Source organism: Suncus etruscus, chromosome 18, assembly GCF_024139225.1.
Source record: "Suncus etruscus isolate mSunEtr1 chromosome 18, mSunEtr1.pri.cur, whole genome shotgun sequence".
Lineage (NCBI taxonomy): Eukaryota > Metazoa > Chordata > Mammalia > Eulipotyphla > Soricidae > Suncus > Suncus etruscus.
This window is the reverse complement of record NC_064865.1, coordinates 55,159,179-55,229,666: the sequence shown is the minus strand read 5'-3', so window position 1 is coordinate 55,229,666 and position 70,488 is coordinate 55,159,179. Positions and strand designations below refer to the sequence as shown.

The following is a 70,488-nucleotide window of genomic DNA, read 5'->3' as shown; positions in this document are numbered from 1 at the left end:
AGTAGAACAATCAGAAATAAATTATTTAATTTATTAAGGTAAGTTGAGAGATTTTGTTTTGTTTTGTTTTTTGAGGGCCACACCCAGCGGTGCTCAGGGGTTACTCCTGGCTGTCTGCTCAGAAATAGCTCCTGGCAGGCAAGGGGGACCATATGGGACACCGGGATTCAAACCAACCACCTTAGGTCCTGGATGGGCTGCTTGCAAGGAAAACACCGCTGTGCTATCTCTCCGGGCCCTGTTGAGAGATTCTTTTGCCTTCTCTGCTTCACTTAATTTATGGAATGGAAAGGGCATCATTCCCTGGTGAAATTATCATATAATATCATCAGTGCCCTTGTGACTTGTTATGATTTTCTAAGTTCAAGTGTCAAGAAGTATTTAATATAAAATGTTTTCCTTGGTGCACTTTTTCTAAAACAACATCCTTTTATTTTTCCACATTTTCTAAAGTACGTCAGTGTTGAACCTTTATTAAATTCATCTGGTTGCATATAGTCTCTTGATCATGGACATCAATATTCCCATGAGCAGGTAGTGACTCTAAAACTCCATTTACGTTCCATTTCAATTCTACTTCCAGGGATAATTTTCTTTCTTGTCTTCCTTTTTATTATTTATTTATTCATTATTTTATTTACATCTCTTGGGCATAACATTCCTCTTTTGCTTCTCTGGCTCTGTAAGTTTATCCTTTGGAACACAAGGAGGCAATCTAAATGACATGCTTTTCAATTATGCATAAACTGATAAACATATTGGTGCAATGACCAATCATCAGAAAATTTTAAAATGAGTGACAGGTTACCAATCATACAGATATTGCCTGATAATGTAGATACTATGTTGTGACTTATGAACTAAAGAGCCAGCAGTAAAGCTTATAACTCATAAAATTGTTTACCACTAAAGAAATTTGAGCTGGGGCCCGGAGAGATAGCACAGCGATGTTTGCCTTGCAAGCATCTGATCCAGGACCAAAGGTGATTGGTTTGAATCCCGATGTCCCATATGGTCCCCCGTGCCTGCCAGGAGCTATTTCTGAGCAGACAGCCAGGAGTAGCCCCTGAGCAACGCCGGGTGTGGCCCAAAAACCAAAAAAGAAAAAAAGTACACATCACAGGGCCCAGGAGATAACACAGCAGTAGCTGATCCAGGACAGACTGGTTCAAATCCCAGCACCCCATATGGTCCCCCGTGCCTGCCAGGAGCTATTTCTGAGCAGACAGCCAGGAATAACCCCTGAGCACTGCCGGGTGTGGCCCAAAAACCAAAAAAGAAAAGAAATTTGAGCTGTACTGTTAGGCAACTGTTTTTCCTTTCTTTTTTTTTTTTTTTTTTTGACTGCACTCAGTGATGCTCAGTGATTACTCCTGGCAGACTCAGGCTACCATATGGGATGCCAGGGATCAAACCCTTGCTTACAAGGCAAAAGCCCTACCTGTTCTGCTATTGTTCCAGCACCACAAGTTTTTTTTTTTGGGGGGGGGGTCACACCCAGCAGTGCTCAGGGGTTTACTCCTGGCTCTACACTCAGAAATTGCCCCTGGCAGGCTTGGGGGACCATATAGGATACAGGGATTCAAAACCACCGTCCTTCTGCATGGAAGGCAAACATTGTACCTCTATGCAATCTCTCTGGCCCCCCATAACTTTTTTTTCTTAAACTAATTTGTGGAAGCAGAAAGGCAGGTGGAGCTACAGTTCTACTAGTCCCACTTCTTGAGCTTCCCTGCCATTTATTATCATTACTTATATCAACATAATTTATATTACTTATACCAGCCACTTCAGTTAAAATGTATCACTTGTATTTTCAGTCAAAAAATGCATTTATCTTAAAGCTACAGAAGGTTTTGGCCTAAAAAGAAATTTTCCTTTAATAACATTCCTATTTATCTTTGACCCCAACAGCAATGAGAAACCTTAGGTAGGTAATGAGGTCACCTGTAGAATGGTAGCTTAATTGACTTGGATTTGAGAGTGAGCAGCTGTTTGTGTTTTACTGGGTCCCTAATGAAAGAAGCTGCTGTTTTCAATCCAAAGTAAGTACGATGTTTATTAAGCTCTTTGGGGGGACCTGGGGTAGGGCATGTAGAAGCTTTGGGGATAGGCTCATCTTGCAGAGAAGTGTGAGATTTTTTTCTTACAATATTTTACTGTAAATCTGAATATTCTATCAAGTGATACTAAAGTTGTTTGTTTGTTTTTTTGGTTTTTTTTTTTTTTTGGTTTTTTTTTTTTTTTTTTTTTTTTGGTTTTTGGGTCACACCCGGCAGTGCTCAGGGGTTACTCCTGGCTGTCTGCTCAGAAATAGCTCCTGGCAGGCACGGGGGACCATATGGGACACCGGGATTCGAACCAACCACCTTGGGTCCTGGATCGGCTGCTTGCAAGGCAAACGCTGCTGTGCTATCTCTCCGGGCCCGATACTAAAGTTTTTATTTAAATGTGCATATATTTACTTAAAATAAGGTATATATATTTTATATACAGACACACATTACACAGAGAGAAAGTAAGGATTACAGCTAAACTACAGGTTTCTGAGAAATCATAGATCACTTTATATAGTTTAATTCAATTTTATCACTGTTTCCGGCTTGTCTGCTTTTTTGTTTAAGGGCCACACCTGGAGGCACTCAGGTGTTATTCCTGGCGGACTTGAGCAAGCTTCTAAGGTGCCCGGGATAGAAACTGGGTTGGTTTCGTGCAAGGCAAACACCTTCCCCACTGTGCTATCACTCTGGAACAGATCATTTTTAAATGATTCTTAAAAAGTGACCATATCACTCTATGAAAAGGTGAGGAAATTCAGTTACTATTTGCCAATATTGGCCAGGTTGTTGAGTATCCATGTGAAAAGCCCTTCAGATGACACTGTTTAAGGACACCATGACATTACATTTGTTATCAACATGTCCTGTTTGGAACCCTAAAAATAGCTTAACACACACACACACACACACACACACACTTACAATCTGCCTAAGTAATCCTGACCTTTGCGCTTAATTCCTAACTGGCACTCTACAGGCCCAATTTCCCATGCACAGCTATGTAACCTGGAAGTCTATTTCTACACCCATTTCCGTAGGTCCCAAAGTCTTGTCACCTTGTCTCCAGATAGGGTTGCAAAATTCTTGATGGACCTGCGGCTTCCTGGCCAGAAGACAAAACGCATGCATCAGTTATAGAAACTGCTCTGAAGGTCTCCCTAGGGGCAATCACCCAACTTGTTTGAAATAATTAAAACCTAATGATCCTTTATAAACTAAATGCAACACTCGGACTAATATTAAAGCAATAAACCCAACACATTACTTAGAAGTGAAGCACCATGATCCATCACAAAAGCAGGGTCACAGCCTTTTTAGGGAGACATGGGGGTGGCTCTGAAAAGAGCCTTTGGGTTTGTTTTGGTTTTTTCCTCCAAGATGCTTGGTCCGTTTACTTGGAGCTGGCATACTTGGTGACCGCCTTGGTGCCCTCGGACACGGCATGCTTGGCCAGTTCCCCGGGGAGCAGCAACCGGACAGCAGTCTGGACCTCCCGGGAGGTGATGGTGGAGCGTCGGTTATAATGAGTCAAGCGGGAGGCCTCGCCTGCGATGCGCTCGAAGATATCCGAGACTAAAGAATTCATGATGCTCATGGCCCTGGACGAGATGCCCGTGTCGGGGTGCACTTGCTTGAGCACCTTGAAGATGTAGATGGAATAACTCTCTTTGCGGCTTCTCTTGGGCTTCTTCCCTTCCTTCTTCTCAGCCTTGATGGCAGCTTTTTTAAAGCCCTTCTTGGAGATCACAGCTTTCTTGGTAGACAGCTCGGGCCTCATCTTTGAAGCAAGAGCTGGCAACCGTTATAATAAATGCCCTAAGGAAGGGGATGGAGCCAGTCACCAGAGAAGCCAAGTCCTAATGGTGCCCTGCAGGTGGTATTTATACCCTCAGCGCTCCTATGATGGGTCAGGCAGCTAACAGCTGATTGGACGAGGGGAATGGCGTGTTTGCAAATGAGATGAAACTGACCAGCCTTTCTGATTGGACGGGGCAGAACGCCATCAGCCAATCAGAGAACAGAGCGCACCCTCCAGCCAGGGTATAAATAGGCCCAGCAGCGGGCTCTAGGCCTCATTGCGACTTTTCTCTGGTGTGAAGCTTTCGAGATGTCCGGACGTGGGAAGCAGCAAGGAGGTAAGGTACGCGCCAAACCCAGGTCCCGCTCATCCAGGGCGGGTTTGCAGTTTCCTGTGGGTCGGCTCCACCGCCTGCTCCGTAAGGGCAACTATGTGGATCGCATCGGGGCCGGGGCCCCGGTGTACCTGGCGGCTGTGCTGGAGTATCTGACAGCTGAGATCCTGGAGCTGGCAGGGAACGCCTCGAGGGATAATAAGAAGACGCGCATCATCCCGCGCCATTTGCAGCTGGCCATCAGGAACGACGAGGAGCTCAACAAGCTGCTGGGAGGGGTGACTATCGCGCAGGGCGGCGTCCTGCCCAATATCCAGGCCGTGTTGCTGCCCAAGAAGACCGAGAGTCAGAAGTCACAAAGTAAATGAACTTCGGGATGAAGCCCGGCTAGTGGTCTTGATCGTCTTGTCTGGAAACACCAAAGGCTCTTTTCAGAGCCACCCAGAGGGTCAGAGGAAGGCTGTGCACTGCATGTCATATGCTAAAGGGGTATCATGACCTAATTTATGCAAGCTTCCCAATCCTGCTAAGCTAAAAAGTCAGTACTAAGGAGCCTAGGTCCTAATAATACGGGTCCTCTGAAAGAAAGACCCAAGATTGATGAGCCCTAGATTAGAGCGTTATAAACTGCTCTGTTCAACCATTTTCCTGCAAGAAAGGTGTCAGCAATATTTACATAGGCCCTGAGCTAGGATGAGCAGGTGTTTCACATGTATTGGGGGGATTGAGGTTGAGGCAGGTAGAAATCACTGGCCATACTCAAAAGCTCCTCCTGGTTAAATATGTACTTAATTGGGGTAGGGGGTTAATAGAGTCACATCTGGGTGTGCTCAAAGCTTCCTCCTGCCTCTTCTGCATTCCACTCCAGGATCACTCCTGGCTCCACCCAGATGGTCAGAGAAAGGCTGTACACAGCAGGCATGTCATAAGCTAAAAGGATGTCATAAACTAAAGGGATGTCATGACCTGGCTCTCAGGCCTCCCAATCCTGCTAAGCTAAAAAGTCAGCACTAACTCAGTGCTGGTCCTCATAACCCGGGTCCTCTGATCATGAGCCTTAGATTAGACATGAGCCAACTCTGTTCAACCATTTCCTACAAGAAAGGTCTCAGCAATATTAACTACATAGACCCTGAGCTGAGTTGAACAGGTGTTTATATATATATATATAAACTATATTAAACTGGGGGATGGAAGTTGAGGCAGGTGGATTAAATACATATATTAATTAAATATATATTAAACTGAGGGATGGAAGTTGAGGCAGGTGGATTCACCTGGCCATATTCAAAACCTCCCTCCTGGTTATATATGTACTTAATTGGGGTAGGAGGTGTTGATGGGGTCACACCTGGCTGTGCTCGAAGCTTCCTCCTGCCTCTGCATTCAGGGATCACTCCTGGCTGGTTTTAGCCGCTATGGATCCAACGGAAGTCAGCTGCATGCAGGGAAATACTCTGCTCGTGACACTATCTCTATTCTGAATCTTAAGGGCTTATTTTTCTAGGAGGTAATGGCTAAACCCAAATGATTGTATTAGGGCAAACGAGGAGACATATGTTATGATTCTGCAGCTTCTCGTTTAATTCTGATGGCATTCCTGGAGGATTTCAGCCAATTTGGCCAGGCCACACGGTTTCCGGTTTTGAGTAGCTTCTGTAAAGGATCTTCCTTTGAAACGTCCTAACATGGTTCAGTATTATGAAATTGTTTGATTTAACGATAAACCAAGAGGTACACAGCAAGTTAATCTTAGTTGAGGATGGGAAAGGGCCTCCCAAGCTATTCCCAGCTCTGCCTGTTCCCCATTCCCATTGATACTTAACCAAGCAATCAGGTCAGGCTGTTGGCCAAGTGGGGGTGATTCTGGGGTGCCTAGCACCAAAGCAGTTCCTTGCCTCAAGCCAGGCATGAACACTTTGTTCACCTGAGCCTAAAGATTTTGTTTTTTTTGTTTTTTGTTTTTGTTTTTGGTTTTGGTTTTGGTTTTTGGGCCACACCTGGCATTGCTCAGGGGTTACTCCTGGCTGTCTGCTCAGAAATAGCTCCTGGCAGGCACAGGGGACCATATGGGACACCGGGATTCGAACCAACCATTTTTGGTCCTGGATCGGCTGCTTGCAAGGCAAACGCCGCTGTGCTATATCTCCAGCCCGCCTAAAGATTTTGTTAAAGGTACATTTTGTATCTGCAATTTTACACATGTTTTTAAATAAAGAATAGAACTATTTCTTAAAATATACAATAAAATTTGATATGAAGTGTGAATATATACTACTTTCTCAGTCAGGAATTTGAAAGGGTACATACAAGTGGTCCTCTGAGCCTGCCAGGAGTAATCCCTGAGTGCAGAGCCTGAAGTTAACCATTAGCATTGCCAGGTGTGGCCTTAAAGAAAGAAAGAAAATGCTAGATGAAAATGAATTGTTTAAGGTTTTGAATAGTAACATTCAGGTTGTGAAAGCCATCTCTTGTATTAATGTAAATTAATAGTTAATAAAATTGTTAATACTACATGAGGCAGGTAATAAAGGCAAGAGAGAAATGACAGTCTTTGAAAACTGATTTTGTCTTACAAATGTATCAGACAAAAATAAGATGCGTGTAGAATATGGCAATTAACTTCTGGGGTCCTCTCCATCAGTGATTTGGGGGGCAGGCAGGCATTCCTGAAGATTAAACTCAGTTCCTCGTTCATGCAAGGTATATGCTCCAGACCTTTGAACTATTTTCCCTGCCTTAAGATTTCTTTTTTGTTGTTTGTTTGATTTTTGGGTCACATCCGGCAATGCTCAGGGGTTGCTCCTGGTTCTTTGCTCAGAAATCGCTCCTGGCAGGCTCGGGGGACCATATGGGATGCCGGGATTCAAACCACTGACCTTCTGCATGCAAAACAAATGCATTACCTCCATGCTCTCTCTCCGGCCCTAAGATTTCTAAATCAAGAATAATGTTAGAAATAAATGGGATGTGTGGAACAACTGCTAAAGAAGAATTCAGAGTTATTTATTCTGAATTCAATACTCCTTAAGCAGATGGAGCATGACTTTTCTGTTCTGGGAAAATGGGAGTGGATTTACAATGGAAGAACCTGCAAACTACCCTCAGCTTCTGTCACAACTAGCATCAGTCATTGAACATGCTGAGGGACTGGAGAAATAAGGTGGTAAAGTACAGAGGGTGCTTGACCTCATACTTCCGACCCAGGGTTCATGCCTAGCACTTCTCGTGGTCCTTGGGCATCACTAGGAGTGATCTGAGAACAATCCCTGGATTACACCCTTCAAACTCCCCATAATTAAAAACAAGGGGGTTCTGAGAAATTATCACCTCCTGAGACAGGTAAGGAGACATCATGAATAATGTTCAAAACAGAAAAAAGAAAAGTCAAATTCAATGACATCCAAACGAAATTTGGAGTATACAGTAATGTGCCCATATTCCTTTATTTATTTATTTGTGAGAAACACAGATGTTGATACAAAGGGGAACAATGGGAAAGATATACAGGATTTTCCGGTGTTATCTTTAGGACTTTGCTGAGAATGTAAAGTTGTTCCAGGTTAGAAAATTGAAAAAAAAAAAATGCCGTTTTTTTTTTCTAAAGGGTCAGAGTAGAATCTCAACTACAGGAACAGATGAAGGAAATCAGTGGACCACAGCTTTTAACCTAAAATGAAAATGTTCTGTCAGGGTCCTGGGCCTCAGCAGGCAGAAATTCTCTGAGATTTCCACAGATGCTAGTCAAGGGCCTGTCAGAAGCCAGGCAAGGAAATATATAGTAAAGTCACCAGAGTTTTTCACTTGGTTGCTATAGAGATCCAGTTTGGGGGTGTTGGTTCAAGATCTTACATAGATAAATATGGTAGCACCATATGTGACATTCCTGGTAATTCTTGCCTCTGGCTTTGATGTATTCTTTTTAAATTTGATGAATAGTGTTAGTTGAACTAAAAAGGGACCGGAAATAATTTCTACTACTCCACATGTTGGAGAAAAAATATTTTTTTAATAAAAGTATTGCTAAGATCCAGGGACATTTATTCTAAATTAGTTTAAATATATTATTTTACTGGTACAAGGGAAAAATACAAATGGCTGATAGACACCAAAAAAAAAGATTCAAAAAAAGCTTAATTTTAAAAAGCACAAAGAGGTTCTGGTTTGTACTTTAAAATCTCTATACTGTTTTTTTTTTATAGTTTCTGAGCTACATAATGTGATTTTTGCGTTTACAGATTGAAAAAAATTGTTACTGAAAGGTTAAAGTTATTACTGTTTTAAGTCAGTTTTGTTGCCTCAGAAATCCCTGAGTAAGGAAATGGTACCAGGTAAGTATAGAGGTGAGTTAAAAATATTGGTGAGAAGCATTGATGAAAGAAAAGGATCAAGAGTTAGAAAAGGGGCCCGGAGAGATAGCACAGCGGCGTTTGCCTTGCAAGCAGCCAATCCAGGACCAAAGGTGGTTGGTTCGAATCCCGGTGTCCCATATGGTCCCCTGTGCTTGCCAGGAGCTATTTCTGAGCAGACAGCCAGGAGTAACCCCTGAGCACTGCCGGGTGTGACCCAAAAACAAAAAAAAAAGCAAAAAAAAAAAAAAAGAGTTAGAAAAGGATTATTGAAGTAATTATAGATAATATATTTGATTTTAAAAAGTTATTACAGTAGAGTCAAACTTTGGACCTACGAGTATCACAAATTTGATACAAATTTTGCATCTTATTTAAATCAAGTACTTTGTCTTTTGATACAAGAAATAGTAATCTTATTCTCTAAATGCAAAAGATATTTACAAAATCCATATATGGTGGAAAAGCTAATTTTATTACAGAACTTTTTGAGGTTATAATTAATCTATGTGGAGTAAGACACCAGGTTTATTAGTGTTCATTTTCACCTAAGATCTTTATTTCTTTAACATTCTTGGTCATGTTGAAAGATTTTAGTATATTAAAACACTGCAATGTTAATACCCAAGAGGAAAATCCAACTTAATGTGTATGCTGATCATCATGATCAGTGTGGTGTAGTTTTGATTTTGTTGTTTTTTATTGTTTTGTTTTTGGGTCACACCCGGCATTGCTCAGGGGTTACTCCTAGCTCTACACTCAGAAATTGCCCCTGGCAGGCACGGGGGACCATATGGGGATGCTGGGATTCGAACCACAGTCCCTCTTCATGCAAGGCAAATGCCTTACCGCTGTGCTCTCTTCAGCCCAGTGTGGTGTAGTTTTTAAAAATAAACTCATGTCTTTTAAAAATATATTATTTTTGGTTTCCTGACCACACTTAACAAGGCTCAGGCCTTACTCCTGGAATCACTCCTGGCAGGCTCAGGGATCATATGGTGTGCCAGGGGTTGAAATTATCTACTGTGCTATTGTTCAGGCCCCAAACTTTTTTTTTTTAATTAAACATTTTTTATCTTAATTTTTTTTTTTGCTTTTGTTTATTTTGGGTCATACCAGGCAGCACTCAGGTTACTCCTGGCTCTGTGCTCAGATCAAACCCAAGTCTGTACTGGTTCAGCCAGATGCATGGCACAATTTCCTACTTCTGCGATATTGCTCCAGCCACCGAAACTTACAGTTTTACTTGTCATCTGTACCTTTAAGTATTACAGAAACTTAAGGATGCTGGAGGAGTTATGAGTTCTTTCCTCTAAAATCAAGCATCATAGATTCATGATTTATTCCACGGATACTAAGGGCTTATAAATTACTAGGCACTGTTCTAGGTGACGTTGCACTATTATAAATTTTGCTGAAATCTCAATATTTATGTTTTCCTTCTCATAGTCTGTTTCCTTGATGGTTTTATGCTGCATTAAAAATGCTGTACTGAACAAATTCTGTTCTTATCTCTTCCATTTTATCCACCTTCAAGTTTTTTCTCGGGCTGTGAGTTTTAATTGCCCCCAGATGAACGGAGCCAAAAACAGATTTAGAACCCTGCAGAGCCTATTCCTCATGTCCTGTCACTCAGATGCTCCAAGTACAGTTCACACGGAGCTCTCATCACCAGCCAGGAGGGCTACCGTAAGGTATGGAAGAGTTCTCAGGTCTGGTGTCATTCAATAAGACCTCATTGATCAACTGCCCAAGTGATGAAATCAAACTCTGTGGGCCGGAAAGATAGCATGAAGGTAAGGCATTTGCCTTTCATGCAGAAGGACAGTGGTTCGAATCCCGGCATCCCATATGGTCCCCCGTGCCTGCCAGGGGCAATTTCTGACCATAGAGCCAGGAGTAACCCTGAGCTCTGCCGGGTGTGATCCAAAAACCAAAAAAAGAAATCAAACTCTGTGATTCCAGTGCTCCATAAATTCAAAAGGAACCAACATTTCACAGAAGATATTTATTTTATTTTTGTTCTTTTGGTTTTGGACCACACCTTTTGGTGCTCAGGGGTTACCCCTGGCTCTGTACTCAGAAATCAATCTTGACAGGTGTGGGGGACCATATGAGATGCCAGGAATTGAACCCAGGTGTATCCTGGGTCAGATGTGTGCAAGGCAAACACCCTACTGCTATGCCATCTCTTCAGCCTCTCACAGCAGATAATGAAAGCTAACCCTTACTTGCTCATACTAACCACTATTAAACTAGAATAAACTAGAATAATAGAAATATTAAAATAGAATAAACTAGAATAAAACAAATAATTTGGTGAAATAGTCGCACTCGCACTATAAGCCTGCTTTTAATATTTCCTTATTGCAATCAACACTCTACCAAATGTCTGTGTAAGCATACCTTTGTTTTTCTTCTGAAGTGTTTGCTAAGACCATTCCTAGGTATAAGATGAATGTATCAAATAGCATGCGAGTTTTACCTGCATATTATTAAAGTACTAATATATTAGCTTTCATCAAAAAGCATCCACAAGGGAATGGAAGATTGCTCAGTCGCTTACAAAACTTGTTCAATAATGGTAGGAACACCAGCTCAAACCTTGCAAGTCAGGAGGCAATCTTGATTGGTCCATTGCAGGAATCCCCAGCAGGAAAGGGCCTGAAGATGGCTCTGGCTTAGAAAGAGCCAAGAATGAGGGCCTGAGCTTTATCCTCAGTACCACACATAAGCCAGAGAGCCTGACTGCTCCACAGTGAGGTGGTGGTGACGGGTGGTGGGAGAAACCATCAGTAAACCATAAGAGTATATCCACTTTGTTTTTACATAATTCGTTATTGTTATTTTTAAAATATGTGTCTAGGCAGTAGGGCAAGACACTTGTCATCTTATTTTTTTCTATTTACATTTTTTCTTTGTTTGGGGGCCATATCTGGCAGCGCTCTGGGGTTACTACAGGCTCTGGCTCAGAAATCACTGCTGGCAGACTCAGGGGACCATATGAGATGCCAAAGATTGAACCCAGGTCAGTCCCAGGTCAGCTGCATTTAAAGCAAACGCTCTACTGTTGTGCTATCACTCAGGCCCCCCTATTAACATTTTTGTCATGTAGGATATTTTCATAAACATATACACATAAGAATATACATTTATGCATCTCAGTAATGATTCTTTTCTCAGTAAAAATATCAGATTTAGCAACAGCACAGTCACTAGGGTGTTTGCTTTGTAGATGGTCGATCTAGGTTCGATTCCCTAGCATCCCATATGATTCCTCCAAGCCTGCAAGGAGTGTTTCAGAGTGCAGAGCCAGAACCCCTGAGTGTGGCCAGGTGTGGCCCCAAAGCAACAAATCATCCATTAAAAATAATTTTAGTAAATTCACATTAGTTGCTCTTTAGCATTCTAAAATTTGTTAGAGTTTATTGGAGTACTTAGAAGTTTGTTATAAAAGAATTTTACAATATACTCAGTATTTTTTTTTATCTGTAGTAGTGCTTCGTGTCCAACAGATCATAGTCCATTCATTCCTGCAGACAATTTCCCAATTTTGGAGTTTCTCCTATTAAGATATGCTACCCCCTCATTATTGTCATAGCAGCAGTGCCCAGGAACTATATGAAGAAAATTGCACATGAGTTGGCTGGGATTTGGTCAGTCTTACTCTGCTTTCTTCAGAGGATATTTTTACTATAAATCCTGTGTGCCCTAGAATGCCACCAACTCTGCGCAGCTCCCAAACTACAGACTGAAGTTTTTAAACTGATTCCTGATGAAGAACTGATTCCTGAGGAAGAACATACTTGTCCAGAAATATTAGATGTTTCCATAACCATCAGTTCAAATTAATATATATTTAACAGTAGTTGCACATGGTTTCTTTTAAATTTTTGTCACCAGCCTCTCCCCTCTCCCCTCTCCAAGACAGGTTGCTACTCAACCACACATATTTCACTCTCATCTTTGTCTGCAAGATTTCCTGCAGTGACTCTTGCTCCATACTTGCTTTCCTTGGGTGGAAATACATCTTTTGACACCATTACACTCCCCTTCCTCTTCCAGTATCTTTCTTTTTCCAGGAAGCCTGGTGGGCTGAGTATATGCTCCTAAAAGTCATACCATCAGTAATAGTGATTTGAAATTCTGGACAACTTCATTTATTTGAGGCTGGCATCCCTATGAGAACACACCAATTGAACAGACTGGTCAGCTAAAAACAAGAGCCTACTAAATTTTCTGCCATTGTATTAAAAAGAAAAGAAAAGAAAAAATATTGATCTTTTTGTCACCAGGCTGTGCTCAGGGCTTACTCCTGGCTCTGCTCTGAGAGATCATTCTGCTCAAGGGGCCACATGCATTGCTGACAATCAAGCCCAGATTGGCTGCTTGCAAGGCAATTATGTTGCTTGCTGTACTATCTTGCTGACCGATTTTTTTTCTTTCCAGGGAAGTTTTGGGCCACCCCCTGGCAGAGTTCAGGGGTCACCTTGGCAGTGCTTAGAGGTACTAAGTGAGGTCCCAGGGTTAAGGCCTGTACAAGGCCTCAATAATCTCTGTTCTCTATCTCTCTGGTCCCAGTGAGATTCTTTTAAGTCAAACATAATCTCAGTTAACACCAAAGGGAACCCAGGAGGCATTCTGTGTGCAAATACAACTGATTGTTAATGCATTTTTTTTAAATGACACTGAAGGTAAATGTCAAGTTAATTTATGACTAAGGCTTTTAATAACAGGGTGAAACATAAAACATGTTTAATATATCCATTCATATTTCAGCTTTTCTATGAAAAGGGTATAAATTAAGAATGGTAGTTAAATGAACAATGGCAGAACACCCACAATACCTATATAAATAGTGTTTCAATGGTTATTTCTGATTTAGTAAGCAGAATCAGACAGTCCTGCTGGAGAAATCCAGCTTTCCTACTCCTAAACGAATGCCTTGGAATCACTAACCTAATCTCTCTCCCTTCTTACCTAGTGATTAGGAATTAAGATGAAAATTTATGAAAATAAAATAGTGAACGCTATCAACAAGGTGCACCAGTGAAAGTGAAGCAGGCAGTTGCCATCTGTGTATAACTGTGTAAGAGGCAGAGGAATTGGTCTTTATCTGGATTCTCTGGTTGGCTGCTCTGTGTGATAAATCAGATTGGGTTTCGCATCCTTTTTTAATATCGGGCATAACCAATCAGACAACAGGGGTGGGGATACTTAAAGTTTCATTGGGCTACTGGCAATTGCAGGCCTGAAGAGAAAGAAGCTGAAGAGAATTGGCTGTAGCTGGAAGAGTTTAAAAAACAAAAACAATTTTTAATTGAATCCCCATGAGATGTTACTAAATTGTTCATGATTCAGTTTTAGTCATATAATATCCAACATCCTCTACTAGGGCACATTTCCCACCACCAATGTCCCTAGTTTACTTCCCATCATTCCCCCTGCCCTCCCTCCTGCCTCTATGGCAGATCTCTCTGTCTCTCTGTCTTTGTCACTCTGTCTCTGTCTCTGTGTGTCTCTCTCTCACCATGCTATGCTATGCTTTTTTTTCTTTTCTTTTTTTTTTGGTTTTTGAGCCACACCCGGCGGTGCTCAGGGGTTACTCCTGGCTGTCTGCTCAGAAATAGCTCCTGGCAGGCACAGGGGACCATATGGGACACCGGGATTCGAACCAACCACCTTTGGTCCTGGATCGGCAGCTTGCAAGGCAAACGCCGCTGTGCTATCTCTCCGGGCCCTCTATGCTATTTTTTTTTTATCCCCAAGAACCCAGAAGTTAACTGTTTTAGCTTTTGGCATCTTAACTCTAATATTTCTATCACAGAAATATGTGCCCAGATAAAATTCTTGTCTCCACTTACAGGAATTAAGATATTCTCTCAGGGGATTCCTTTATACCAACACAAAAACGCCCTAGGGGCAGACAGAAGGCAGGGTCTACTTGTTCTTATATCTTGGTAGCTGCTTTCCTTACAAATGCAAGTCGCTGTTTCTGGAAAACTGTCAAAGACAAGCTGTTAGGAGGACAATCTTCTCCCCCAGGTGGTACTTTCAATTTTATGGGGAAAGGCAAGTGCCATGTCTGTTGTGCTCAGCTGAGCCCAAGTTGCTGCTGGTGTACACTGGGCATCCCTCATTCCAGGCCTTGTCTGTAGATCAGCTGTCCAGCAGGCACACAAGGCTACTGAGACCCCAAGCAGGGTGACCCCAACTGATGACCTCCTTGCCCCTCAATGGAGGGAAAGGGAATAGTTTGAGTTAGAAGGAACCCAAGTTGCACATGCCTGAGATTCCAGATGGGGCTGCCCTTTGGATTTCTTAAGCAATCTCCATCATGACCTTCGAGAAGGGAAGAAGACATTGCTGCATTATTCACATATTTACTCTGGACTCCAAGGTTTTGTGTTGAGAGTCTACATCTGTTAAAGGTCAGCAGCAACCCAAAAGCATGTGAACGGGGCTGGCCAGCCTCCTGGTGACAGTGTGCTTGATCTAATTGCATGCTGCCCTCTTCAACAAGTTCTTTTTGATGGAACAAATATGGCCTTTTTCTGCCACTAGCTTAATTTGCAGTTATCCACATGCTAGAATCCTGATACAACCACTGAGAATGGCTCTGAGATTATCCCTTGGAAAGCAATATCATTAGCAATATTAACGTCTGCCAGCTGATTATTGTAATCGGGCACCTGGTAATCAGTGCTGACTCAGAATAAAACCAATTTATAAGAAAGATAGTGAAGTGTGTACAAAGCAAGGATTCTACCACCCAAACTACTTCCTGTCCCTCATCATAAACCCAACCTTTTCTCATCCAATTCTTCCGCCATCTATACTCAAAGCACCAGGGGAATGAAATTTTGTTTTCAATGTTTAGGAGAAAAATAATTATATGTTGAGAGGTGAAGGAGAGTCGCATCAATATTTAGGATGAAGATGCCAACCTCAAGATGGTATAAGAGTAGTAGCTGAACATTGGTAGGATTTGAAGGTATCAAACCCTATATAAGCCTGACCATGGGAGGAGGAGAAGGGGGAGGAAGTGAGAGAGGAGGAGGAGAAGGAGAAAAAGGAGAAGGAGGAACAGGAGAAAAAGAAACCACCAGGTTTGAAGGTATGAAGTATTATATTAATATAAAATACTAGGTTGAGATGAAGCCTTTCTTGGCATGCCGCCTGTAGTCCCTTGGCCAACAGGTCTGAAGGTTGCAGCATAATGGTGGAGAGATTCACAATCAGTCAGTTAGTTTCAGGAGTCATTCAGCTTTATTTCACAGTCCTAGCTGCCATGGCTTCTATGCTAAGCCTTTTCCAAGCCTCCTCCTCTGCTGCTCTCCATGATTCCTTGCTCCTTTTTCTGCCTCCCCTTCTCCCAGGCAACGCCTTAGATTCTTTTCTCCAAACCACAGACCCCTCCCAGGTGTGGGTGGGTCTGACCATCCAGGTGGGATAAATAGGAAGTTGGGGGAGGGAATACCCACATGGAAGGGCAGAATTCACTGTTCTTCTTTCAACCAAAAGTCTGAAAAACTTTTAACCAATATCAAAGCCTCTCAATTTAACAGTAAGAAATATTATTTTGAGGGTCCAGAGCAATAGTATAATGGGTAAGGCTCTGGCCTTGCACTCGGCTGACTTGGGTTCAGTCCCCAGCATCCCATATGGTTCCCCTGAGCCCACCAGGAGTAAGGCCTGAAGCACCTTGCGTGGCCCCAAAGCCCAAACAAAGTTTAATTCCTTTCCCCTCAGGCTACTATTTTCAGGCAGCAACTTGGTTCTGAAAGAAGAAATTCTTTCTTCTCTTCCAATCCCTCTGAACAGGGTCTCCTTGTTCTTGAATCTTGGAAGCTGCTTTCCTTCCAAAGGCAAGTTGCTCTGTTTCTCGAAACTGTCAAAGACAAGCTATTAGGGGGACAAACTTCTCCCCAGGTAGAACCCAAACATGTGAGCTGGTCTCACTGTGCACCAACACACACTGTCCATTTGAAAAGCAGCCTTGTGGGAAAGCAGATAATTCCCAAAAGCTGGAGCTCCTGGGTTGCTGAGAAGAGGTTCTGGTTTCAATACCTGGCACTACGGGGTCCAATAAAGCAGTTGTTCTTTTTCAGCAACTCAGTGATACACCATTGACTGTAAAAAATGGTTTCTGATGGTGTTATGGGAACCTGAGAGTTGCTGTGAATAAAGAACTGGGGCATGGAAGACCTCTGTTTTCTGGGTGACATGCTGCAACTTCATTCACAATGATCACTGGACTAATTGGATTGTGTCTACTTCAATATATTTATCATCCCAGATGTGGAAAAGCTCTAAAGCCAACCAGTATTTCTTGTAACATATGAGTGTCCCCATATGAGTGTGCAACAGGTCTCCAGATTTGACTCCCTGTAACAAAAGGATCTGAAATCGCACAAGTATATTGTGCTAAAGAGCTGAAATTCAGCTTGTTGGTGTTAAGAAAATGCTACAGTGGCTTGATTTTCTCACACACAACCGAGAGGAAACTTTCCTGGCATCACATAAAAGCCTCTGGGATGGGGGTAATGAGTATATATGGAGCCAGGGGTTGATCCCATGATGGTATGCTTCAAGGATGGAGAAACCCTGAATCTCTTAGGCCATGGGAATTCCCTTTCTTCATACTTACTGTGCCTATGAAAAAAAAAAGTGGGGGGAACGCCAAACCCTACCACTCTAGCACCCATACTTTTTCTTGTTTCGTTTTGATTTGTTAGTTTTTTTACTTTATTTTCCTTCTCTTTTTTCTTCCACTTTTCTCTTTCTTTTTCATGCTTGTGGTTATTATTTAGAGATTTATTTTTATTTGCCGGGTCCATTTTTTCTTTTTTCTTCCATTTTTCTTTTCTTTTTTTCTCTCTCTCTTCTTTCTTTTTTTTGGTAGTTGTCACCAAACTTTTTTCTCCCTTTTTTCTTATCCTTTTTATCTCCAATGACGGTGGAATAGATGCTCAATCTACAACAAGCTGTAAAGTGGAGACCAGTTGCACTAGCATTCTGTGGGGTAGAAGAGGGAGATATGGGATGCATACTGGGAACAGGGGCGGAGGGAGGACAGCACTGGTGGTGGGAATGCCCCTCATTCATTGTCACTATGTACCATAAATGCTGCAGTGAAAGATTTGTAATGCACTTTGGTCACAATAAAAATATACAAAAAGAAAAACAAAAAGTTAAGTCGTAGTTGTATGACCACTAGAATGAACACTAGAGGGCAGACATGCCTTGGGGGATGAGAAGAGATTAATCTTAATCTGGGGTGTGAAGAAAGGAGTTTATCGTTTCCTGCTCTAGCAGATTAATGGAGACAGTTATTAAAGGAGGAGTTCAGGGTGCAAACTGTAATTCCCTGGAAATGATTTTCCTGTGAAGATGATTATCCCAGCCCTGCTAAAGATTGTTTTCATTTTCATGAGCAGAAAATAAGTTGCAGAAATGTTTTTACATAATTAGATTCCGATGAGTCAATTAGGCAAGCACTGATGTTATGTTGAGAAAAAGATTATGAGAAGATATTTAATGATAGGCAAAGTGGAAGATGAGATAAAATTGAACCCCCGAAAATATTGCAGCTCAAAGGCCAGCTCCTCTCTCCATACTGCCCCCACCTCACTTTTTCATATCTCTCTCTAGCCTCAAAAAGTTGGAAATTCTTTCTTCTAAAATGATAAATTGGAATCAAATCATGATGCAGCTATCCTGTGTGACTAGTATGTCTCTAAATTATAGAAGCAAACTCTCCTAACATGTCAAATAGTTTGACCTCTGCTTACGGTTTATTTCCTAATTCATTTCAGTATCATACTGAGTAAAATGGGCCATATGGAGAGGGACAAATAGAATGATCACACTCATGTGGGATATAAATTTTAAAAAATAGTATTATAATAATATCTAAGACAATGTAAACAAGGGCCAGGAGGTTGGGTTCATGGCAAGAGGCTTGTCATAAAGAGGAGGACTTGTATTTAGGTCAAAAAAAGGACCGTTATGACAATGATAGTTGGAAATGGTCATTCTAAACAAGAATTTAGTACTAAAAGGAAAGAAAGCATGGTACTCTTTCAGAAACAGTATTGCAAACCACATACCTGAAGAAGAAAAAAATGGAGAGAGAGTAAGATAGGGAAAGAAGAAAAGTGTCTGCCATGGAGGCAGGCCTGTATGAGGAGACAGGGACACTGGTGAAGGGATGGATGTTGGAACATTGTTTGAAACTCAACCATCACAACTTTGTAATTGCATATCTCATGGTGATCCAATAAAAAAACATGTATTAAAAAAGAAACACATTTAGAAAGAACTTCTTGGTTTCCAATAGCAGGTTTATTTCCATGTCACAATGGACAAAGGATGTCAGAAGAGCTACAGTCAACATAAAGGAAAGAGTCAGGAGAATGATGCAGCCCCCTCTGCCATTCTGGAGACCAGTAGAGGATGAGCAGATCCAGAAGGTGAACTGAGTCTTTGAAGAGCCAGAGAGAAAAGCCCAGGGTCCAGGGTGAAATGTCAGAGACACTGATGGGGCCATTCACTGAGGCAGCACTGCCCCACACCTTTACAAAGAAGGCCAGAGTGTGCCCAGGCAAAGCACAGTTAACATTTATACTAACAGGAGCTCAGAAATACACAGAGAAAAAAATCTGGGCATTACGGGTTGATTTTCAGTCCAAGACACAAGGCTAGCTCAGACTTCTGGATTTTTCCATCCTTGTTCACATCGCAGTGACGCAAAAGGATCTCCCGGAACTTATCAAGGTCTGCCCCACTGATGCTGGGCTAAAGATAACAAGAATGATATTAACAGATGAGTTAATATGGTTCCATGCTGTGTTACCCTCCTCCCTGCCCCATGTTTTTACTTTGGGATCACCCTGCTTTATGAAACAGCCTCTTAAAGAGACCTATCACAGGATAGATACTTTCCCACGGGCAGCATGGATAGACCCACCTCCCAACCAAAGCAAGAACTGCAACCCTTTGAGTTGCCTCCTAGTCTGCTAGTTAATAACTGCCGCTCAAAAATGTTCAATCTAGTTCATATATACACAATTATTGTGTCCTTGAAAGCCCTTAAAAATATCCCTAAGCTTATGAGATGACCAGATTCAGCAGAAACTTTCGTAGAACAGGAGAAGTTGGAAAATAGCAGCTTAATGGATCCTGCAGTCAGTCAGTACAATCAGAATCAGCCCCGAATCTCAAAAGACTTTTTTTCTTTCTTTCTTTCTTTCTCTTTCTTTCTTTCTTCTTTCTTTCTTTCTTTCTTTCTTTCTTTCTTTCTTTTTCTTTCTTTCTTTCTTTCTTTCTTTCTTTTCTTCTTTCTTTTCTTTCTTTCTTTCTTTCTTTCTTTCTTTCTTTCTTCTTTCTTCTTTCTTCTTTCTTTCTTTCTTTCTTTCTTCTTTCTTCTTCTTTCTTTTCTTTCTTTCTTTCTTTCTTTCTTTTGTTATTTTTTAAGGCCAGACCCAGCAGGTTCTGCACCCAGAAACTTCCCTGGATGTCTTGCAGGTTTATATAGGGTATCGGGGATTGAACCTAGGTCCATCATGTGCAGAAAAATGCCCTTTCATATGCTCCATCACTCCAGCCTCCTCAAAAGATATTTAGGATATTGTCAACCCTCCACAACTTTGATATTATCCAAATGCAATCTTGAGCAAACAGTGTGTTGATAGAGAAGTAGTAACCTTAGGTGAGGTACTATAGCAGCATCTCAATGAAAAATAAAAATTAATTAATTAACTAATTAATTAAAAATAAAAGGCAGTACATAGATTATCCCAGGTTCAAATTCCAACCTCACATGCATGCTCTCACCAGCATCCCTAAGTGAGAACCCTGGAGTCCTTAATGCTGGGATGGCCCTAATTTCTCTGTACAGAGGGTCTGGGCAGCACCACTTTCTCAATCCCTAGTATTAAACCCTCCAGCCTATAGGCCAAGTATCATAAAGAGCAGCCCCGGAACTCCTTGAGAACCACTTGGAAGATCCCCTCAAAAGGTGAGTTCCACATTGGTCTCATGAGATTCCAAATGAGAATTATTATATTACATTCATTTTTAAATGATTCTAACCAAGTCTAGGAGAGAGAGGATAGTGGCTTTAACACTTGATTTGCACACAACAAACCTGGGTTTGATCCACAACACCCCATATGGTTTCCTCCAAACCTAGCCAGGTTCTGAGGACAGAAGCCAGGAGTAAGCACTCAACAATGCTAGGTGGTCCAAAAACAATGCCCCCCCCAAAATTTCTTTCTACAAAAACTAAAGCAATAAGATATATAATAGCCTAGTAAAATAAATGACTTTTAATGATGACAAAAAGAGGCATCTATTGGGATGACATGAAATTAATGTTGCAAAGGAACTGAAGAGAGAAAGAAATGTTTGCTGGATTTCATAGTAGCTCAAGGTGGGTTAAATTTACTACAACCTTAGACTTTTCTCTTTTGCCTTAACCTTTAGACCTGCAATTCCAAGATAAAGAAACTCATTCAAAATGGCCAGCCCAATGCCTGATGAGAATAATCTACCAAATCTCCTGAAATCACCTGAACAAGCTCCATCATGTCTTTGACAAACCCATCCACTTCGGGGCCTTCAAGAGCACCAGTTTTGCTCTGAAAGAGAAAAGATCCAATGAGCCCAGTGCCATTTTCTTAAGACAAAAAGCTGAAGAAGAAGAGAAGAAGAAGAAGAAAGGAGGCCAATACAGCAAATCAATATTCCTTTGTGATTGTAAGTTCAAGAGTGGCAGGTTCCAACTTCTGTTCTCTGTTTGACAAGTGAATGCTCCACAGAAATAAAAAGTGACTCTCCATGTGACAACATGGGAAATAGTAGTTTTGAGTTTCTTGGCTTTTGCAAATAGCTTTTACATGGCATCTGCCAACCTAGCTTTCACATGCCAGGCTCAATTCAGACAAGTGTTGATCACACATCATCTTGAGCCTGTGAGGGATTTTACTTCATGACTTAGCAGTGATTTGGTAATTATTAAAATACTTTTTTTTAACTTGCACAAGACAAGATGGAGTGTGCAGATGAGAATTTTGTGGTTTCTACATCAACTCCTGAATTTGCTTCCTGTTTGCAAAAGAAAGTGATACAATACAATACATATCAAAATAATTCCATTTCTTCTCTAGTTTCCAGTTATGAAAATGTATCTAATTCTCTTCATGGTTTCTTGATCTTGAAAATGTAATGTTTGAAAATAGTGTTTGAAAAAAATCTATTCTCTTGGTATAATTAGCACACAGTAATAGAGCTATTGCTACATACCAAGATCTCTTTTAAGTATTTTACAAATAGAAATTTATTGGGCGGAGCAATAGCACAGCAGGAGGGCATTTGCCTTACATGCCAGCCAACCCAGGTTGAACCCAGGCTTGATCCCCAGCATCCCATATGGTACCCCGAGCCTGCCAAGAGTGATTTCTGAGTGCAGAGCCAGGAGTAACCTCTGAGTGCCACCGGATGTGGTCCAAAAGCCAACAACAATAACAAAAAAAAATAGGAATTTATTGAATTTTCCTACAACTGCATAGGGTTATAATTAGTCTCATAACTTTCATTGTTCAGAGGTACAAAGAGATTAAATAGCTGTTCAAGGTCACATGACTTGAATCACATGAATCAAATTCAGTCATTGGTCACAGAGGCACTTACACATCTGACATGCTCTTTTGTGCTCAGATACCTAGGCTGATCAGTTTCAGAATATATGATGACCTTCTCCCAACTTCCTCCTTGTTTGCTTTCCTTTTTCAATTACCCTATCCTCCAAAAATTTCATCTCTTTGCTATCCTGTGTGCTTCTAAAAAAAGTAGTGGTTTGTGACTAGTAAAAACTTTGTCTCTGGGACAGAGTGATAGCACAGTGGTAGGGCATTTGCCTTGCATGCAGCTAACCCAGGAATAACCCGGGTTTTTTCCCTGGCATCCCATATGATCCCTTGAGCCAGGAGCAATTTATGAGCACAGAGCCAGGAGAAATCCCTGAGCACCACTGGATGTGACACAAAACAAAACAAACAAAAAAATTAAAAAAACACCTTTGTCTCTACTTCTTGGGGTTAGATGCAATATTTATTCATGGGTTGCTTTTGCATTTGAACATACTCTATTTTGAGCTGAGAGATAGCATGGAGATAGGGCATTTGCCTTGCATGCAGAAGGACAATGGTTCAAATTCAGCATCCCATATGGTCCCCTGAGCCTGCCAGGAGTGATTTCTGAGCATGGAGCCAGGAATAACACTGAGTGCTGCTGGGTGTGACACCCCACAAAAAAAGAACATACTCTATTTTACAGGAGACAAAGAGAAACTTTTTCTCAAACTGGATACCAGTAACAATAAAACCACTGTTTATTTATTTCATTCTCAATAGTAAATACATACCTGTGTTCATTTTTACTTAGTTGTCCCAAGTTATCCTCACATGCTGAAAGTACTTTGATAGAGTAACACAGAGCACAGTTTCTCCTTGTACATTTGGGGGTCCCTGAGTGGAATGGTCCCACATTCTAGACAAATTTTCTACCTAAAAATGGCCAGTACACTAAAGAGGAACACTTACGACATCATAGTGGGCAAAGATTTTCTCAAAGTCCCTCTTCCTCTCTTCCGTGGAAGAAGCCTGTGAGTGGAAAAAGCAGCAAGTCAATCCAGCAACCAGAAACTTCCATGGTACAATTTTTTCATGGTCCTAAGCATCTTTTATAAACTTGGTGGCAAACATCCCTTAGCACTTTGCTTCCAGTGGGGACTTGTCAGTCTCTCGAGACCTTAAAATCAAACAAATCGAAGCCTTTCTATTTTCTTCCTTCTCTCTACAGTCCTGAGAAATAAAAATGACATAAAAACATGAATGATCCTACCTTGAGAAATGTCACTACTTACGTCCATTTTAAACTGGAGAAGGAAGTTTTCCTGAAGAGCCAGAATCCTAACCAGGGCAAGGGGGAGAGAGAGAAAGAAAAGAAAAAAACACGTAATTATTTATCAACTTATCCTTATAAGAAAACTCATAGCTGTGGTAGGAAGAAGAGACAGAAATTCCCAAACTAGTTTGAAAAATAAGATAGAGTTTTAGGAGCCGGGAAGGTGGCGCTAGAGGTAAGGTGTCTTGCTAGCTTGCAAGTGCTAGCATAGGACGGACCGTGGTTTGATCCCGGAGTCCCATATGGTCGCCCCAAGGCAGGGGCGATTTCTGAACACATAGCCAGGAATAACCCCTGAGCGTCAAATGGGTGTAGCCTAAAAACCAAAAAAAAAAAAAAAAAGATAGAGTTTTAAAAAATAGAAATATGTAATTACGAGAATAAATGGAAACTTGAAAGAAAAAAAAAAGGACTTCAGAGGGATGAGTAAAGATAGATAACAAGGAGAAATTCATCCTAAAATCAGTTAAGTGGAGGTTTATGTCAAGTTTGCCTTGACATAAATAGCAACAAGAAAACTGGTCCTCCAAAATTAGTTAGGATAACTTTTTCAGTGCTGTGAGGATTAACCACAGGGTAGTAGATGCTAAGCAGTGTTGATTCTGAAAATGAAAGCAAAACGAAAAAAAATTTTAACTAGATCTTGTGAATAGGGAACTTAGTAACATGTAAAACCTCTGTCCCCTTTCCCTCCTCCAGCTCTGAGGGATCCCCAGAAATCAAAGTCCACGTTGCCAGAAGCCTACTAATGACTGTTGCAGACTGAACAGGCCCAAATTCTTCCAAAATGTTCATAAAATTGCCATGATTTACTTTTTCTTTTTATTTCCAAAAGTCTTATTATCTTTATTAGGAATAGAAACATTGCTAAGAATAAACATTGGTAGGAACTCTAAAATCTCTCTAGAATGCATTAACCTGGATCATAAATATCAGATCAGAAACAAATTTAACATAAATAAGCCCCTCATCGCTTTTCAGGTCTAGTTATCTTAAAGTCCACCATCCTTAATCTGACACTCAAAACCTTCAAGCCAAATGCAAAGAAAGGCATCAGCACTTTCAGAATTAAGGATATATAAAAATATATATAAACTGAAGAATGATAAAAGGTAATATTGATACAGGACTTGAAATCCTTGATGCCAGTATGTACTACTGCTTAGCACAGATTATAGCACTGGCATCAATGTCTTTCTTCAAATGTCACATCAATAGTGAGTCAAACTCAAGCCAATTCATTGAAATCATCAATTAGCACTCAACTAATACATAGGTTTTTGTTTTTAAGCTGAAATAAGATGTCTCATTTCCGAAAAACTTTGACACAGTTTTACCCAACCGGATGCATAAAGCTTAACAGTTACATATTTATATTTGTTGCCATTATAATAAGGTTTAGTTTGCTAGTTATCTATGCTCCCTATGCCTATTTCTCCACTTAGGGACAGTTAGTCTTGACTGCACAGAATAAACCTATTTAAACTAGTCAGGCTTAAAATTTCAACAAAAAAGAAGCCCGTCTTCTATGTTAATTCCTTCAGTAAATAGAAAATGTGACACATGACAGTCTTTAAATCATGCGGGCTGTTAGATACACTTTGGAAAACAGATAAAGAGAATTTAGAGAAATACAGTGAAGTAATTTTATTTAGAGGGGTTATTCTGTGCTGGTTAAAAAAGAGGATTGATAGCAGTTTCACTGAAATCATTGTGATAACAACAATATTTAGAGTCTTTAAAAGAGGGCCAGAGCAGTGGCACAAGTGATAGGACATATGCCTTGCATGTGCTAACCTAGGACATACTGCTGTTCGATCCCCAGACATCCCATATGGTCCTCCAAGCCAGGATCTATTTCTGAGCACATAGCTAGGAGTAACCCCTGAACGCCACCGGGTGTGGCCCAAAAACAAAACAAAAGTTCAGTTTCTCAGTCATCCATCTCAACTGGGGGACATGGCATTCTCTTTGAAGAAATCTTCGTTTTGGGAATGAGCAGTTGCTTGCTTTGCTTAATTTCTGTCTGTTCCAATCTTCCTTCAACGCCTGGATAGCTCATGGGTGGATCTGGATAGGCAGGATTTAAGGCAGGGGTTTCTACTTAAGCATCTGGACTCGCTGGCGAACATCATTCACTTTCTCAAGAAACTCGAGGGGAATTTCTTCCTGTAAAGATGTTGCCTGGGTGATTTATTAAAGCTGCTGTTCTCATAACTTTTTCATTCTTTCGATTTGGGGTGTATATTCCTGACAGATTCTTTTGCTGATGTCACAAAGGGCAGTTAGGAACAGCTTTTTCTTTTTCTTTTTTTTTTTTTTTTTCTGTTCCAATACATCACTAAGTTCCTTGAAGTACTGGAGAACGACTTCCTTATCTCCTTGGACCATCCTCTTCAAATTCAATTTCTGTTGTTCCAGCTTTTCAATCAGATGGCTGAGGTCTGTCCAGTGAACATCACTTAGTTCAACTGCTGGAGCAATTTCTGCGATGTTTTCTTCTCCTAGAGGTAGGCGCTGTTGAGGTCATCTATTGGGTAGTCTTGATGCTGGCATGGTAAGGCAATACCCACAGACCAGCTTCTTATCCAGGAGATAGTATACATTTAAAGGTTACAGGTAATTTTGGGGGCAGGTGGCAATTTCCAGGTGATCTTTTTGTTGTTATTGTTGGTACTTTTTGTTTTGGGGCGGGGGGGGGGGGGTATCACACTGGCAGCGCTCAAGGGTTACTCTGGCTCTGTGCTCAGAAATCGCTCCTGGCAGGTTCGGGGGACCATATGGAATGCCAGGATTTGAACCACCATCCTTCAGCATGCAAGACAAATGCCCTTCCTCTATGCTATATCTCTCTGGCCCTTTTTTTTAGTGGATTTTTTTTCCAGGTGATCTTCTGATTGGTGTTTTTCTATAATCACCCTAAATGCAAAATTAACTGGTAAAGAGTCTATGCCCAAGGGAGCAATCTCGATCATGCTTCTGCTGCTAGGGCATTTGTGTGGGATCCAAAAAGGCCTCCATATGTAAAAGTTACTCAACACCTGAGAGCATGGCAGTACAGGATGATCTTCAAAAATACTGTATGGGACATTTTAACTCATCCTCAATAATGTGCATTTCCTAGTCTTGTTGAGCTTCTGATTTGGAGGCACTCAGTCTTTGCCAACTTTTTCTGCCCTTTTTTTTTTTTTTTTTTTTTTTTTTTGGTTTTTGGGCCACACCCGGTGACGCTCAGGGGTTACTCCTGGCTATGCGCTCAGAAGTCGCTCCTGGCTTGGGGGACCATACGGGACGCCGGGGGATCGAACCGCAGTCCGTCCTAGGCTAGCGCAGGTAAGGCAGGCACCTTACCTTTAGCGCCACCGCCCGGCCCCTCTTTTTTTTTTTTTTTTTTTTCTGTCTTACTCTTCTTTCCTGGAGCCACTCCTTACAGCCTCCGTGGCCCTGGCCCAGCCCCCAACTATCCCGCTCCACACCCCGCAATGCTACCCCCACGCAGAGCCACTTGCCACCCCCTCGCCCCATGATTTATTTTTTGATATTTCCTTTGAAGAGCCCATTTGCAAGACTGATATCTAGCTCATCAAGTGGGAAAATCTTTGACCTATGGACAAAAATAAAAAAGGATCAGAGGCGCCACTAAAAATCTGAGCTGGCCTTTGCTTAAGTGTGAGATAAGACTTTGGGCAAATGATAGGAAAACCCAAGGGATAAAATGTCAAAAACATTTTTTGGGGGCCAAAATGATAGAACAGTGAGTAGGGCATTTGCCTTGCATGTGACTGTCCCGGGGTCAGTATTCAGTATCGCATATGGTCCCTTGAGCCTGTCAGGCGATTTTTTCCTTCCTCCCTCCCTCCCTCCCTCCCACCCTTCTTTCCTTCCTTCCTTCCTTCCTTCCTCTCTTCTTCCTTCCTTCCTTCCTTCCTTCCTTCCTTCCTTTCCTTTTCTTTCTTTCTTTCTTTCTTTCTTTCTCTTTTCTTCCTTCCTTCCTTCCCTCCCTCTGCTTCCTTCCTTCCTTCCTCCTTCCTCCTCCTCCTTCTTTCTTTCTTTCTTCTTTCTTTCTTCTTTCTTTCTTTCTTTCTTCTTTCTTTCTTTCTTCTTTCTTCTTTCTTTCTTTCTTTCTTTCTTCTTTCTTCTTTCTTTCTTTCTTTCTTTCTTTCTTTCTCTTTCCTTCCTTCCTTCCTTCCCTCCCTCTGCTTCCTTCCTTCCTCCTTCCTCCTTCGCCTTTCTTTCTTTCTTTCTTTCTTTCTTTCTTTCTTTCTTTTTCTTTTTCTTCTTTGTTTCTTCTTTCTTTTTCTTTTTGTTTCTTCTTCTTTTTCATCTTTCTTTCTTTCCTTCTTTCTTTCATTCTTTCTCTCCCTTTCTCCCCCTTCCTTCTTTCTTTCCTTCCTTCTTTCTCTTTTTTTCTTTTTTCTTTTTTGTTTCTTTCTTTTGAGGGGGGGTCACACCCATCAGTGCTCAAGGGTTACTCCTGGCTCTGTGCTCAGAAACTGATCCTAGTAGACTCGGGGACCATATGGGATGCCGTGGATTAAACCACTGTCCATCCTGGACTGGCTGCTGTGTACAAGGCAAACACCCTACCGCTGTGCAATCTCTGGCCCCAGGAGTAATTTCTGAATGCATTTTTGTGGCTACTAAGTCACATCTGCAGTTAGTCTCCTCCTCTACTTCTAGATCCTTCTTCATGGTTGATGCATCTGGAACCCAACTCAGTTGTACTCTGTGCTGAAAAATTGCTCAACATTCCCAGAGATCCCAGAGGGAATGTATAGCATTTGCTCCCCCCACCTTTTGTGTGTGTGTGTGCGCGCGCGCGCGCGCGCACGTGTGTGTGTGTGTGTGTGTGTGTGTGTGTGTGTGTGTGTGAGATCATGTCCTTATGTAGAATCATAAGTGTCCAATATTTGAGAGTAGAATTGAATGGGAGGGTGTTTTTTATCATTACAAAGTTATCTTTATGTCAAATTTTTCAAAAGCACTATGATTTGTTGGTTTGTTTACAAAGACCTATCTAGGGCCTGAAGAGCTAGCACAGCAGTAGGGCATTTGCCTTGCATGTAGCCAACCTAGGACAGACCTGGGTTCAAATCCCAGGATACCATATGGTTCCCCTGAGCCAGGAGCGATTTCTGACCACAGGAGTAACCCATGAGCACAGCTGGGTATGGCCCAAAACAAACAAAATAAAATAAAATAAGAAGATCCATCTAGTAGTGAAGATTTCAAGCTAGACAGCAATTATTTTTCAGAGCACTATTTCAAATCTCTAGGAAGGTGTTCTTTATTTTGTTTTGTTTTTCATCTAGGACATCATTTTACTGCTGCTTACCTCGCCATATCATTAAGATCCAACCTCCCATCATGATTTTTGTCAAAGATCTTCATCTGAAATGCAGAAGGGGTGGTGAATGTAAAAAATACATGTGATAGAAATTCATTTATAAAACTATTAAACTATTTTTGCCTTTCTCCTTTGGATTATACATTTATGTCAACTGGTTTAAATTGATTCATCTCATAAAAACACTTCTTTTAGGTTATAGAAGATAGTTTTCATTGAAGACAGAAGTCATTGAGCTGGTATTTGTAGGTGAAAGACTGCCCATTCTAAACCTCAGAAAGTTGTGGGTTGGAGAGATAGCATGGAGGCAGGGTGTTTGCCTTTTATGAAGAAGGATGGTTGTTCGAATCCCGGCATCCCATATGGTCTCCCGAGCCTGCCAGGAGCAATTTCTGAGCATAGAGCCAGGAGTGACACCTGAGTGCTGCTGGGTGTGACCCAAAAAACAAACAAACAAAAAGTTGTAAGAAGAGGAGGGAGAGGCAGATAGGAAAATAATATATGCAGACGTGGGTCTAGAGATACATTTCTATAGGCTGAAAGTATGCTTTGCATGCAGAAGTCTCAGATTCAGAACTAAGTGAGATTCAATATTGTTTTGAGTAATAACAAAATAATAATTTAGTAAAATGTGTCTGCACATCAGAATAACAACTACACATGTGGTGAGGAATGAAACAAAATCACCTTTAATTGAGTAATATGTTTTGGTTAATTATTCAAAAGATGTCAAATGACTGGGAGATTCAAATTCATCTGCATCAAATTTATCCTGCACACAACCAACAAGGGTATGATCCCTGGCACACTAGATGGTCCCCCAAATCAGCCAGGAGTGATTCCTGAACACAGAACCAAGAGTAAGCAATAGTGGGTATGGATCCCCAAATAAAATAATCACTTAAAATAAATACTGCAGGGCCCGGAGAGATAGCACAGTAGTGTTTGCCTTGCAAGCAGCCGATCCAGAACCTAAGGTGGTTGGTTCAAATCCCGGTGTCCCATATGGTCCCCCGTGCCTGCCAGCAGCTTTTTTTTTTTTTTTTTTTTTTTGGTTTTTGGCCACACCCAGCGGTGCTCAGGGGTTTCTCCTGGCTGTCTGCTCAGAAATAGCTCCTGGCAGGCACAGGGGACCATATGGGACACCGGGATTTGAACCAACCACCTTTGGTCCTGGATTGGCTGCTTGCAAGGCAAACACCACTGTGCTATCTCTCCGGGCCCGCCAGGAGCTATTTCTGAGCAGACAGCCAGGAGTAACCCCTGAGCACCACCGGGTGTGACCCAAAAACCAAAAATAAATAAATAAATAAATACTGCACTAATAGTAACTTTTAATAGATTTTTTCCTTAAACAATAGATATAAAATGCAACTATTAGATGGTGAGTGAAGACATACGATTTTTATTTGATAATTTTGTTAACTCCGTGGATAATTGATAAATTAAGATCTTTAGTAATTTATGCTCAAGGTAAAACAATAAGCAAATATTTCAGGAGATTGAATTATAGAATGGATATGTTTACCATATACTACCATTCACAATTCTTGACATAAAGCCTTCCAGAAACTTTTTAAGGATATATAAATATTATATAGATGCTTAAAACATGTATACAAAGTCATAAGCATGGATATGTAAGTTCTATCTTTTTTATATATACACACTATTTTGCAATTTGGTTTTTCGTACCACTTTAATATTCTAAGAATTCATTCTTTGTCACCTTATTTTAACTTTGAAGACATACTAATTCCTGGAAAGCCTAGAAATCCCCACCACATCTAAACTCAAAAACAATTTAGAGTCCAGGTAAATAACTTAAAGGGATAAATCATATACCTGGTGTTCAGAAGCCCCAAACTCAATTCCTGGCATGACATGGACCCTTCCCAACCTCCATTACTGTACGCAAACAGCTGCTCTTCCCAGGGCCCAAGCACAGAACTGACAGGCCCACCTAGCCTGTTCTATGACCTTGAAAATCTTGAGATTATGATAGCACCACTAGAGTGGTGGAAAGATACGTCACGATTGAACCCAAAAGTATCCAGCTGACCTGGAGCAGAAAGATGATGCCTAGTACTAGGGAAGAAAGTATCTAGAAGCCAGATGCTTTCATTCAGACATTTATACTTAATGAGACTAGGGAGCAGCATAGAGGTTACGGACAAGCTTAGCCTCATAGAAGTCCTTTCAACAGGTCACATTCCATGCTCTAATTCCATGCTCTAATGAGCTTTGTGTCCACCACCTGTATTCACTTACATTTGAAAATGCTTAATGTGCTCTAACGAAAGGAGATTCAGACCGCTCATTCTTCCTCGGCTGGGTGTGAGCAGTGTCTCTCAATTAGATGTCATAATTAGACTTTGCTAATAGGCTGTTTCCCGCCTTGTCCGGAACATTAATTAGGAGTCCAAATAGGACGAGCATTGCAGACCTCACCATTCTCATCAGACCAGATGTTCTTTCTCCCTTAGCCCATTCATTGTTCATGTGTCACCGGCTTTGAAAGGTGCTCATCTTTATTCAGATTAATTTGAACTCATTTAATAGATCTGTGAAGCCTAGCACAGAAGGGACTCCATTTTGTCGAACCAATGTAGAGTTTCTATTTAAGGCTAACAAGGCTTAAATTTCCATGTAAGGGCTAAGTTTCTATCCCAAAAGTGATGATATAGATCCCAAGGTCCTATAAACCACAAGCCCTACAGCTAGCCAAAAAAGGACATGATGAAACACCCTAGAAAAGCCAATCAACTTAAAGATCAAAACTTTTTGCTCCTAGCCTTATTTAACCAGGCTTGTGACCCCCTCCAAGGGGGTCACCTCCTGTGGGAGGTGGCCCTAATTGGCCAGTCTGTAGCTTGTTGGTAAAAGGAATAAAGCTTTGCTTTGCTTTATTTCAAATATGTGGTCTTGTCCTTCAACTATGGACCCAACAATTCCATCTACTAAGTAAGGCAGTCAGTGCTAACTTTAGAATCTTAGAAGAAATCTCTAATGCAGTGTTTATATGACTGTGCAGTATTCAGAGCATGTTTTTCATGCAGGAGTTTCAGGTGCCATCCCTGGTACCATATGGTCCTCTGGTAACAAAGCCAGAAATACAAGCACAGCTGGGTGTACTTTCCCACCAAAAAAGAAAAGTGGAGTTTCTAAAAGTGATTATATCCAGTGGTCTTGAGGAAATTTAAAAAAGTTTTTTAAAAAATAATTATTCAGTGTCGGGAGTTATCCAGTGGTAGGGCATTTGTCACATGCAGTCAATCCAGGTTCAATTCTTAGCACCCCATATGATCCCGAGTCCATCAAGAGTGATCCCTGAGCACCTCTGTATGTGTCTCAAAATAATACTTATTATATAGTATATTATAAATACATATACATGATATATATATGTATATATATATATATATATATATGGAGAAAGAGTTCAAATCTTGTCAGTGGCTTTGCATTACCTTTCTTCAGAGAGACTATCATCTCTTGTGGCCACTCAATAAACTTAATTTTCCTCTTCTGAAAACTTTTAAAAAATATTAAACATTTTGGTAATTCATAGATGAATGTTACAGTCAAAAAATATAACCTTGGGGCCGGGTAGGTGGCGCTGGAGGTAAGGTGTCTGCCTTGCAAGCGCTAGCCAACGAAGGACCGCGGTTCGATCCCCCGGCGTCCCATATGGTCCCCCCATGCCAGGGGCGATTTCTGAGCACATAGCCAGGAGTAACCCCTGAGCGTCAAAACGGGTGTGGCCCAAAAACAAAAAAAAATAAATAAATAAAAAATATAACCTTGAAGACGTATTTTTTTCTAAATCTCCTCCCTTATTTATATGGAATCAAGTTAAGTAACCCTTAGCTTCTGATTCATAAAATAGAAATTAAGAACCTTCATTTCATTAGGTTGTTGTAAGAAAAGCATTTTGCATAGGATCAGCACAAAGCAAACACTCAATGATAATGGTTAGATACGTGTTACCAGAGCAATCACTGGCTGTTTCAATGAACATAAAATACTGGTATTCAGTTGACAAGGTGGCTGAACGTAATTTAAATTTTCACTCTACCGTCAAGCTCTCTTTCTTACCCCAATGTTGGTGCTGCTCTAGGAGTGCTGCTGTACTATATAATCCATCATACTTCCGAAAAATTAGGCAACTTTTCAAAAATTGATCTTGTTGATATCAACGTAAGGTTGACATCACTCTTCTCTTTCAACAACCTGGTTATGACAAGGCTCTTATGAGGCCTTCTTGAGCCTCTCCTCACCCTTTTCAACCTCTTCTTTTTTTTTTCTTTTTTCTTTTTGGTTTTTGGGTTACACCCGGCGGTGCTCAGGCATTACTCCTGGCTGTCTGCTCAGAAATAGCTCCTGGCAGGCACGAGGGACCATATGGGACACCGGGATTTGAACCAATCACCTTTGGTCCTGGATTGGCTGCTTGCAAGGCAAACGCTGCTGTGCTATCTCTCCGGGCCGTCAACCTCTTCTTAATATAGCCAGCTACATCATGACCTCTCCTTCAAATCCTCTGAGGGTTTGCTTTGTCATGGACACTTAAAACTCCAGTTTCTCAAAGTGGCCTGAAAAAGCCTGATGTGCTCCGATCCTGTGTGGTTCATGTTGACTCCAGCCATGTTTCTCTCATCCTGAAACCCCCTGATCAGGGTATCTGTGCTCGAGATTTCCTCTGTAGTGCCTCAAATCTCACCTTTCTCCAAGAGCTTGCCCTGAGCACCTTTTCCCCAATCTCTCACCCTCACTGCCACACCTTGCCCTTTACTATCTACTTTGTCATTACTTCCCTAAAACTACTGACCCTTTGTAATGCAATATAATTGATCAAGTGTTTTGTTTAACATTTATTGTCTGCCTCTGTCTATTCTTTTCACATATCAATTCCCTATCTAAAATAGTACCTTTATGAGGCCAGAGTGTTAGCACAGTGGTGTTTGCCTTGCACACAGCCGACTCAGGACAGACCTGGGTTCAATACTTGGCATCCCATATGGTATCCTGAGCCAGGAGCAAATTCTGAGTGCAGAGCTCTTAAGCTCCACCAGTGTGGCCCAAAAACCCAAATAAAATAAAATAATACCTTGCCATCATTAGTACTGCACAAAGTTTTGTAGGATGAATTCAGTAGTTAAATGCTAATGTGAGACAGTAATATGCAAAGTTACTATGCTAGTACAGAAAAGGAATTACTTGGACCCATTCTAAAAAGGTGGTGAGAGATTTTTCTAGAACAAGAGGATGTTTAGTTAAATCTTGGTGTTGTAGCAAAAACTAAATGAAGGGCCAGAGAGATAGTAAGGAGGTTAACAGACATGCCTTTCACACATCTGACCCTGGTTCAACTCCTAAAATAGCATAAAGTTCCCTAAAAATCACTCGTTGCACAGAGCAAGGAGTAATCCCTGAGCACTGTTGGGAATAGTCCCCAAATGAAAAAAAAATTTTTTTAATTAAAGCAAGAAATTTAAAAAGTAGGAAAAACACATGAGCTATGTTGAAAAGTCAGAAAAGTACTGTTCTAATCATTTATAGGGATGGCAGAAAGATTCTCCAGAGTCAACAGTATTAAAAGCCATCCCAGAAACATGCTAAAGATGATAAATGCCAATATTTCATTTTGTAGTACATCTTTCATATTTCACTTTGTAGTACATGTTTCATGAGATAACAGGACTGAGACAAAATGAGCCAATGCTAACATTGTTTTAAGTGAATGCTGAAGAGGCTTCAGTTGGAAAATAATCAGTCACTTTTTTGTCCTCTGGGCATTTTCAGTCCAAATCACATTATATATTATACATTATAGTATATAATATTCATTTTCTATACATTATTCATATTATATATTTTCTTAGAGGGCTTCACTCAAAAGGATCCCAGGGATTTGCTGGTAGCTGAGAAATGACTTCTTGTTTCCAGGGGATTTCCCACTTGACTCTTTATTGCAGAGTATATATTTATTCAGTATTGCAGACAACATTTTGCATGCTCTTAAAACAGATCAATATAGTAAGAAGGTAAATTATTTTCTTAACTGAGATCTGGTAATAAGATTTGTATCTGTCCTTGGGAATGGCTTTGCTGCTGTTAGGTCATTTGTAAGCGATCTTGGCTAAGAAAACATTTTCCCTTACCAGAAATCTCCCCCTAGTCTGTTAGCAGCATTCAAAGTAATCCAGAGACAGAGGCCTAAAAAATCTACACTGAAAACTGGGAGAACTCAACTTCCAACTGATAAGGGCCCTGGCCTGGTTAACTTAACTTCCCAGTCTCTTTAAAAGGAGTTTTAGAATTCGTAAACTGTCTAAGACTCGACCAATGTTTATAACATAGCATAGACAAGACTAACGGTGGTTAGAAATAATGCAGCATTTGGAAACACCAAGACCTGCAAAAATACATAAATCTATCTATGCATTTGAACAGAAGCCCAAAAACTCTGCTCAGTAATTGGTAGCCTCAACTACTGGACCAGAAGATTCAGAAAGGTGAGTTTATTCAATAACTCTTACAATAATAGCTATAGCCATGCTATAAAAAAACCTTTAGTAGAAAATGTCTTGTTGATTGAAAAACCTACAGAGCTTGTTTGTAAGGAAGCACATACATATTTGTGGAGTAGGGGCTTGAAGGAAGAACAGAATGAGGATAGGTTATTGAAGGAAACCTCCCATTTTACCTTTTCCTAGCGAAATTTGACACTGAAATAACGTTGGGTGACTTAGGACACAGGTATGAATGAAATCATGATGTAGCAGTAGTTAGAGCTAACATGTTGATTATTGTTATATATATATATATATATATATATATGAAAGTTCTGCCTGTTGTTTCGTGTAGAGGCGCCTATGAGAGATAAATAAAGAATGGGCGGAGCTTGGAGTTGGGGGTCAGTTGGGGCAGTTGGCGGGCTAGCTGGAGGGGTGGTGGAGCGGGTGATAGGCAGAACGGGACTGGACACAGAGCTGGTGGCCCCTTTTTATTAGTATTGTTAGATATATCTAAGAAACTAGTTGTTTGCTTTAAGATTTTCCTCAGATAGGGGCCGGGCGGTGGCTCTAGAGGTAAGGTGCCTGCCTTGCCTGCGCTAGCCTTGGATGGACCGCTGTTCGATCTCCCGGCATCCCATATGGTCCCCCAAGCCAGGAGCGACTTCTGAGTGCATAGTGAGGAGTAACCCCTGAGCGTCACCGGATGTGGCCCAAAAACAAAACAAAAACAAACAAACAAAAAGAAAAGATTTTCCTCAGATAACAGCAGGTCACTAGTTCATTCATTACTATTTAATCTTCCAAGTGTATCAGATACATTAAGTCATCTATGACAATTAGTTAATATTCATCCCCCATCTTTAAGGATGAAATAAATGAAGTTGCCTGGCTTCTCACTTCCCCAGAGTCTGAGCTAGAGAAATAGTACAGGAGTTAAGGCATTTGCCTTGCATATGACCGACCCTGTTACATCAAATATGTTTTCCCCAAGCACTAACAGAACTGAGCACAAAATCAGGAGAAATCCCTGATTACTAGAGACTTTAAGTAAATAACCCCAATGCCACTCCCCCAAAAGCCAATTTCCCAGGGTCATATGTTATAAGTGACACCCATAGGATACACATTTCCAATATATTCTGACTCCCAGCTGCTCTAAGTCAACATCCAAAGTATACACTATAGTCAGAGGTACATCTATGTATTCAGTCCTGATGGACTAAGTCCATGTTTGCTTACTTTTTTGTGACTGATCACCATCAAGGTTATTAGCGGTGCTTAGTAACATCATGTTGACTGGACTTCAAAGGTCTCCCCAAGGATAGAGGAATAGCTTCTCTTCTCAAATAAATGCAGTTGCACCCCAAGAGAAAAGATAAAGCAGCTCCATGATAATCAATGTTTTCCAGAGCAAAGGGTTTCATTGATCTAAAAATACTTATATAGCAACTGGTCTTTGAGGAACACAATTTCCGGGACCCAGAAAGGCAGCAGGGAAGCTGTGCACATGAAAATCATCAGCTCAGTTACTTACCATGGTGCCAGTATATTCTTCCAACTTTGTCTCTGAGATGGCCTTCTTGTGGCGGAAGAAAAGATCACGCAGGAAGTTCTGAGACACAAAGAGAAGACTCACAATTTTTTTTTCTTGTTCGCTGTATTGAGGCCACACCTGGTGATGCTCTGAATTTTAATTCTTCTAGCTCTATAAGGGCCATAAATCCTCAGTAATGTCTCTGTTCCTGAGAAAGCACGATCACCTACATTTTCTAAATCTTCTAATGAAGAATAAGTTCTTTTTAAGCAAAAACTGCAAATTAAGTCAAAGGATAGTCTAAAGATTAAGACACTTGGAAATGGAGAGATAGAACAGTGGGTTAAGACTCTGGCCTTGCTCAAGACCAACCTTAGTATGATCTCTGACATCCCATATGGTCCCCAAAACACACCAGGAGTGACTCCTGAATGCAGAGCCAGAAGTAATACTTGAGTATTTCCAGTGTGGAACAAAAACAAACTAACAAACAAACAAAAATAAAGGTTAAGGCACTTGTCTAGGGGCTCGGAGAGATAGCACAGTGGCGTTTGCCTTGCAAGCAGCTGATCCAGGACCAAAGGTGGTTGGTTTGAATCCCGGTGTCCCATATGGTCCCCCGTGCCTGCCAGGATCTATTTCTGAGCAGACAGCCAGGAATAACCCCTGAGTACCGCCGGCTGTGGCCCAAAAACAAAACAAAAAAAAAAAAAAAAAACAAAAAGGCACTTGTCTAGTATGGGCTGTGGCCATGACCAGGGTTCAAATCCTGATAAGGTCTCCTGAACACTAAAGGCAGAGCCCCTGAACACAGAGCCAAATATGACCCCTAAGCACAGAACAAGAAGCAACTCCTGAACACTGTGTCCCCCCAAACTAAATGGATATTTAATCTATGTTTTATGAACCCACAAAAATAAAACTCTTCATGCACACACATCAAATTCCAGTGATGAACGTGCCCAACCAGGGCCTCAGTAACTGCGTCCAGTGACACTCACACACAGCTCAGCTGCCGAGATAAAGCCGCTGCTGTCAGCATCATATTTGCGCCAAATCTGAAATACATAAATGCCATTAATCCTCAATAATTATGGAATCACTTGCACTGCTGTCGACATGGCTGAACATCTGAAAACAGATGAGCATAACCAGGCACAGGCATAACTTTATGGGGGATGGCTGAGGTTATTTGGGGTGAGCAGAGAGCTCACTGGAAGTGAGTCACTGGGGGCCCTTCAGCATCCCCAGGGTCATGGCTGAACTGGATCCTCCAAGAAGCTCAAGGTGGAGAGATATGAATAAAGGAACCTCATTTTGCAGCAATATGGCCTTCTCTGTATTAACCCCTACAAATAAATACTCTCAAATGAACTCTTTAAGTGCAGAGGAAATCCATATTTAAACCACAGCATGATCCAATATTCAAAGGAATATTACCAATGTGACCTTGGCTTTGGATAAAGGAAATAAAACATCTCAGATTATCCCCTGGAACAAATGAACCCTTTTATAGATTGGAAAAGAACCTCTGATTGGTTGGGCATCTAGCTGAAGGCATGATTATTATCCTGAAACAAAGGACAGTTGAAGAAAATAATTTAAAGAAATATCAAACTATTTTCTTTAGTAAGTTCCGTGAGTTTCACTAATTCTATGTACAAAACTCACAAGTTGGAAAAGTCAACTCTTATTCCAAATGGAGTGGTGCTAATGATCTTTTTTTCCTTTGGTGCTAATGATTTTTAAGTGGGCAGATTTTTTTTTCCTTTTGGAGATGTACAATGGGTTAATTAAATCACCAACTTCAAGGACCTTCATTTTGGATCCTGACTACAAACCACACTGGGAAGAGAGCGGGAAGTATTGATGTTTTTGCCGAATAAAAAGTGGTTCATAACTTCACTCTTTCTGCCCCTGTTGCAAAATCAATTAGTTAGAGGTCATTTACATTCTAATTTTATGGCTTAAGGATAACAAACCTAATGAGAGCTTTAAGATCAGAAATATATGACGTGCTTTTGTTTTTCATAATTCTTTAAATCTTTTTCATCAAAGGTATCTTAGAATCCTACAGAAACTGAGCCTTTTACAAAGATTTTTATATGCTTATCCAGCATACCAACCTTTAAAAAAATGAAAACAAAATTTAAAAGAATGCCAAGCAAACAAAATGGAGAATTTTACCAATGCGTTCTTAATAATAATAAAAATAAAAATAGCCTAGAAAAAAGAAACATGAAGAAAGAACATCTAAAATACAAAGGGACAAAAAGACTATTTTTTGACTATTTATGCTCAAAGGAAATTTTATAACACACGATAATAATAGTTAATAATATTATATTGCTTATTTGAAAATGGCTAAGGCTGTTATCTTAACAGTTCTCATCACAGAAAAAATATATGCTATTTACGGGAACAGATGTTAACTGGATTTATTCTGATCATTATCTACACACAGAAAATCATTCTATTTGACATTAAGTTCTAATAAATGTCAACCTATATTTTATTTAAAAAATAAAAAAAGAAAGACCTAAGCAATAGCACAGTGGCTAAGGTGTTTGCCTTGCAAGTAACCAACCCGGGTGCAATCCCGGCATTCCATATGATTTCCACATATCGCTAGGAGTCATTCCTGTGTGCAGAGTCAGGAATAAACCCTGTGCACCACCAGGTGAAACAAAAATAAATAAACAAGAAAAAAGAAAAGGAAAATTCAAAAATGTTATTTTGCATTCTTTTATCTTTGAACCCTTGCTGAAATGACAGAGACAGCAGGTGGGCTGCACAGTAAAAAGTGAATTACCTGTCTTTGTAAATAAGCCAATAAGCCTGCGAAGATTTTGAACATGCTTAAGATGATTTTGAGAATGTCATTCAGAGTATACGTCAGTAACCCTGATTCTACATGTATTTGAAAAATACAAAAGTATAGGAACACCAGTTGAAATTCTGCCACTGAAAAACAACCATTATTTACTGTGTGTATATTGAACTCTTTTTTTTTTTTTTTTTTTTTTTTTTTTTTTTTTTTTCTTCACCACCACCAAAATGCCCAACACCTTCTAGCAATGCCCTTATGTCACTTCTTTTTTTTTTTTTTCTTTTTTTTTTTTTTTTTTAATTTTTTTTTTATTTAAACACCTTGATTACATACATGATTGTGTTTGGGTTTCAGTCATAAAAGGAACACCACCCATCACCAGTGCAACATTCCCATCACCCAAGTCCCAAATCACCCTCCTCCCCACCCAACCCCCGCCTGTACCCTAAACAGGCTCTACATTTCCCTCATACATTCTCAATATTAGGACAGTTCAAAATGTAGTTATTTCTCTAACTAAACTCATCACTCTTTGTGGTGAGCTTCCTGAGGTGAGCTGGAACTTCCAGCTCTTTTCTCTTTTGTGTCTGAAAATTATTATTACAAGGGTGTCTTTCATTTTTCTTAAAACCCATAGATGAGTGAGACCATTCTGCGTTTTTCTCTCTCTCTCTGACTTATTTCACTCAGCATAATAGATTCCATGTACATCCATGTATAGGAAAATTTCATGACTTCATCTCTCCTGACAGCTGCATAATATTCCATTGTGTATATGTACCACAGTTTCTTTAGCCATTCATCTGTTGAAGGGCATCTTGGTTGTTTCCAGAGTCTTGCTATGGTAAATAGAGCTGCAATGAATATAGGTGTAAGGAAGGGGTTTTTGTATTGTATTTTTGTGTTCCTAGGGTATATTCCTAGGAGTGGTATAGCTGGATCGTATGGGAGCTCGATTTCCAGTTTTTGGAGGAATCTCCATATCGCTTTCCATAAAGGTTGAACTAGACAGCATTCCCACCAGCAGTGGATAAGAGTTCCTTTCTCTCCACATCCCCGCCAACACTGTTTATTCTCATTCTTTGTGATGTGTGCCATTCTCTGGGGTGTGAGGTGGTATCTCATCGTTGTTTTGATTTGCATCTCCCTGATGATTAGTGATGTGGAACATTTTTTCATGTGTCTTTTGGCCATGCGTATTTCTTCTTTGTCAAAGTGTCTGTTCATTTCTTCTCCCCATTTTTTGATGGGGTTAGATGTTTTTTTCTTGTAAAGTTCTGTCAGTGCCTTGTATATTTTGGAGATTAGCCCCTTATCTGATGGGTATTGGGTGAATAGTTTCTCCCACTCAGTGGGTGGCTCTTGTATCCTGGGCACTATTTCCTTTGAGGTGCAGAAGCTTCTCAGCTTAATATATTCCCATCTGTTAATCTCTGCTTTCACTTGCTTGGAGAGTGCAGTTTCCTCCTTGAAGATGCCTGTAATGTCCTGTAGTGTTTTGCCTATGTGCTGTTCTATATATCTTATGGTTTTGGGGCTGATATCGAGGTCTTTAATCCATTTGGATTTTACCTTTGTACATGATGTTAGCTGGGGGTCTAAGTTTAATTTTTTGCAAGTGGCTATCCAATTGTGCCAACACCACTTGTTGAAGAGGCTTTCCCTGCTCCATTTAGGATTTCCTGCTCCTTTATCAAAAATTAGATGGTTGTATCTCTGGGGAACATTTTCTGAGTATTCAAGCCTATTCCACTGATCTGAGGACCTATCCTTATTCCAATACCATGCTGTTTTGATAACTGTTGCTTTGTAGTACAGTTTAAAGTTGGGAAAAGTAATTCCTCCCATATTCTTTTTCCCAATGATTGCTTTAGCTATTCGAGGGTGTTTATTGTTCCAAATGAATTTCAAAAGTGTCTGATCCACTTCTTTGAAGAATGTCATGGGTATCTTTAGAGGGATGGCATTAAATCTGTATAATGCCTTGGGGAGTATTGACATTTTGATGATGTTAATCCTGCCAATCCATGAGCAGGGTATGTGTTTCCATTTCCGTGTGTCCTCTCTTATTTCTTGGAGCAGAGTTTTATAGTTTTCTTTGTATAGGTCCTTCACATATTTAGTCAAGTTGATTCCAAGATATTTGAGTTTGTGTGGTACTATTGTGAATGGGGTTGTTTTCTTAATGTCCATTTCTTCTTTATTACTGTTGGTGTATAGAAAGGCCATTGATTTTTGTGTGTTAATTTTGTAGCCTGCCACCTTGCTATATGAGTCTATTGTTTCTAGAAGCTTTTTGATAGAGTCTTTAGGGTTTTCTAAGTAGAGTATCATGTCATCTGCAAACAGTGAGAGCTTGACTTCTTCCTTTCCTATCTGGATTCCCTTGATATCCTTTTCTTGCCTAATCGCTATAGCAAGTACTTCCAGTGCTATGTTGAATAGGAGTGGTGAGAGAGGACAGCCTTGTCTTGTGCCAGAATTTAGAGGGAAGGCTTTCAGTTTTTCTCCATTGAGGATAATATTTGCCACTGGCTTGTGGTAGATGGCCTTCACTATATTGAGAAAGGTTCCCTCCATTCCCATCTTGCTGAGAGTTTTGATCAAGAATGGGTGTTGGACCTTATCAAATGCTTTCTCTGCATCTATTGATATGATCATGTGGTTTTTATTTTTCTTGTTATTGATGTTGTGTATTATGTTGATAGATTTACGGATGTTAAACCAGCCTTGCATTCCTGGGATGAAACCTACTTGATCGTAGTGGATGATCTTCTTAATGAGGCATTGAATCCTATTTGCCAGGATTTTGTTGAGGATCTTTGCATCTGCATTCATCAGTGATATTGGTCTGTAATTTTCTTTTTTGGTAGCGTCTCTGTCTGGTTTAGGTATCAAGGTGATGTTGGCTTCATAAAAGCTATTTGGAAGTGTTTCTGTTTGTTCAATTTCATGAAAGAGTCTTGCCAAGATTGGCAGTAGTTCCTCTTGGAAAGTTTGATAGAATTCATTAGTGAATCCATCTGGACCTGGGCTTTTGTTTTTCGGCAGACATTTGATTACTGTTTTAATTTCATCAATGGTGATGGGGGTGTTTAGATATGCTACATCCTCTTCCTTCAACCGTGGAAGATTATAAGAGTCCAAGAATTTATCCATTTCTTCCAGGTTCTCATTTTTAGTGGCGTAGAGTTTTTCAAAGTAGTTTCTGATTACCCTTTGAATCTCTGTCATATCAGTAGTGATCTCTCCTTTTTCATTCCTGATACGAGTTATCAAGTTTCTCTCTGTCTCTTTCTTTGTTAGGTTTGCCAGTGGTCTATCAATCTTGTTTATTTTTTCAAAGAACCAACTTCTGCTTTCGTTGATCTTTCGGATTGTTTTTTGAGTTTCCACTTCGTTGATTTCTGCTCTCAGCTTTGTTATTTCCTTCTGTCTTCCTGTTCTTGGGTCCTTTTGTTGAGCATTTTCTAGTTCTATTAGCTGTGTCATTAAGCTACTCAGGTAAGCTCCTTCTTCCTTCCTGATGTGTGCTTGCAAAGCTATAAATTTTCCTCTCAGTACTGCTTTTGCTGTGTCCCATAAGTTCTGAGAGTTTGTGTCTTTATTGTCATTTGTTTCCAGGAACCTTTTTATTTCCTCCTTGATTTCATCTCGGACCCACTGGTTATTGAGCATGAGGCTGTTTAACTTCCAGGTGTTAAAGTGTTTCTTCTGAGTCCCTTTGGAGTTCACAAATAATTTCAGAGCCTTGTGGTCAGCGAAGGTAGTCTGCAAAATTTCTATCCTCTTGATCTTATGGAGGTATGTTTTATGTGCCAGCATGTAGTCTATCCTGGAGAATGTCCCATGTACATTGGAGAAGAATGTGTATCCAGGTTTCTGGGGATGGAGTGTCCTATATATATCCACTAGGCCTCTTTCTTCCATTTCTCTCCTCAGGTCTAGTATATTCTTGTTGGGTTTCAGTCTTGTTGACCTGTCCAGTGTTGACAAAGCCGTGTTAAGGTCCCCCACAATTATTGTGTTGTTGTTGATATTATTTTTCAGATTTGTCAGCAGTTGTATTAAATATTTTGCTGGCCCCTCATTCGGTGCATATATGTTTAGGAGAGTGAATTCTTCCTGCTCTACGTACCCCTTGATTAATATAAAATGTCCGTCTTTGTCCCTTACAACCTTCCTGAGTATAAAGTTTGCATTATCTGATATTAGTATGGCCACTCCAGCTTTTTTATGGGTGTTGTTTGCTTGGATAACTTTTCTCCAGCCTTTTATTTTGAGTCTATGTTTGTTCTGACTATTCAGGTGCGTTTCTTGTAGGCAGCAGAAGGTTGGATTGAGTTTTTTGATCCATTTAGCCACTCTGTGTCTCTTAACTGGTGCATTTAGTCCATTGACGTTGAGAGAAAGAATTGTCCTGGGATTTAACGCCATCTTTATTTCAAAATTTGGTGTGTCTTTTGGGTAGTCTTGTCTTAGATTAGGTCTTTCAGTTTTTCTCTTAAGACTGGTTTTGTGTCTGTGAAGTTTCTGAGCTGTTTTTTGTCTGTGAAACCATGTATTCTTCCATCAAACCGGAAAGTGAGTTTTGCTGGGTATAGTATTCTGGGTGAAGCATTCATTTCATTCAGTCTTGTCACAATATCCCACCACTGCTTTCTGGCATTGAGCGTTTCTGGTGACAGGTCTGCTGTAAATCTCAGGGAAGCTTGCTTGAACATGATTTCCCCTTTTGATCTTGCTGTTTTCAGAATTCTGTCTCTATCTGTGGGATTTGTCATTGTGACTAGGATGTGTCTTGGGGTGGTTTTTCTGGGGTCTCTTTTGGTTGGTACTCTTCGGGCATGCAGGATTTGATCACATATATTCTTTAGCTCTGGAAGTTTCTCTTTAATGATGTTCTTGACCATTGATTCTTCCTGGAAATTTTCTTCCTGGGTCTCTGGGACTCCAATGATTCTTAAGTTGTTTCTGTTGATCTTATCATAGACTTCTATTTTCGTCTGTTCCCATTCTTTGACTAATTTTTCCATTGTCTGCTCATTTGCTTTAAGTTTTTTGTCCAATCTCTCCTGCTGTATGGAATTGTTATGTATCTCATCTTCCACAGCACCAAGTCTATTCTCAGCTTCTGATACCCTGTCCCAGAGCTTATCCATTTTGTCATTCACTTCGTTTACTGAGTTTTTCAGGCCTGTTAGTTGACATGTTATTTCAGTTTGGAGTTTTGTCATTTCTGCCTTCATATTTTCTTGGTTCTTATTAGTGTTCTGTTCAACTCGATCCATGGTTTCTTGGAGTCTGTTGAGCACCTTCCATATTGCTAGTCTAAAGTCCTTATCTGAGAGGTTGATTAGTTGTTCAGTCATTATCTGGTCCTCAGAATTGTCATCTTCATTCTCTATGTCTGATGCTGGCCTGCGCTGTTTCCCCATTGTCACATTTGTATTGTGGGTTTTTCTACGTGTTGTAGTGGTATTCATTGTCTATATGATGTAGGCAGCACACTCCTCTGGCTCCTCCCTTTCTGGATGGGCTGACTTGCCTCTAAGGGAGGGGAGTCCTCCGTGGATGAAGCCTCACACTGGGTCAAATCTTAGGCCCGAGCATGTAACAGAGAAGACAGTCCAGAGAGAAATGTTTGCTTCTGTGATATAGCGCCCTTCTTAGTGTGATTTTTCCTTCTTGTTGCAATGGAGTTCTTTCCTTAGAAAGAGTGCACGGCCGCGTAGCGAAGCGGAGCGGCCGTGCTCCTCTGAGCCTCTTTTTGCCCCACTCGCAAGAGTTTCACGCAAGAGGACAGTAGACAGACATAGACAGGTCACACTCACAGTCTTTCACAGCTGAGCCCCACTGGGCCGGTGTACTTTCGCGGATTTTCCCCGCCTGGTGTCACACACAGGGAGCCAGCTTTTGCAAAGGATAGCCGGTTTTTATGCTCTGAAGTCCCTCCCTGAAAATGGCGTCTGGGCGAGCGAGGTTTCTGGAGGCTCTTTTTGCCCCACTCGCAAGAGTTTCACGCAAGAGGACAGTAGACAGACATAGACAGGTCACACTCACAGTCTTTCACAGCTGAGCCCCACTGGGCCGGTGTACTTTCGCGGATTTTCCCCGCCTGGTGTCACACACAGGGAGCCAGCTTTTGCAAAGGATAGCCGGCTTTTATGCTCTGAAGTCCCTCCCTGAAAATGGCGTCTGGGCAAGCGAGGTTTCTGGAGGCTCTTTTTGCCCCACTCGCAAGAGTTTCACGCAAGAGGACAGTAGACAGACATAGACAGGTCACACTCACAGTCTTTCACAGCTGAGCCCCACTGGGCCGGTGTACTTTCGCGGATTTTCCCCGCCTGGTGTCACACACAGGGAGCCAGCTTTTGCAAAGGATAGCCGGTTTTTATGCTCTGAAGTCCCTCCCTGAAAATGGCGTCTGGGCGAGCGAGGTTTCTGGAGGCTCTTTTTGCCCCACTCGCAAGAGTTTCACGCAAGAGGACAGTAGACAGACATAGACAGGTCACACTCACAGTCTTTCACAGCTGAGCCCCACTGGGCCGGTGTACTTTCGCGGATTTTCCCCGCCTGGTGTCACACACAGGGAGCCAGCTTTTGCAAAGGATAGCCGGCTTTTATGCTCTGAAGTCCCTCCCTGAAAATGGCGTCTGGGCAAGCGAGGTTTCTGGAGGCTCTTTTTGCCCCACTCGCAAGAGTTTCACGCAAGAGGACAGTAGACAGACATAGACAGGTCACACTCACAGTCTTTCACAGCTGAGCCCCACTGGGCCGGTGTACTTTCGCGGATTTTCCCCGCCTCGTATATTGAACTCTTGTCTTATTTATGCAGGTGAACATTATTTATTAAGGTGAACATGTTTTAAAAAAAAGTTACTATCAAAATGAATGTAGAGTTTTGTTTCTTAACACTTTTCTCTTTCTCTCCATGTCACGAGACATTCGTCGAGAACTTGATCTTCATTTATATGGAAATCATAGTCAGGTTGAATCTCCGGAATCTCCAGTGCTAAAATATGTCCTAGGCATAAAGTGAGCACTGAGGAGTATGTGTGTGCAGGAATTGGATCTGATGCATCTGTGAGAATCTGCCTATTCATGGATAGACCTTCTTTTGCTTTAGTTTTACCTCGTTTGATACTTGTATCACATATTATATATCCCTATGTGGAAAACTTGCCAATATCTCCAAGATCCGTGTCTTTAGAAGTAGCATTATTAAGCCCAAGAGTAAAGATTTTTTTAAAAATAACTCTGGATAATAAAAATTTAAAGAACCTTGTTTATATTTTTGCAGCATCACTTTCCACAAAATGTATTTAATGTGTATACTTGCCAAGAGAAGCTGCTTCCCGGACCCCATTATTTTTATTGATCCTCTAAAAAATTCTTTATCCAATGAACTGTTTTTTTGTTTGTTTTTGTTTGTTTTTTGTTTGTTTGTTTTTGGATTTTTGGCCACACCCAGCGGTGCTCAAAGGTTACTCCTGTCTGTCCTGGATTGGCTGCTTGCAAGGCAAACGCCACTGTGCTATCTCTCCGGGCCCACCAATGAACTGTTTTAATTCTACTGCCTCTGGTGATTGAATTGTCACTTCAGTTCTCTTCTGTGAATTATCTGTGCTTTCTTCACAGATTTTACATGACCTTCAGTGTCTTGCAAAAGGAGTCAACATGACTCTTCCCTAAATGGGAAGTTTGATCATCTCTTTAGGAATAGGACTTGAGAGTCAGTAGATATATTGAATCCTCTCTGGCTTGGTGTAACACAGTCTGCCTTTCTTGGTCTTCAGAAAGTAATATCAATGCCTAGAGTATTGCCTAGAGCAATGTCTAGAATGCTTAAAATATTGTCTAGAGTAATGCCTACTTTATTGCCTAGAGCATAATGCCTAGTTTATTTCCTGAGTAATACCTAAAGTATTGCCTAGAGCAATACCTAGATTAATGCTTAGAACAATGCCTAAGGCTAAAAGAGGAGCAAACAGAAGCCTTTAACTTGAGCTGGAGCCTTGTGACTGCAAACAAAAGCCCTGATGGCTGGCTGGGAGCACAAAGGAAGTAGGTTAGCCTTTAAAATTAGAATTAGTTGCCAACACTTGAAATAAATTGTTGTACCATCTAGATGTGTACATATCATTCTCAAAACCCAAAGCAAACAAACAAGACCACTTTTCTGGAGTTACCCAGTGATGTCTTTTATTTCCCCTGTCCTCTTTTATATACATATCTCAGTGGCTGACTGGCTCCCTTGAATAGCCCAAGGTGAAGAAGTTTATCCACCCAGAGCATCCTGGGTCAGAGATCCAGGAATGAATATTGAGGCTGGCCACCAATATTCTGACTCATCTCCCCGACAGCCTGGCCCGACCTGGTCTTTGGGGGAAGCTTTTCCTGAGGGACTCTGCTCACAATCACGGCAGGTCCCTGGGACTATGACTTCCGTGCAACCCTCATCCTGCAGAGAGACACAGCCACTTACCTGCATAAACTCCACACTGCTGTCCAAGGGGCTTTCCCGGTGAAAGACAAGAAGAAAGAGTTCATCTTCAGATAAGAATCTGCTGGCAAGCTGAAGAAATAGGGGGAGTTGTCAGTGACAGAGGCCAGCGCTTACTAGGAGGAAAAGGTTTCATGGGGTTTATGCTGGGGTCAAGGACTCAGCTATCTCAGGGTGGGGAGCCCAAGATGCTGTTTAGTGTACTGGATCACTGATTCTTTTTTTTTTTTCCCCTTAAGATTCACTGATTCTTTATTTTCTCTCAAAACTTTGCAAAGTATTTTATTCCTATATTTTTCCTTCACAGAAGGCAAAATAAATGTGCCAAAACTAGTAAATTATATTTTTTATTTCCAATACATTTTAATAATATCCAGCCAATAAAGTAAGCCCAATGATTTGAATTCACCTTATTATACGTATCAAAATAAAAAACACTTTCTAGAACACAAAATGTTTCAAATATCAGAACCATTTTAGTTTAGTTATGTAAAATCCACATACAGGAATAAGTAGATTAACAAGTATTTTGAGTCTCTGGATTCACTGATTCTTTCCAAAGTCATTGCACCAGCATGAGGCCAGGAATATTCTGCTTCTCTGCCTTCCATAAATTTACAATCCACTAATAATGATAATATCATCACAATAATTATATATAATATAAATACAATAAAATACATTTATTTTATTATTTATAATGTAATATAATGTTATATAGTATGATAATAAACATGTGAAAATAAGTATAATAATACTAATCTCATAACAAGCTTGTTAGTTCTTAGGGTGTTCTTGGCAGTTATCTTGGAATCTCCATAATTAAATTAACTCTCTAATGATCACAACTATTAGAAACAGCAAAGAACTCTCTTATGTGCTATAAATTGTTCTAAATTGTTATACAAATTAACTCATAATCCTAACAGCAACCCATAGAATGAGACTAGCCACAGAGATTAGAAATTTCACATGCTTAGCTAGTGTCCAAATGGTGAGAGTCAAACTACAATTAAGCCCACACTTTCGACCACTATGTGGAGGAAAATGATCCTGCTAAAGATAGGTTATCTGGGGAAATATGTGCCTAGAAAAGTTCCTTTCATTAGTAGGTATCAATAAATGTGGATTCCCTTGAGGCGGACATCTGCTGTTTTGTTTTGTTTGTAATGATCTGTCCTACCTCCACTGGAAATCAAGCTAGAGGTGAAACTCTTGCTGTCAGTAGGTTTTTCTTGAAATTGAGATTTAATTTAAAAAGGACACTGTACAGAGGCAAATATTGGCTCAAGTAGCTAAAAGGCCTCCAGCGTATCAGCATCCCAATCATAAAATATGTATAAATATGATTGAACTAAATAAAATAATGGAAGATTCATATAATAAAAATATTTTTGGAACTGGAGTGAAGTGATAGGGGTTTTTGCTTTGCTCGCTGCCTACCCAGGACAGACCCAGGTTTGATCCCCGGCATCCCATATGGTCCCACAGGCCTACTAGGAGCAAGTTCTAAGCACAGGCCAGGAGTAACCCTTGAATGCTGCTGGGCGTGGCCCCAAAACCAACAAACAAAAAACATGTTACCAAACAAATGAAAATGATAACGTAAATGTTATCAGGGTCAACCTCTTAGTTCTGATGTCTCAACTCGATGTAAAATGTTCTTTAATAAATACATACTTTTTCATTATTTATAGAGAAAATGCTAGCTCAATAGTTTCCATTATAAAAAGTGTAGATATTAAAAATATTGCAAACCACGGTATCTAAAAGGGGGAGGAAGAGAGAGAGAGAGAGAGAGAGAGAGAGAGAGAGAGAGAGAGAGAGAGAGAGAGAGAGAGAGAGAGAGAGGAAAAATGTCTGCCCTGGTGAAGGGTGTTGGAGATTGCATTACTGAAACTCAATCATGACTAATTTTGTATCTGTGAATAAAAATGCATTATGAACAACCTTGTAACTATGGTGTTTAAATAAAGTGATTAATTTTGTTTGTTTTTGGGTCACACCCGGCAGTGCTCAGGGGTTACTCCTGGATCTACGCTCAGAAATTGCTTCTGGCAGGCTCAGGGGACAATATGGGATGCTGGGATTCGAACCACCGTCCTTCTGCATGCAAGGCAAACTCCTTACCTTCATGCTATCTCTCCAGCCCCAGTGATTAATATTTTTAAAAATGTGTACAGGTACCTCTTTCATCTGAATGAGGCCATCACTGGGGACTTGCTGGGTGGCCATAAATTGTTCCTTCACCTTCTGCATGTTTTCTTCCATGGCTGCATCCTACAATAAAGCAGGCAGAAGCTTAAAACCCCTTGACTTCCAAAGTGCTGTATCGAATATCCTACACTGTACTCCTCTGAGCTACAAAGCAAGTAACTGTACCATGTGAAGGACTCCTACCCTGTTGTAGAAGAGAAACCAGTGACATATTTTTTATAAACAATCTCTAGTCAAAATTCTTGCTAGATTAAGGCTTAAAGCTAGTACTGTATTTTTCATAGCATAAGACACACTTCTTGGTTTTGGGGTCACACCTGGCAGCACACAGGGGTTACTCCTGGTTCTGTGCTCAGAAATCACTCCTGGCTGGCTCAGGGGACCATATGGGATGCAGGGATTTGAACTGCTATCCATCATGATTCAGCTGCGTGCAAGGCAAATGCACTACCACTGTGCTATCTCTCCAGCCCATAAGATGTACTTTCCCCCCTTCAAAAGATGGGGGCGGGATATCTGTGCATCATATGGAACAAATGCCATCTGGAGCTGAAGACTGAGTAGTTTTTAAAAAATGTGTTCTTTTTTTTTTCTGATGTAAAAAAAAAAGTTAGGTAAATATATTTAAACAGCTGTGGACCAGTGTAATGTAAATATACTTTGCCTTCGCAAGCTGGTTGTTCCTAGCCATGGTCTCCTGACAGCATCTTGCGTTGCACCATTTGCTTTAGAATATTTTTTTCCCTGTTTTCCTTGTCTAAAAACTATGTGCGTCTTACGGTCAGGTACATCTTACAGAGTGAAAAATACAATACGTTTCTAAAACATTAATGAAGGAAAGCCTAGAGCAAAGAGTCTTAAAAACATGTATCTGAGCATCAACTTATATTTTGTTGAGACAAAGCTGCACTGCAATATGAACGGAAAGATTTCATCCTCAAGAATTGAGAGGTTTGGTCTAATTTTATTCCAGATGTCCCAATCTTTTAGGTCCCCAGTTTGTTGTCATTCATTCTCTTAATCATCTTGAGCCTTCTGAATACAAATGATTAAGACTGATAAACTAGTTAAAGAGGAAGCAAAAGCAATAGCAATAAGGAGATTGCAGAATCCTCACCCTTCTAGAGTAAATCTTTACTACACATTAATTCATTCTTCCTCACAGAACTGCAGAGTTATTGCAAAGAAGTTTGATCTATATAATCAACAGTGGAAAATAAATCTTGACACAGGGGCTGAGTCACACAGATACTCCTGAACTGCGCCAGATTTGGAGATTCCAGAGTCAATCTGTCACACAAAATTTATTTCCTTGAAAGAAGTTATTAATACCAGTAAAGCTATTATTTCCAAAAGAGTCGTCTTGTGACACTAAATATACATTAGCTTCTCTGATTTGGGCATCAGGGTGTGTGTGTGTGTGTGTGTGTGTGTGTGTGTGTGTGTGTGTGTGTGTGTGCATTTCTGTCAGTCTGTCTGTCTTAAGCACATGTATGTGTGTGTCTGTTTAACTTGGTTTGGTTTGCATTTCAACACAAAAAGGTCAGCAATAACTCCATTGCCACTGCTCCTTGCACTCCCTTTGCATTCTCTTGGTCTCCAGCCTCAGGACACCTGTCCAAAACAGTCATACAAGACTGGTCAGTTCTTTATTGCCTCCTTTCCTCCAAGCCTCCAAGTCCTTGCCTGCCTTTATATGAGAAGGTGCATTTAGGTGCCATGTGTGAGACAGGCTGGCAATGGTGCCATTACCTTTCAGCACTGGTGCTCTCAGCTGAGAGAAGACACTTTCTGTAGTCCCACTCCTTGACCCATGACTATCAAAATGACAATTCCAGATTCAACATTAACAGTCACTTTTATCCTCCTTTCCTAGAAATCACCAAAAAACAAAACAAAAACAGTCTTTCAGAAAAGCTGAAAAGCTGTGATGTTTCAGTCTTTGGGGATTCAGACATTTTTTTAAAATAAGGGGCCAGAGAGATAGCATGGAGGTAAGGCATTTGCCTTGCATGCAGAAGTACCCATATGGTCCCCAGAGCCTGCCAGGAGTGATTTCTGAGCTTAGAGCCAGGAGTAACCCCTGAGCGCTGCTGGGTGTGAGTCAAAAACAAACAAACAAACAAAAACAAAAATAAAACAAAAAGAGTTTTAATCACTGTGAGATTAAATTACAAAATTACAAAGTTGTTCATTACTGAGTTTCAGTCATACAAAGATACAATGTCCAACATCCTTCACCAATGCACATTTCCAGCCACCAATGTCCGTACTTTCTCTCCTGCCCTTCCACCTGCCTTTCCCCCATCTACCTCAAAATAGACATTTTTCTTCTTTTTCTCTCTCTATCTCTCTTCCTTTTTTTCCTTTTAGACATTGGTCTGCAAGATTGTTACTGAAGAGGTATGATGCAAGTCACTTTCCCTCCTTTTAGGACCCAGTTCTTGTACTGAGTGATGATTTCCAACAATCATTTGAAATTTAGAGGGTTTTTTTGTTGTTGTTATTATCTAGCTTGTTCCAAAACTTTGAATTTTTCTCAGAGATACCCATCATGTTTGACAAAATGAATCTGACCTTTTTGGAGTCAGTGATGAAACATTCATGACTTTTGTATTTAAGTGAAGGCAATATAGGAGAGATAAGGGAAAGGCTGACAAGAGAAACAAAGAACCGAGGAGAAAAATCAATAAAAAAAAAGAAAAGAAAAGACAGAGAAATAAGATGGAAAACTTGGAGAGAGAAAGAAACAGAAAGATATGGAGATAAAGTGAAATTGGAGAGAAATGAAAAGAGCAGAGTAAGAGAGAGAAGTAAAAGGCAGATTTAAAAGGATTTCAGATAATGGGAGATGACCACTGAAGAGCAAAGATAATAAAACAGAAATGGCAGCAAAATGAGGATACAGACATAAAAATAAAAACACAAGAGACCAACAGACATATTTATATTTTTGTGTGCATATATAGAGAAATATATATGTGTGTATATGTATCAGAGTGTATTTATGACTATTGGACAAGAAAACATCCTCTTTTGTTCTCAACTTGCTACTACCCCCAAGAAATGGCTTCTTCAAGCTCCCCTCATTGGGATCATTCATGAAATGCACATGTTGTGATAAACCAATAATCTTCCCTATAAGTCTATTATATCTGAAGATGAGCTCTGCCTTCAGTTTTCTGTAGAAATGGCTGTCACCATGTCTACTCTCTATATCCTGCATTTCTATTTAATTTCCTCTTTATTTTGGTACAAGGACCAAAGCTAGTCTACATATTTCAAGACCAGAAGTGAGGGTTTTACTTTGGGGAGAGTAGGAACACTGTCCAAATTGCATTTGTGCCTGAGTTCTATGTCATATTTGGATATATATATATATATATTTATTGGTTGTATACCATTCCCTAATAAATATTTAACCTTATCAAATAAAATGAATGATGGGAAGAGAAACAATTTGAGGGGCAAATGTAATAAAGACTTAAACTCATACCTTCTGGACAAAATGGGTTGCCTTATCTCCAACTTTAAATCCATTTAAATCCATTTAGCAAAGATATCACCAAGGAGACATTCAAGACAGTTGTTTTGAATCTATTCTTTATAGCTCCGAGTATAAGACAGATGTTACACTCATATTTAGTCACCAGAATGTCTAATGCTCCCATTTTACTGTTTGTGGAACCTGCCTAAATCCTCCATGTTGCCAAGAGAGGGATAAAATCTATACGCATGCAATGTCAGATGGGGTTAGCAGGTGTGAAGCAATATAATAGGTTCCTTTTTGCTATCCAGTAAGACATAGATGTGAATACTTCGTGGCCAAGTACTTACATCAGTTCCCAGTTTTGACAACAGATGGTTCAAGAAAACATCAAGCTCCTTCTCTCCTATGTAACCTTTATCTAAATGCAAGAAGACATGCATAAACAATAGTCACTTATATAGAATAATATATGACACCATCTTTTTCTAAGCTTGCTTTTCATATCACAGTTTAAAAAATAAACCTGTGATTATTGACATGTTCTATTCCAACAGTTAAACACCAACAATGATCTCTGAAAGACATGAATATAAACTGTACACACACTAGCAAGAGTAATTCTTTGGGCAGGGCTTCCATAAATATTTGGGGAAGAAAAACCACAAAATAAAAAATTTAAATCTAGGGGTGGGAGGAAATTTAAATCTATAAGCTTGAACTTTAGAAAAAAAAAATCCAAACCCAGGGCCGGAGAGATAGCATGGAGGTAAGGCGTTTGCCTTTCATGCAGAAGGTCATTGGTTTGAATCCCAGCATCTCATATGGTCCCCCAAGCCTGCCAGGAGCGATTTCTGAGCATGGAGCCAGGAGTAACCCTGAATGCTGCTGGTTGTGACCCAAAAAAGAAAACAAAAAACAAACAAATCCAAACCCAAACAGGGGTCTCAAACTCAATTTACCTGGGGGCCGCAGGAGGCAAAGTCGAAGTGATCCTTGAGTGCAAAGTCAGTAGTAAGCCTTGAACATTGGGGGGTGTGACCCAAACAACTAAAACAAAACAAAATAAAAAAAAATTTCTCTAGGGCAGGGCCACAAAATGTTGTATGGAGGGCCATTTGCGGCCCGAGGGCCCAGAGTTTGAGACCCCTGGTAGAACCTTGGATTTGTTTGTTTGTTTTTTGTTTTCTTTTTTGGGTCACAACCAGCAGCGCTCAGGGGTTACTCCTGGCTCCATGCTCAACAGAACTAACTATTGAATCTCAGCAGAGTTAAAGATAGTTTGGTGTTTGGTTTAAGTGCCAATAAGGACAAAGACACTGTTATTCATTCTTTTTCACACAACTTTCTTGGAGAAAGTGTCTTTTTGAAAGTCAGTGTGGCCCATCCTCTTGCCCCAGAGGCAGACAGCGAAGAGAAAGGGATGGAAATGAGGGACATTGGCAGTGGAAAGTGGGCACTGGTGAAGGGTGCACATTATATGACTAAAATTCAATTATAAATAACCTTGTATCCACGGTGTTTAAATAAAGTATTTAAGCAATAAAAAGAAAGGTGTGGACAAAGAAAGAAATTAAGAGATTGAGGGTTACAGAAAAAACACTGATAAAAGTGAACTGACTCATTAACATTGGTAGCTGAGATCAGTACACAGAGCCTCCTATATAATCATTGATTTATTTTACACACACACACACACACACACATCTTGGGGAAGTGATATGAGTCCCTTCTCCCACTCTGACCTTTCCAATTATCCAGCTGTGGAACCCAGAGAGAACAAACATCACTTCTGTACTTGGACAATATTATATTATCATATTATCCAATATATTATATTATACACAATATATTATATGATTATATTTATTATGTTATATTAATTATATCATATATTATTTTATTATAATTATCCAAGCTGAAAAGCAGCTTTCTATGCAGGGAACGACGGTCTATGGGGAGAGTTTCTAGCTCCTTTGGGCGTCTACACCTGAGCAGCTCCAACTCACCTTCAGGGTCCACGCGCTGCCAGATGTGCCAGAAGCCAGCTGCGTTCAGGCGGCTCAAGCTGGGGGCGCGAGCGCTGTCCATGGTACTCACGCGCAAACTTCAGCGTCGGCCACTCTCTGGAGGATCCACCAGGGAACTTGGTTCAACGACTCGCTTTGCTTCAACAGGATCCGGTGGCTGGATGACTCGCCCTGACACTTGTCCCCGTGACGGTCGGAAGGCGGCTGGTGAGACACGGTGGCGCCGAGATGCGACGAATGTCCCCAAGCTGGGACCGGGGCTCTGAGCAGCATCAGCTGCTGGGACCCGCCCGCGCCGCGCTCAGCTCCGCCCCGCGCTGCCTCGGGCCGCTGCGGAATTGGGGGCACAAAGAAACGATCTCAGGGTCTCCTAAACTTCCAGAAAAAGTGCCTCTGACAGTTGACTCAACTTTCCAACTCTCCATTCTAGGGATTTTCTAGTGCTGTTCCCTCGTTTAAAGGGGGTAGGTGGAAGATCAAAAGCCAACATAGAATTTGGGGGCTTGCCTGGTCTGCAGTGGACCCCAGAGGGCTGATCACTAGCTTAGAGACCAACTGAGTCAGGGGCCAGCTCTGAGCACAGAGTCAGAAGGAGTCTCTGAGCCTCTGACCTTCAGGATGTGGCCCAAACCCAAACGATAATTGCATTTTCTTTTAACTACTGCATTGTTAGAAATGTCGGTGTTGGGTTCTGGTGAATTCAAAATGCTGTGTTAGGGAAAGGCTGGGGGAAGACACAGTGGGATGGTCCTGGAAGTGGTTGGTTAAAAGATTGGCAAGGAAGGAGGGAGTTGGCACCAAGAAGTGAGCCCTCCTTGTTACTACTATCTGTTGGCAGATTCTGTAAGGAGCTGGTAATATTCAAGACAGAACAATTAGGAGCCGGGAGGTACCCAAGGGGTAAGGCACTTGCTTTGCCTGTGGCTAGCCCTGTTTTATCCACAACACTGCCGGTGGTCCCAAACATTTTGGGTGGGGGGTCATTCCTAAAACAAGAAAGACACAGGATTTAATTCACAGATCATCCAAAACAGAATAATTTGGCTATTGAGGGAAATTTATGCCATATTTTGCTAAGATTTGTGGAGAGGTGAACTCCAGAAAATTCTTAGTAGAAGGTTGAGGAATTTTTTTTTAATCTTTGAAAGAGCATCTCTAAAACTAAAATCACTTAAAGACCAAAATCACTTAAAAATCGCAATTCAGACTGGTGGATAAGAAACTTAGTTGAATGGTAGCTTATGCCTTGCAGGTGTGAGAGCCTGAGTTTAGCCTCTAAAATAAAGTAAACAAAGAAGCCTGGATGAAGCTTTGTGAATGAACAGTGAATGAACTAACTGGCACTGGAATTTTCTGCCCATGTGCTTTGAATTTTCATTGAGGAAATCTCTAAAAACAAGCCTGGAAAGTTGAACCAAAGATAGAACCCTACATTGGCATTGAACTCTGATATTAGTGTTCCAGTTCATTTTTAAGTTCCTTTGTATAAAGTCATCTAAACCAGAGGAGTAAATTGGAGAAGAACATGCTAGTCAGATCAACCCTACTTAGGATCCCATCTCCATCACCTACAAGCTTTAGGATGTGAATCACTGGTTTTTTTTTCTCTCTGAACTTCAGTCTTTTCATCTATAAAAAGATTATGACATCTACTTAGAGCCACTCAAGCATAGTAATAAATAATATCAATAGATTCAGTCCTACATCTCTTGATTTTTTCCCCCTGAATACTTTTTTTTCCATGAGATTAATCTACTGGCTGACATCTTAGGGGCTTTTTTGGAGCCAAAGGCAGATTTCTCTTCCTTCTGGCTAGCATTGCCTTGTCATCTATGTCAAGAAAGAGAAAAAAATGTAGGCAAGTGTCTTAGCACATTGTCCCCAGTAAATCATGTACACTGGCTACTAAAATGCTGTTTCATCCAGACATATACATTTGGGCAATGCTAAAACAAACTCTAGAATTTTTTTCCTTTTTGTCCCACCCCAAACTATAGAATTTTGGTGGCAGGAGGCTTATGTTATTTAGTATAAGCATGGGGGAGCACAGCAGGAGGAAAAGATAATAAGGGTTTCAGTCTCTATAAACATCATCTGTGGCTTTGGGAAATTGTTGGATATTATACTCCATATCTGTCTGTAGAATAGTCTTAGAGTAATAATAATAATAATAATAAAAGAATAGTCTTAGAGTATCAGATTGAAGACAGATTGTCCTTTCTGAGAAATTAGAAAAAAAGGGAAAAATCAAAAGTTAGAAGTAATAGCCAAGTTCTAAAGTAGAAGAATAGTTAAATAAATAATGGTTTTCCTATACATTGGTTCTGTATAGACACAGGGATCTTTATTTTGAAGGTTGATGGCATAAAAATGCCTCAAGTAAGAAGTTATATACTATTACAATCCTGTAAATTAAAGGGCCTGTTTTTTAAATATATTTTTATTTTTTTCTTTATTTAAACATCTTGATTACATACATGATTGTGATTAGGTTTCGGTCATGTAAAGAACACCCCCCATCATCAGTGCAACATTCCCACCACCAATGTCCCAAATCTCCCTCCATCCCACCCCACCCCCACCTGTACTCCAGACAGGCTTTCCAGTTCCCTCATTCATTCACATGATTATGGTAGTTCTCTGTGTAGTTATTTCTATAACTACACTCACCACCCTTTGTGGTGAGCTTCATGAAGTGAGCTGGAAGTTCCAGCCCTCCTCTCATTGTTTTTTACATAGAGAAAGGAAAAATATTAATGTATATTGATGATGCAAATTATCTCTGAATTAAGGAAAGGAAGACTTCTGAATAATTTTCTTTTTTTCTATTTGTAATTCTACTCTTAAAGTATGATAAACTACATAGTCTTAAGTTGCCAGTGAGAAATCTAGAGAAAGAAGCAAAGCAGTGTATGTACAAAGACTGACGTTCTCTTAGAAAGAGCAGAACAAACAAAACTCAGAACACTTCCCAGGAGCCTAGTGCATGGAGCTCTGCTTGGAGCTCAGAAATTCTATTCCCTCAATGATTGTCACTCTCTTTAATTATCTATTGTGGCAGTGGATGATGTGCAGGTAATTTGCATGGCCTCAAATAAAAATTTTTCTTTAGAGAAAATTATCCAATCCCTTGACAGTGAAGCGGTTCATTTCAAGAGGTTATTTCAAGATTGTGGATGGGAGCTAAGAAAGATGGCTCAGTGACTAAGGCAGTTGCATGCCAGTGTGAAGCCCCGAGTTCAATTCTAGGTGACCGCCATATGCACCCGCATGCTCCTGTCTGGTAACTCTGTTGTTTGAGTCTAAAATCTTTGCTGCCTCAAGCCTAAAATTTCGAGTAATTTCCAGCTGTAGCACAGCCAGGTAGAAGCAATCACTGCAACTGAAGGGTGTAACCCTGCAGGGGTAACAACTATAGATATATGTGAGCAAGTTGGTGCTACAGTCCTACCCTCAAAAACATGCCTGTAAGCACTACAACTAAGAATGTGACCTGGTGCTGAGTCAGAGTCTGTGATCCTGCTGTGGGGCTTACACTAAGTATAGCAGAGCCAAGGGTGCATGAACTCAGGTTATCACAAGCATGTTGACAAGGGGAAGAGAAGGAGGAGCGGGAGGATGGGGGATCAGTGGGAACCAGGAGTCAACCTAATGATGCTCTCACTGAAAGGCAGGAATAGGAGTGAAGGAAGCAAAGATGATTTACCCAAGCTGGTCACTGTCCAATCCGAGAGCTCCAAGCTAAGAAGGTACAACCCAGAATGCAATTAACTGAAGATGAATTATGTGGCTTTGACAGCAGTGAACCTCTCTATGGGAATCCTGGACTCTTGGAGTGTTGACTCATGGGTATTGACTCCTTGATGACTCTATTGATGTTTAGGATTTGAAAAACTCCATTGGGGTGTTCAGGAAGTTGGGGGACTTCCTTCTAATTCTTAGCCAACTAGAGTTTGGGATTACTTGGTTCACTCAGGAACCTCCAGAGTCATATCCCTGATGCTCAAGGGACCTTCAGGGGTGTTCCTGGCTATGTTCATAGGACCTTGTGGTGCTGGGGATCAAACCTGGCTTAGCCTTGCACTAACTCTCTGGCTCATTAATACTTGGGCGCTGGCGTTCCAAACACAGTTGACCTGAATTTCATCCCTGGCACCCTCTAATATTTCTTGAGCCCCATCAGAAATGATCCCTGAGCACAGAGAATGTTAGTCCACTGACTGAACTTCAATCTCTTAAATTTTGATTTTATTATTTGAAAACAGTTTCTCTGAAGGATAATCTAGAAAGACTAAGAATTTAACTTTTATGACTAGTTGACTCTTTTTTAAAGAAGAGGTTAGAGTATATACTTATAAGATGGTCTAGAAAATGTTAATACACTAACAACTGAAACCAAGCACAGAAATGAGTCGCTTTTCTTTTTCAATCCTGCTGGTTTCATTTAGTCAGTAATTGTTTCCTGCTTCTCTGAGTAGCACGGCTAATTGATGGTTAGTTTTACCAGAAACCTCAGAGGTCTATAATTTGAAGCATTAATAATTAACCCTGATGCATGCATTCAACTCTGCACTAGAATATTGCCATTATTTTACAAACTTAAAATAATATTTCTAGGGGACAGAGAGATAGTACAGTGGGTCAAGTGTTGACCTTGCATGCAGCTGATCCAGCTTTAATTCCTGATGCCTCATGCAGTTGCATGAGCACTGCTAGGAGTGCTCTCTGAGTGCGGAGACAGGGGTGTGTGTGTGTGTGTGTGTGTGTGTGTGTGTGTGTGTGTATTATGTATTATGTAATTATATTGTGTAATGTACATAATGTATAGCTGGAAAGATCAACAATGCTTCCTTTGATATCATTTTCCACTAGCTACTGAATATTTGTACATGGTAGATATAACAATATATTTTAGGGGACCAGAAAGATAGAAGAAGGGATAAGGAACTTGCCTTATACCTTTCATTCAAATCCCTAGCACCAGGTATAGTCCTCTGAGGATTTTCAAAAATCACTTGTGAGCACAGAGCTCAGAATAACTCCTGATGACTGCAAGGTATGCACCCCCCCAAAAAAAACCCTCCACACCCCTACCCCCAAATTCTCCAGTGTCTTGTAAAAAGAGGTTATCTAGTATCTCTACAGCCTCCTAATAAAACCACTTTCTTTTTTTTATTGTATTTTATTTTATTTATTTATTTATTTTTATTTTATTTTATTTTATTTTGGTTTTTGGGTCACACCCGGCAGCATTCAGTGGTTACTCCTGGCTCCATGCTCAGAAATCACTCCTGGCAGGCACGGGAGACCATATGGAATGCCGGGATTCAAACCACCGACCTTGTGCATGAAAGGCAAACACCTTACCTCTATGCTATCTCTCCGGCCCCTATTTTTTAATTTTTTAACTGAAACCCAACTAATACGACCTCTTTTGCTGAGTGTGTTATAAATCACTAAGGCACAGAAAGAGATTATAATCATGCATAAAGATCAGAATTTTCTATAACCTTAATATTTCTTAAAGTAAGACTGTCATATTTTTACATTTATAAGGTGCCCCAATATTAAAAATGCACTAAAACATAGTGTCGTCCTTTAATCTTTTATTTCACTTCTTTGTCTTATGTTTTATCCTCCTAAATAATGTAGCAGCTTAGCTCCAGTGGAGAGCCTGGCTTGCACATGTGAAGCTTGAGTTTGGTCCAGGACTTTACATGTACTTACATAAATGGTTGTGACACTTGGTGACTGTTCCCATCCTACTCAACCTATGAAGACAGACCCCCATTACAGAAAAGTACTATTGAGGTTTTATATAATTTAATGTCATGAAGGCTATGTAGTTTCTTCTGAATCAGTGGAAGCCATAACAGCTGACACAGAAAATAGCCATTACTGTTGAGAAAACTTTATTTAAAAAAACAATGCTGCTTAGTTTTTGGAAGGCAGGTCATACCTGGCTGTACTTAGAACATACTCTCTGCTCTGAGGTCAGGGATCACTCCAGACAGTGCACAGAAACCATATACTATGTCAGGAATTGAACCCACATCAGCTACATGCAAGGCAATCACCTTACCCACTGTACTATCTTTTTCAACCAGCTGCTTTAATAAGCATTTATTCCCCTATTCTAATTATAAGATTTCTTTTTTTTTTTTCATAAAATTTGCTTATATATTAATGGACATGAATAGTGACTACAGATGTCGAATGAGCACACTCATTTGTGAGATATTAAAGAAAAAACACAGTATGGTAATACCTAAAGACAATAGAAACAAGGGCCAGGAAGAATGGATCACAATAGGAAGCTTTCCACAAGGGATAAGGGGAAATGAAGATAGGACTGAGAGAAGACCACGTGACAATGATAGTTGGAAACAGACATTCTGGACAAGAACTGGATTCTGAAAGAGGTAAAGTGATATTATTGATACCCTTTTAGTAGCAATAAGGGGCCTAAGCTAGGCCACATCCTTAGGCCCTAGAGTTGAATTGCTGGCCTGGTTTTTGAGTATTACCAGAAATGCCCTGATATTGACCTAAGCATTTGCCTGGGAGCCCCCCCCCCCCACCTTCCAAATGCATTCTTCCCTTTTTATAAAAGCATCAAATTCATTGTATGACATGGTTGTGATCTATGTTGGCATGGAGATTTACAAAATTTGCTTAAAAATCAAAAGTTCCCTTCTTCCCATCCAAGACCTAACAGATAGACATCCTTAGAACAAGTGAATATATATATTTTTTAAAGAGATAAAAGGAAAAGTGTCCTTTTCCTTTTGTGGCTTTGTGGCCGAGAGGTACAACATTTGCCTTGCACATGTGAGGTTCTTGGTTCGATTCCTGGAACCATGTAGAAAATTTGGTCAGTACTGACCTAATCATTGTTGAGGATGGTCAAAGTCCTTCACATCTATGGCAGCACAAATCTCTTTCTCCAGCTGCCCACCCTTCCCCTGGGCTCAGAAGTAGGCAGGTCAGAGGAGCAGTAGATAGGAGAGATGCTCTTACACACACAGCCAGTCACACAACCAAGTAGTTTTCTGTGCTCTCTGGTGGATTTTGAGTTGTGAGTGTCCCCTACAGGGAACATTTTCAAGGTCACTGAAACCAGATTGGGTTTTATTTGCAGTCACTTGACTTGCATGTGGCTAAGTCAAGTTTGATCCCTGGTGACCACCTATGTTTCCATGAGCACTGCCAGGAGTGATCCCTGAGTGTGGAGCCAGAATTCAATCCTGAGCACGCTGGGTGTGGCCAGCCTCCCTACCCCCAAATGTTGACACATGTTTGGAAAATTCATGCTGACTTCTGCACAGATAGGAAGCCAATAGCTCCAAGACTCACCTCAATGATGTTGCTGATATCAGTGACACAAGTGGCAAATATTGTTTCCAACTTGTCAATGACTTTCTAACTGTCCTCATAGCTGGAAGACAGATTTTTTTTGTTATTATTTAGAGAGTTGCCAAAATTGTCTTTTGTTTGTTTCTGATTTGTTTTTTGAGCCATAACCACCAGTGCCCAGGAGTTACGCCTGGCTCTGAACTCAAAAATCACTCTTGAAAGGCTCTGAGGACCAAATGGGATGCCAAGGATTGATCCCAGGTCAGCCACAGCAAGGCAAAGATACACTCTACCCACTGTGCTATCATTTTGATCCCCCAAATTATCTTTTTATAAGAACAAAAGGTTTGAATAACTCTTAATATTCTCATTGTTGTCTTTAACTACTATGCCATCTTCCTATTTACTAGTGTTTATTTTCTTTTTTTGGTTTTTTGGGTCACACCCAGCAGCACTCAGGGACTACTCCTGGCTCTACGCTCAGAAATCATCCCCGGCAGGCTCGGGGGAACATTTTGGATGCTGGGATCTGAACCACCGTCCTTCTGCATGCAAGGTAAGTGCCTTACCTCCATGCTATCTCTCCGGCCCCTTTATTTCCTTTGTTTCCTAGAACCATGTCAAGGACATTTCAGGGGCATTGCAGAGTTATGCCATGGCCTGGCAGCTCCACCTCTCTGGGTTAATCCATTTGAAATGTAAGAATCTATTTCCCTTCATCAGCATTTTGTTCCTGGGGCTAATAGCCAGAGGTGCAGAGGAAATGCTGTGTTTAGTGTCTCCTTGTTCTCTGACCTTACATTCTTCCTGTATCCACCAGACTCCTTGACTCGTTTTTTTGTTTTGTTTTGTTTTGTTTTTGGGCCACACCCTGTTGCTCAGAGGTTACTCCTGGCTGTCTGCTCAGAAATAGCTCCTGGCAGGCACGGGGACCATATGGGACACCGGGATTCGAACCAACCACCTTTGGTCTTGGATCGGCTGCTTGCAAGGCAAACGCCACTGTGCTATCTCTCCGGGCCCCCCTTGACTCATTTTTCTATAGGACTTAGGCACTTCATCCCTCCCTTCCTTTTGAGGCTGTTGTCACTGTGATGACTGGGGTCACAGGGGTCACAGTTGGTTGTGGCACTCAAGCCCATTCTAGTTCTGGTGCTCTCAGGGCTCACTGTGGTGCCTACACGGTGCCTCCTGCTCTCCATGCAAAGTGCTCGCATATTGAGGCCAGTGTGATAGCACAGCGTTAGGGCATTTGCCTTGCAGGTGGCTGATCAGGGCAGACCCAGGTTCAATCCTCAGCATCCCATATGGTCCCCCTGAGCCTGCCAAGAGCAATTTCTGAGCGCAAAGCCAGGAGTAACCCCTGAGAGTCACTGGGTCTGACTCAAAAACCAAACCAAAACAAAACAAAACAAAACCCACAAAGTGCTCACATATCTTTAGTATTAGTAACTTGCCAGGGCCCCACAGTATTCACACCTACCTGCCTTTGTGCTGAATGTGGGACTCTCTGCTACCAGCTAGGGGTCCCAGGTGGCAACATTACCAGGATGGCACTTAGTGTGCGTTGGCAGGGTGGTGTCCTGTGCAGGTGGCAGAGTGGCTGGACAGGCAGAGCCATTCTCATGCCTTGCTCTGCTCTGGACACTTTCCCTGTATGAAAGAAAAGCCAAGTAACTTCTTCCAACCTCACAAACCAGCCAGCTGCCATTCCTGGGTCAGGCGCTATCAATTTGGTCCTGTCCTTCTCCTAGATGCCCACTGCCTGTTTCTCACCATGCAAAATCAAGGAGAAAAAATATGTTGCAGGGTCTTTTTTTGTTGTTGTTCTTGAAAAACACTTGCATTTGCGACCTTTTATCCAGGTCTCCTTAAAAGTGCTCTAAGAAACAATTGGATTTAACAGCCTGGCAACCTCCAGCGTTCTGAACTTGCTCTCAACAGGGACTGGCAGGGAGAGGCTGGCGCCTTTGCTGCCACCTGCCAGCATTTCCCCAAAGGGGTGTGAGCCAATCAATGCCCCTTCTCTGCAGGGGATTGAATTTAAAGTAACAATCAGTGTTGTGTTTTTTTTTTTTTACCAGTTTGGCTGCTCTGGTCCACAGGACTCCTGATTGTAATGGAGGGTCGCAGCATCTGGACTGAACCCTCCTCTTTCCCCCATTCCCTGTGGAGCTGGAAGGCTGGGAGAGAGGCCTTGGCTCTGGCTAGGAAGGAAGCCTCCCTCCCCCTGGCCCTGACCTTGGCACCCAGAACCAGGAAAGCAGGAGATGGGCCTTCCCTGGGGAATATTCCTCAATGCTTTAAATAAGTGTTTGAGAGATCGCATAACCCATGAGCTGTGTCAATTTAGGTAAATGACCCCATAACTCTGAGCCTTCAGGTCCTTTTTTGTTTGCTTATTTGGGGTCCACACAGATGGTGCTCAAAAATTACTACTGGTGGACTCAGGAACCAGATGAAGTGCCAGGGATCAAACCCAGACCAGCCATATACAATGCAAGAGTCCTACCTGCTATTCTATCACTCCCTACCCCCCTTTTGTGGAATCATATTTTTAAATTGGCGTATGAGAGTTCACTGTGTAATTTTTGTAATAATGGTTTTCTAGTTTCAAAACTACGCCCCTAATCCCTCCGCCTTTACATCCTGGGGTCATTCTCTCCTGTTCCTCTCTTGTTCTCAGTTTCCTGTTCTTTTCATTCTGCCCAGGATTTGTTTGAGAGGGGGGTTGTCTAATATCTTTCTTTTGCTTTTTTATTTTTCATCTTTTTAATTTTTATTTATTTATTTATTTATTTATTTGTTTTGGGCCATACTTGGTGGCACTCAGGGATTACTCCTGGCTCTGCACTCAGAAATCGCTCCTGGCAGACTTGAGGGACAACATGGGATGCCGAGGATCTAACCCGGTTTCATCCCGGGTCTGCTGCGCCCAAGGCAAATGCCCTGTCACTGTGTCATCACTCCAGTCTCTTTTTACTTTTTTATACTCCCATATAGGAGCCAGATCACCATACCTCTCACGGACTTTTACTTGCTGGCTCACTTCATTTAGAGTAGCAACCCCGTTTTTAAGGGAAGCTGAGGATAACGTAAACTGATACATGGGTGTGATTCAGGTTTGAAAACAAGATGAGGCCTGTCAGGATCTGAGCAGAGAGTCCCAGCTCAACAATATCTCTGTTCACTGTCCCTGTCATTGCCTCCATTTTGGAGGGATTTCAGTCAGATCCCTAGGTGAGGCTCTTTCTCCATCAGTCCACCTGCAAATTGTAATGGTGCACAAACCCCAGCAAGTTTGCAGTGTTAAGATCGTCTTTGCTATGCAGAGATGTACATGGAAACTATTACGCTGAGTGAAATAAGTCAGAGGGAGAGAGATAGACACAGAATAGTCTCACTCATCTGTGGGATTTAAAAAAAAAAAAAGACATTTATTTTAATAATGCCCAGAGACTATAGAAATGAGGGCAGGAAGGACCGGCCCACTATCTGAAGCTTACCACAAAGAGGGTTGAGTTCAGTTAGAGAAATAACAATCACTGACAACTATCATGACGATGGTAGTGAGTGAGAGAAATAGAATGCCTGTCTCAAATACAGGCAGGGGATGTGGGAGGAAGGAGATGGGGCCATTGGTGGTGGGAAAGTTGCACTGGTGAAGGGTGATGTTCTTTTTTTTTTTTTTGTAACTGAAACCCAACTACAAACTTGTTGGTAGTCATGGTGCTTAAATAAATATATCATTAAAAAATCAAAAAATGTTTAAAGATAATCTTTGGTAAATTTTTAAGAAGGTAACAGAGACTGGGGTTCATGCACCATGAGAATACTGTGGGCAGGAGAGGGGGCAGTCAGGTTGAACTAGGACAGAAAACTCTAGTTTAAGAAGTAAAAGCCCTTTGTTTACCTCATATTTCCGCATTTTTTAAATAAAATTAAGAAGGAAAAAAAAAGGATGGGGGCCAGGGGCTAAAGTGGTCTCAGGTACACTGGTGGAGATAAAAAGAAAAAAGGACAAAATTAAATATCCAAACCAAATTCAACAACAATAGAATCAAGAGACCCAAACTTTAACAATCTAAACTTATACTGGCAGGCTGGGGTCAGGGGGTTGGTATGGGATGGATTTGGGGAACATTGGTGCAGGGAAGTGGACACTGGCGGTGGGATTGGGCCCGATTCATTGTATGTCTGAAACCCAACTATGAAGGACTTGGTAAATCACAATTATTTCAATAATATAAAATTTAAAATAATAAAGAAATGAGTCCTTCTACCAACGTTCAGCTCTTTTGAGTGGTTCTCAAGAGATGAAGCACTGAGGACTTCCAGGCTGGGTGATGCCAGACTAGCTGTGGTTTCCAGGGAGAGAACTAAGGGGTGGCATATGGCAAGTCCTCTGTAAATATTTGTTACTGGACCATAAAAAGATCCCAGCCTAGTATTTCCAGGGTGGCAAAAAGATGGCATCAACCCTGGCAAGAGCAGAAAAGGAACTCAAAGATGTTTCTAGAACCCAACTGCTGCAGCCTCTGCTAATGCAACATCTATTTGCTGTCCTAAAAGGTTCTAGAACCAAACCTCTCCACAAAGAGCAGCATCATTCAGGCCAGGTAATGCCAAGAGGCTGATGCCAGGAGAGCTGGTTGCTCTTGAGAAAGAACTAGAAGGCTGGTGTTTGCAGGGAGAGATGCTGGCTTTCCAGGGCCCAGAGGCCTGAGATGGCTGTGACTCTGCCCCATGAATATTTGATGTGAACTAAGAATGTCCTGTTCATACATTCAACCCAGCTACTTGCCATGCAAACACTTGAAATTCATTTTATTCAGGTTGTCACAGCTTGGAAGCTACTTGGAAAAGGAAAGTAGCGTGTGGGAGGCTGATTGGGAAGTGCTTAGGGGATCAACATCTGTTTCGAGGTTGAGGGGAAGCTCAGCTTCTCATTTGGAGACTTTGGAAGCTGGAGAAACTTCCAGACCTGGTGAGAGTTAGGGTGACGTACAGGACAAGCCTCAGAGGAATGCAGGGGAATGGGATGAGCCTAGGACAGGATAGGTTCTCTTCAAGCCGAGACAGGGCTGTGCTTGGAAGCTCACTGCCTACATGTGTCAATGTAGGGGAGACTAAAATGAGAGGCACTGGGCTCCCTTCTCAAGCCACTTGGGCAGCAAAATCAGGCTGACCATCACCTGCTCTTGGTCTATAATCTGTACTGCACACAGCTGATGGTTTGTGATCCATCCCAATAATATCAAGGCATGGATTTGCTGCAGGTGACTGAGTGGGAAGGAAAGAAGGGACAGCCAGGAGAAGGAAATCTACCATTTCCCCTCTACCACTTTATCACCCCAGGAATTGATAACTGTGTTGACCCTGTTGACTGGCAAGGGTCAACTTTCTGTTCCAGGTGCATTTGGACTGAGGATATTCCACCCCCAGTCCCTCAGCTGATGACTGGGAAAGAACAAGTCCTAGGCTAATGATCAGAGACATTTTGTTCCCTCCCAACAATGCTTATACAGGGCAAGAAAAATTGGGATATGTACAGGGTGGGAAGATATAGCAGAAGCATAGCCAGGGGAAAGTGAGGCACCAGGGAGAAGATAAGCATAAACATTGGGGCTTAGAAATACCTCTGGAGCAACAGTGTCGATCAACATTACCTCTCCTATAACCATAGCTGTTTGTGAGGGAAGAGGGATGGTCCAGTGTCAAACCTGATTAACCATTGTTCCTGGGAAAATGGTGCCCTTCTTTGTGTTGTCCATCCCCATCTCTGAAGTGGTGTCTCTGAGACTTGACTCAAGAAGAATCCCCTGAGCATTTGTTCTACAGGTTCTATCAGCAAGGTGATTCCGGAACAGTATCACAGAGGGATCCAACAGATAACAATCTGCTCTGAGCCCCCCATGGTACTGACATCCTATCTCATCAGCCCCATGAGGTAGTTGTCATATCACACCTGGGTTTCACTTGTTCTGCCCGGCATGGGAAATGATCCTTGCCCCAGATTTCTCAGGGAGCCATGGAACCAGAGCTGGAGTGAGGAATTGCTCTTTGTAGCAAAGGAAAATTCGTCCTAAATTCTTACCCAGGTCTTCCAGGTCAATCATTTTGTCTCACTGATAAGAATTTTAGAAGGAAATGAACACTGAAGCAAAATAGTTTTATTTCTAGTTATGAAGAAAGAGAGATTGAAAATAAGGAGCAGGATAGAGTGCGGGCTTCTCAAAAGAGCAGACAAAAGCAAACATCTCATGTGGAACTGGGGGCCATCCCTGAAAACAGAAAAGTACCCTGCTTGTCTTTACAGAGTCAACTTTATAGATTTTTCTCCTAAGCTGTTCCCAAATGGAGCTTTTTACCTTGGTAAGATTCTATTACTGGGGCCGGAGAGATAGCACAGCGGCCAGGCATTTGCCTTAGATGCAGAAGGACGGTGGTTCGAATCCCGGCTTCCCATATGGTCCCCCGAGCCTGCCAGGAGCGATTTCTGAGCATGGAGCCAGGAGTGACCTCTGAATGCTGCTGGGTGTGACCCCAAAAAACAAGAAAATAAAAAGATTCTATTACTAGGGTGTTAAGAGAAAGAGCTTGAAACACTGGTGTCTGCCTTCATGTCCTTATCACATTCCTTTGCTCCAGCCGGATTTTTTCTTTGGAGGGGGTTCCGCCTTCTTTGAGCCTGTGCTGGTGCCAGTTAGAATCTTATCTGACCTTAGTTCTTGTGTCCACAAAGTGGGTCTGACCATAATGGTTTTTGCTAGTCACAGAGTCACTTCTTTAAATCTCATTTGAGTTTTATTACTTCCAAAGAATTCATTACCTTCCTAATTTTTTGCCTACTTCAGATTCTCTTGACCAGCTACCTTGAAAAGTTGCCAATAAATCCATGGCTCTGACTGTCCATCTAGTACTTTCTGAGGGTACGTTTGTCATTATGCGAAGTGTATATCCCCCATACAACACAGTGATGACTGAGGTAATGCATCTGCTCTTTCTGGATGAGGGTTAGACACTATTCCCACCACAGTGAAGGAAACTAAAGGTACAGTAGGAGAAAAAAAAAACAAACAACCTATCTGAAGAATCATCTTCTCCCATTCTTCAGGGACAGCCTCAATATTAAATGATGCATTCATA

General features: G+C 41.0%; 3 protein-coding genes, 1 non-coding gene and 1 pseudogene across 4 annotated transcripts; 1 reads left to right on the top strand and 4 right to left on the bottom strand.

Moving 5' to 3' along the window:
* Positions 1-3,450: 3,450 nt before the first annotated feature.
* LOC125995845 (histone H2B type 1-A) lies at positions 3,451-3,837 on the bottom strand. The gene has a single exon (XM_049764815.1). The coding sequence runs from the start codon at positions 3,835-3,837 to the stop codon at positions 3,451-3,453; it is 387 nt and encodes a 128-aa protein (XP_049620772.1).
* A 330-nt stretch (positions 3,838-4,167) lies between these two features.
* On the top strand, positions 4,168-4,560 carry LOC125996129 (histone H2A.J-like). The gene has a single exon (XM_049765081.1). The coding sequence runs from the start codon at positions 4,168-4,170 to the stop codon at positions 4,558-4,560; it is 393 nt and encodes a 130-aa protein (XP_049621038.1).
* A 7,468-nt stretch (positions 4,561-12,028) lies between these two features.
* On the bottom strand, positions 12,029-12,294 carry LOC125996845 (small Cajal body-specific RNA 13). The gene has a single exon (XR_007491510.1). It is a non-coding gene; the product is annotated as a small Cajal body-specific RNA 13 (non-coding RNA).
* A 6,857-nt stretch (positions 12,295-19,151) lies between these two features.
* SCGN (secretagogin, EF-hand calcium binding protein) lies at positions 19,152-56,221 on the bottom strand. The gene is made up of 11 exons (XM_049765045.1): positions 55,963-56,221; positions 54,304-54,374; positions 50,437-50,529; positions 48,232-48,321; positions 37,915-37,971; positions 36,914-36,991; positions 28,847-28,902; positions 23,471-23,516; positions 23,148-23,207; positions 21,117-21,185; positions 19,152-19,341 (listed from the first exon to the last, which is right to left on the bottom strand). Exons 1-11 carry the CDS (start codon positions 56,042-56,044, stop codon positions 19,213-19,215), a joined length of 831 nt encoding a protein of 276 aa, XP_049621002.1. The 5' UTR covers positions 56,045-56,221; the 3' UTR covers positions 19,152-19,212.
* Positions 25,038-26,628, bottom strand: LOC125996037 (tripartite motif-containing protein 59-like; annotated as a pseudogene).
* Positions 56,222-70,488: the final 14,267 nt, after the last annotated feature.

Excerpts from the sequence above, each read along its gene's own strand:
- LOC125995845 (XM_049764815.1), bottom strand. The coding sequence starts at position 3,837 with ATGAGGCCCGAGCTGTCTACCAAGAAAGCTGTGATCTCCAAGAAGGGC.
- LOC125996129 (XM_049765081.1), top strand. The coding sequence starts at position 4,168 with ATGTCCGGACGTGGGAAGCAGCAAGGAGGTAAGGTACGCGCCAAACCC.
- SCGN (XM_049765045.1), bottom strand. The coding sequence starts at position 56,044 with ATGGACAGCGCTCGCGCCCCCAGCTTGAGCCGCCTGAACGCAGCTGGC. Across the intron at positions 23,208-23,470 it reads TTCTCCAGTTTAAAATGGAC|GCTTCTTCCACGGAAGAGAG; the intron begins GTAAGTAGTGAC and ends TTCCACTCACAG. Across the intron at positions 19,342-21,116 it reads ACATGATGGAGCTTGTTCAG|CCCAGCATCAGTGGGGCAGA; the intron begins GTGATTTCAGGA and ends TGTTATCTTTAG.